The 72,089-nt window shown below is 46.7% G+C and overlaps 1 protein-coding gene across 1 annotated transcript; it reads right to left on the bottom strand.

The window, feature by feature from the left end:
• Window positions 1-22,786: 22,786 nt before the first annotated feature.
• LOC136571800 (protein kinase C delta type-like) lies at window positions 22,787-60,688 on the bottom strand. Its single transcript, XM_066572427.1, has 8 exons — window positions 60,500-60,688; window positions 31,777-31,865; window positions 26,400-26,607; window positions 24,588-24,841; window positions 24,336-24,398; window positions 23,666-24,184; window positions 23,466-23,509; window positions 22,787-23,310 (listed from the first exon to the last, which is right to left on the bottom strand). The coding sequence occupies exons 1-7, from the start codon at window positions 60,686-60,688 to the stop codon at window positions 23,485-23,487; spliced, it is 1,347 nt and encodes a 448-aa protein (XP_066428524.1). The 3' UTR covers window positions 22,787-23,310; window positions 23,466-23,484.
• Window positions 60,689-72,089: the final 11,401 nt, after the last annotated feature.

Below are 72,089 nucleotides of genomic sequence, written 5' to 3'. Positions count from 1 at the left end.
CTGTTAAATCTATTGCTCCCTGTTATCGGCCATTTCATAAAGAGGAGAAAATGACTGTAGTGGACTTTTATTTTTAATTTGCTTTGTGCATCTCATGTTCTCCTGGGGTCAAACGCTTAGTTGCTTTTTACCCAGTTAAGGCAAAAGATTGCCTTTTGATGCAAAATTGCACGAAGGTGCTGCTGGTGGTGCTGGGTGATATTTTCACAATGTGCCAAATGTCTAGTTTCAGAAAATAAATAAGAATCGTGGTGTAATGCGTGTTTTTTATTTTGTTTGTTTTACTTTTTAATTCTTTAATTCAGGTTTTATTTGTCAAATGTATAGACATTGTTCAGGCAGTAAAAGAGTTAAGTAGCAGTGAAATGGGAGGCTTCAGTTGGACAAACCCTACTTCACAATGCTGCTGCCACTGAAAATGCCATTGTTGGAAGTTAACAGTCAGGAGAAGGGGACCAAAATATTCCCAAGACATTCCATATACCATGGAACACAGTGGAGACATCGTCAGGAAGTGGATTACATTTGGCAACAGTGACATTACCAAGAACTGGATGCCCCTCAAAAATTGATAAAAAGACCAGAAGAAAATTGGTCCGGAAAGCTGCTAAGAGGCCTACAGCAACATTAAAGGAGCTGCAGGAATTTCTGGCAAGTACTGGTTGTGTAGTGCATGTGACAACAGTCTCCCGTATTCCTCATATGTCTGGGCTGTGGAGAAGGGGGGAAAGTCTTTTCCGACAAAGAAAACATCCAAGCCCGGCTATGTTTTGCCAAAACCTGCATCAAGTCTGCCAACAGTATACGGATGTACATGTTCTGGTCTGACGAGACCAAGAGGGGACTTTTTGGCCATCATTCCAAAAAGTATGTGTGGCACAAAGCCAACACTGTGCATCACCAGAAGACCACCATACCCGTAGTGCAGATGCTGTAGGCAGCTTTATGTGGAGGGGGGCTGTTATTGTGCTGCTGGAACTGGGGCTTTAGCCATGGTGGAGGGAATGGGGAATAATTCCAAATATCAGTCCAATTTGGCATAAAACCTTCAGGCTTCTGCTAAAAAGGTGAAGATGAAGAGGAATGTCACCTTTAGGCCTCCTTCCCACGGGCGACAAAGTCACGCAATTTTGTTGGGTTGCTACAATGCTACAAATCGCATGTGTGAGAAGCCCATGCTTTCCTATGGGTTCCTTCACACATGCAATGTTTTGTAGCATGCAACAACCCGACACAAAAACCTCACGAGTTCGGTGATATGCGAGGTTTTTGTAGCCCATGCGGCCGCAGCTTCTTCCTGGGTACTTGCACTGTTTCTCTTCTTCATCTTCTGGCTGGGGATTGAAAAAACTTTCTACAATCCCTATAAGAGCGTGGACCTTTAGGCCTCCTTCACACGAGCGACAAAGTCACGCGATTTTGTAGCATTGCTACGATGCTACAAATCGCATATATGAGAAGCCCATGGTTTCCTATGGGTTCCTTCACACATGAGATGTTTTGTAGCATGCTACAAAACGACACACAAACCTCGCAGGTTCGGCGATATGCCCGCGACGCGCTAGGTTTTGTAGCCCATGTTTCTCTATGGAGCCTTCCTCTCTGTTGCATCGCATCGCACGAAAACGCGGTTTGCATGCGATGCGGTGCAACTTTGAGAGTAGCAGATGATACAAAGTCGAGTGATTTTGCAGCGTCACTTGCATCTTTGTAGCGCTACAAAATCGCAGTATTGCTGTGAGAAAATCGCTGAGATATCATACAGTGCAGCGATGCGATATCGCTGCGATTTTCTCGCAGCCATGCGGTGGCGCCCGTGTGAAGGAGGCCATAATGTGTATATATAAGGTTATATGAAGCACCTATAATGCAGCTCGTAAAGAATTACAGTCTCACTTCTTGCTGCATCTCCTACAGTGTGTAATGGAGGTAGGACAGGGTAATCTGGGGTTGTGGCTGTAATGGCATAGAGCAGCAGCTGGAAAGGCTTCACAGAGGGAGAAAGCTCCCTCTGTGTCGCTTTGTTGTCATGGCAACAGGACACAAGCGGGGGGTGTTGGTTGTGGGAGTGTATCTTGTCGCCATACTCTAGTTCCAGTGGCATCAAGATACAATAATACCGCTGAAATGTTTAATGTGCTTCATGAAAATGAGGAAAAGAAGAGCAAAAGAGGGTTTTTTTTGGTACACTATAGATTTAGTCACTGGCAAAGCAGGACGCCTATATCTGGCATCCTGTTGCCATGACGATGGAGCAACAGAGAGGGAGCTCCCTCCCTCTGTGAAGCCTTTCCACCACTCCACGGAGCTGCTGCTCTCTGCAGCTCCCTTAAAAGGGTTGTCCCGCGCCGAAACAGGTTTTTTTTTTTTTTCAACCCCCCCCCCCCCCCCGTTCGGCGCGAGACAACCCCGATGCAGGGACCTAAAGAAAAATCCGCACAGCGCTTACCTGAATCCCCGTGCTCCGGTGACTTCTTACTTACCGGCTGAAGATGGCCGCCGGGATCTTCTCCCTCGGTGGACCGCAGGGCTTCTGTGCGGTCCATTGCCGATTCCAGCCTCCTGATTGGCTGGAATCGGCACGTGACGGGGCGGAGCTACACGGAGGCGGCATCCTGCACGAGCGGCCCCATTGAGAAAAGAAGAAGACCCGGACTGCGCAAGCGCGTCTAATTTGGCCATTAGACGCCGAAAATTAGGCGGGCTCCATGGAAACGAGGACGCTAGCAACGGAGCAGGTGAAAAAGTGAAAAACTTCTTATAACTTCTGTATGGCTCATAATTAATGCACAATGTACATTACAAAGTGCATTAATATGGCCATACAGAAGTGTATAGACCCATTTGCTGCCGCGGGACAACCCCTTTAAGGTGGCTCAGGGTGTGAATAAAAGCAGCCAATCAGCAGCTAGCACATAGCTCTGGGCACAGCAGTGAGGGTGTGTATGTGGCTGCCAATAAGAAGCTCTGGGCGTTCCCTTCACCTCAGCCCGTCTCCACCCACCAGCTTGGTGGTGACAAGATACAAGAATCTGATTCCCCAGCGTTGCCCGTGTATTTTATTTTTAGACACAAAAAGTGTTTAAATATGTGTGTGTATATATATGTGTGCACTGATTTAATATATTACTATATGAGGAAGAAGAGGTCATCTGTGTAATATATTAGTATATGAGCAGGAGGTCATCTGTGTAATATCTTACTGCATGAGGAGGAGGAAGTTGTCTGTGTAAGATATTATCTGAGGAGCAGGAGGTCTGTGTAATACTGGTGTAATTAAAAATCTAAAACTCACCGACTTCCCCTGTAATTGTTGTTGCCAATAGTAACCAATCACAGCTCAGTTTTCACTTGTTATACTGCTGATGTTAAATTAAAGCTGTGCTGTGATTGGTTTCTTTGGGCCCTGCCCTCACTGCAGGGTTACTATAGTGTTTTTAGGGCATATTTACACAAATGTATTTGCGTTGCGTATTGCTTACGGAAACTTTTCACAGCAGGGAATAGAATCCATTGATTTCAATCCATTGCGCGTATTTTGCGTGCAAATTTTCTTTTCGAAACAAAATCCGCAGCATGTTCTACTTCCCCGTGCAGGAGGACAGCACATATTTACCTAATTAAACTAACTGCTAATTGCAATACATGGGAGCAATGTTGCTTTTTTTTTTGCGCACATGATTTTCACGCACAAAAAGTACAGTGGAACCCGCATAGGACTCTCTAAAGCTGCCCTCGCACGCCACTCACTCAGGTTGTAAACGGAGTATAAGGGGACTTTCACACGTAGCAGATGTTTTACGAATTTGTATGAACAGCCGCAGTATTTGGTGCATTTTTGACACCGATCCGCGTCTGGTACAACCCTTTAGTGCTTCTTCAGACGATTATGATTTCAAAACGTGTTGTGGATGTGAAAATCATAACTGCAAAACGTGACAAAATGAAGCCATTGAGAATAAGACTTTTCACAGGTTCGTACGCAAATATGCTCTGTAGCTGCGAGTAAATTTGCGCATGAGCTCATCTGAAGAAGCCCTTGGGCTGTTCTCACACTCACAGCTTTTTACCGCTGATAGTGCTGCGCCCTGAATGCAGCGCTAATTGCGGTACTACACTCCTATTGATTGTAATGGTGCTTTGCAGGCCTGCACTTGAATGCGGCGTTAGAAACGAGTGCTGTCTGTTCTACTTCTATGTGTCTACGCACTTTTTAACGCACCTCATCACTCATTGATAGGGTGCATTAAAAAGCGCAGTCAAGCACTGTACAATGTGTTCAAAATCACAGTAAAAATGCTGTGATTTTGAGCGCCGTTTTCTGAACGCACGTATGAGAGCAGAATTAAATTGAAGGGGGGAAATCTGCTGCGGATGCTCATTGAAAATCTGCACTAGAGATGTGGATTGTGACTCAGCTTCAGCGGCTTAAAAAATGGGCAGCTAAAGTAATAAATGGAATGGGCGGACTACAATACCCAGGGAGGCTATCAATATGGAGGTTGAGTTCAGACAAAAAAAACGAGACCGCTCAGTGTAAAAACAATCCCTCCCCTAGAAGAAGTTGGCGGAATCAGATGAAACTTTCTCTGTGTGATTGTAACGTTATGTGTAACTTATGTTATAAGTAAGTAATTACATATCAGAGCAAAAGGAGAATTTATTGTGGAGAACTGACCCCTTGAAGGGAGGCTCTAGTCCCCTGTTGTACCACCTCTAGCTTGGATACAAAATGTGATACAGGCAGGCATGGAGGCTCTAGTACCCTGTTGTACCACCTCTAGCTTGGATACAAGATGTGATACGGGTGGGCATGCAGGCTCTAGTACCCTGTTGTACCGCCTTTAGCTTGGATATAAAATGTGATATGGGTGGGCATGGAGGCTCTAGCACCCTGCTGTGCCACGTCTAGCTTGTATACAAGATGTGATACCGGCAGACATGATGTCTCTAGTACCCTGTTATACCACCTATAGCTTGGATACAAGATGTGATCTTGGCAGGCATGGAGGCTCTAGTACCCTGTTGTACCACCTCTAGCTTGGATACAAGATGTGTTACAGGCAGGCATGGAGGTTCTAGTACCCTGTTGTACCACCTCTAGCTTGGATACAAGATGTGATACAGGTAGGCATGGAGGCTCTAGTACCCTGTTGTACCGCCTTTAGCTTGGATACAAGATGTGATACAGGCAGGCATGGAGGTTCTAGTACCCTGTTGTACCACCTCTAGCTTGGATACAAGATGTGTTACTGGCAGGCATGGAGGCTCTAGTACCCTGTTGTACCACTTCTAGCTTGGATACAAGATGTGATACGGGCAGGTATTAGGGCCCTAGCACCCTGTTGTACCATGTCTAGCTTGTATACAAGATGTGATACCGGCAGACATGATTGCTCTAGTACCCTATTGTACCGCCTCTAGCTTGGATACAAGATGTGGTATCGGCAGACATGATGGCTCTAGTACCGTTGTACCGCCTTTAGCTTGGATACAAGATGTGATACAGGCAGGCATGGAAGCTCTAGTACCCTGTTGTACCACTTCTAGCTTGGATACAAGATGTGATACGGGCAGGCATTAGGGCCCTAGCACCCTGTTGTACCACGTCTAGCTTGTATACAAGATGTGATACCGGCAGACATGATGGCTCTAGTACCCTGTTGTACTGCCTCTAGCTTGGATACAAGATGTGATACCGGCAGACATGATGGCTCTAGTACCGTTGTACCGCCTTTAGCTTGGATACAAGATGTGATCTTGGCAGGCATGGAGGCTCTAGTGCCCTGTTGTACCACCTCTAGTGGAAGTGTGTGCACCTGGACTCCTCCTCTCCTTCTGTGGAACTATGGAGGAGAGGTCAGGGGGGAGGATCCCGGGTGCACACACTGACGTCTGTTTGTGCACCCGTAGCAGCACCTCTCTTGGTACCATTTAGGCTGTGTTCACACAGGGCGGATTTGCCATGGAAACTCCGTGCGGAGTTTCGCTGTGGCACATCCGCCTGCAGCCGCTAATCCCGGGATTAGCCAGCCATGTGAATGAGATTTGTCAAAAATCTTGTCCACACGGGATGGCTAATCCGTTGCGGAGGAGCCAGCCGCAACAGAAAAGCATGGGGCCCAGCCACTCCAAAACCCACGGCTAGGTAGAAGCCCAGCCTTAGGAGTACATATGACTTTTTGATTGCTTTTTTATTACATTTTTTCTTTGCAATCGAAAAAGCACAATTCTGACATTGTATATTGTTCTGCTGACGACGTTCACTTTGCGGCGTAAATAATGCGTTACTTTGATAGATCGGACTTTTATGGACGCAGCGGTACAAACATGGCATCTAACAAGGTGAGAAAGATGCTGTCCCACCGAGCACATGAGCCAGGGGATGTAGCGTATCGCTATTGTGGCCCACAGAACAAATGCCACACGTCATTTTTGTAATGGAAAAAAATCCCTTCCCAAAAAAATGGTCCAATTGTGTTTTTTCCCCATTTCATCCCAATTTCTAGAAGTCCTCCAATACATTATACGGTCCGCTCAAGGGATTGTCAGCACAAGCATGCCTATTAAACAGCCCCACAGCGCTGATGGCCTGGCACCCAGCAGCCGCACGTACTGTATGCTCGTCAGACCCAGCGAGGATTCTAGATTTTGCAAAAACTTACTTTTAACGACTTCCACAAAGTATGCAAGTAGGCCGGCCTGGAGTCACGGAGCCTGGCCGCTTATGTCCACATTACTCCGTCCGGCCTCTCAGTACACCCCCAGTGCTCCGTCGCCCCCCACTTGCCACCTACATCAGCGTTAGTGTAATACTACACTTGAGCTGTGATGCTCTCTGGGGCCCCCGGAATCAGACATGTGCTCTCTTGTCGACTGCTCCGGTAATTCTTGTTTATTATACTGCTGAGGTAAAATAAAATGCTTAGCTGTGATTGGTTTCTTGTTCTTATACTGCTGAGGTAAAATGAAAGCTGCACTGTGATTGGTTGCTATTTCTTATTCCGCTGAGGTGAAATATAAGCTGTGCTGTGATTGGTTGCTATTTCTTACAAAGCTGAGGTAAAATAAAAAGCTGTGCTGTGATTGGTTGCTATTTCCTATATTGTTGAGGTAAAATATAAGCTGCCCTGTGATTGGCTGCTTTTTCTTATACTGTCAAGGTAAAATGAAAGCTGTGCTGTGATTGGTTGCTATTTCTTATGCTGCTGAGGTAAAATAAAAGCTGCACTGTGATTGGTTGCAAGAGCTCAGCTTTCATTTCTTGTATTGCTGAGGTAAATAAAAACTGCGTTTTGATTGGTTTCTTATACTGCTGAGGTAATATGAAAGCTGCGCTGTGACTGGTTGTTATGGGCAACACAGATCTTCTTTTGGACAGCTTTCACAACAGTGCGGTCCGGGGCTCATTGTTGTGGCCACTCTGTGAATTCCAGGACTGCTAATCATAAAATTCCAGAGCACTGCAGCATATATCACCTAGTACAGTGGTGGCGAGCCTGCGGCACACAGAGCCCTCCCTGCTGGCACGCATTGTCGCCACCGCTCACCACATCAGTGAATACCAGCTGGGGCCGCGGCTCCCCTGCTGGTATTCACTCACTGCGCTGCTAGCGGTGCTGATCCCGGCCACACTGTGAAGTCAGTGGGCAGCCGGGATCCTCCTCCCCCCCTCCCCCGATGTCTCCTCTTAGGTTCCAGGAGAGCAGGTGTGTGCCGGGATGCATATTAACTTTTTCCACACCACTTCTGCCCTATTCAGCAATTCCAGCGACCTGATTGGTTGTATGGGTTGGCTGATTCCCCGAACAACCAATCAGGTTGCTGGAATTGCTGAATAGGGCAGAAGGGGTGTGGAAAAAGTTAATATGCTGGTGGATCAGCGCAGAGCAGCAACACTGAGTAAAGGAGGGCTGGAGCTTCCACAAGTAGGAGAAGGTAATTATGTTGGTCTCAGGGGGGGCGTCACTATCATAGTGGGGGCCACTGGGGGCTGTCACTATCATGCTAGCGGCCGCTGTGGAGTGTCACTTTCATGCTGGGGGCCGCTGTGCTGTGGGGTGGGGGGGTCACTATTTACGCAGGGGCCGCTGTGTGTGTGTGAGGGCAGGGGGGGGGGGGGGCACTATTACTGCTGAAGCAGCTAGAGGTGGGGTCAGTATTATTGCTGGGGCCGCTGGGGGGTGTCAATATTACCACCTGGGGGGCTGTGTGCGTCACTATTACCACTGGGGGTCACTAGTATCGCTGTGACCACTGGAGGGGGACTATTACCACTGTGGGATGTGACTATTACTGCTGGGGCCGCTATGGGATATCACTATTACTGCTGGGGCTGCTATGGGATATCACTATTAATGCTGGGGCCGCTATGGGATATCACTATTAATGCTGGGGCCACTATGGGATATCACTATTACCGCTCAGGCCACTGTGGGAGGTCCCTATTACCACTGGGGCCGCTGTGGGGGGACACTATAACCGCTGGGGGTTCTGTGGGATGTGACTATCACCCCTGGGGCCGCTGTGGGACGTCACTATTACTGCTGAGGCAGCTAGAGGTGGGGTCTGTATTATTGCTGGGGCTTCTGGGGGGGGGGGGGGGGAGGGTGTCAATATTACCGCCTGGGGGGCTGTGTGCGTCACCATTACCACTGGGGGGTCACTAGTATCGCTGTGACCACTGGAGGGGCACTATTACCACTGTGGGATGTGACTATTACTGCTGGGGCCGCTATGGGATATCACTATTACTGCTCGGGCCGCTGTGGGATGTCACTATTACCACTGGGGCCGCTTTGGGGGGTCACTATAACCGCTGGGGGTTCTGTGGGATGTCACTATCACCGGGTGCGTATTTGGACTGCTTTTTGGATGTGGAAATGCCGCATGGAGGACATGGCATGGAGGCTCTAGTATCTTGTTGTACCACCTCTAGCTTGGATACAAGATGTGATATAGGTGGGTAGGGAGGCTTTAGTACCCTGTTGTACCACTTTTAGCTTGGATACAAGATGTGATACAGGTGGGCAGGGAGGCTCTAGTACCCTGTTGTACTGCCTCTAGCTTGGATACAAGATGTGATACTGGCAGGCAAGGAGGCTCTAGTACCCTGTTGTACCACCTCTAGCTTCTATACATGATGTGATATGGGCATGCAGGCTCTAGTAGCTTATTGTACCACCTCTAGCATGGATATCTCCTGTATAGAATTACATATGTACAGCTGGTGTAAGTTATACATCCTGTATATAGTGATATGGACCATGCTGGTATAACCTGGGTATCTCCTGTAGGCCGAATGCCCACAGCCATATTTGCACCGTGGGCTCTGGAGCAAGTGTTTGCCTCCGTATCCTGCAGCAAATACTCCACAAATGACATGCAAGGAAAATGCTTGCTTTGCCCACGAGCGGAAATCAACTGCGATTTTTTTTTTTTTTTTTTTTTTTTTTTTTTTTTTCCCGCTCGCAGGGGAAAATCGCAGCATGTCCTATGCTACTGCGAGGCTCTCACGGATAGCTTCCATTGGAGTCAATGGAAGCCATCCATCCCACTGCGAGTCGCGGCAGATCCGCGTCATCGCTGGCGTGACTCTCAGCACAGTGCACGAGCGGTGGCGCGTCAGCTGGCACATCTGCTGCCCATAGAGAATACGCCAGACAGCTAAGCTGGAGGTCACCGCCAGGGCACAGGGTCTGATTCTACTGCGAGATTTCGCAGCCTGAATCCAACCCAGCTGCGGGCATTTGACTGTACAGCATTGCAGACTTTACACAGTTAAAAAATGGGTACAGGTGGGGGAGGGGGGCCTGGGCTGAACTTTTGCACCTGGGCCCTTGAGCCTTTCCCTGGTGGTAACAGTTAGATAGTGTCCTAGTACCAAGCAAATAGTGGACTGGTATCAAGCAAGTAGCAGAATGGTACCAGTAAACTATTACCCTGCCATCAATCAAGTAGTAGAATGATACCAGGTAGAAAATGGATTGGTACCAAACAGGTAGTGAAATGACATCAGATGGGTAGTGCACAGATACCAAGCCAGAAGTACAGTAGAGCTGGGCCAGACAGATGATGGATTGGCTCCAAGCAAATGGAATGGTACTGGGGAAATAATGGACTGGTTGTAAGAAAGTAGTAAAATGGTGCCAGGGAAATAGTAATAGTAAAAGTCATAACAAGCAAACAGTGGATTGCTACCAAGCAAGAAGAATGGTTTCTGGCATACACTGGACCGGTATCAAGCAAGTAGTAGAATAATGTCATGGAAATTGTTGACTGGTATCAAGCAAGTAGTAGAATAGTACCAGGCAGACAGGGGACTGCTATTACGTAAGTAGTAAAGTGGTATCAGAAGCATAATGAACCAAGCAAGAAGTAGAATTGTATCAGACAGATATTTTAGATTGGTTCTAAGCAAGTAGAATTGTACAAGATTATAGTGGGCAGGCATCGGGCAAGCAGTAGAATGGCGCCAGGGAAATAGTGGACAGGTATCAAGCAAGTAGTTGAATGGTGCTAAATAGATTGTAGACTGGTACTAGGCAACTGGAACCAAAGTAAAATAGTATCTTTCCTCTTCCTAGGGCCTAATTCTTATGCCACCTCGGGAAGTTTAATGCCTCCTGTTACCTGAAGACCCGTTACTGATTTAAGCTGTGATACACGATGTGTAAATTCGCAGAGTCGTCCGTCTAAGAGAACCCGTATCTGTTGGTGTTCACAGAGGATCTCCATCTGGAATGAGAACAAGTCTGTTATGCATCCAGTAACAGAGCTGAGTTGACGGTATTTAACTTAATTTCTGAAAGAACTTTTTAAGGTTTTGTCTAATCTCTTTAATAATCTGCGCTGTTGCTGGTTCTGGATTTTGTGATGCTTGAAGTAATATCTAATACTACTATTTGTACTTTTACCATAAAGCTGTCTCCAGGAGTGAAAGGGAAATATGGATTTTTTTTTTCTCTTCTGCACTGCAAATTCCTTGAAACTTGGCATTTCAAAGTATAGATCTGTCTTGGAAGTTGATTGTCAGTAGAAGTACAGTGTACAAGGAGCGGGCCCTCAGCCTAGGAAACAGCGGGGTACAGTTTGGGCCTTGTCACAGGGCTCTACCATCTCCCAATCTGAGGGTAGCATGGGACCCGTCCAAGTAACCGAGGGAAGGCCTTTCAAAGGGGTAACCCAATTTGTGGTTTACTTTAGCAGTTTGTTGTCACCGGTGACGCCAATGTTCCTTCCTCTGTGGTGAATCTAGATGTTGAAATAAATGGTCCACACTCACAAGGAACGTTTAAATAGCAAAACTGGGAACAGTCGGCAGTGCTCCTTTACTTGCAAAAACTTATTTACAGTTCAATAACGATATAAACTCAGGCCAGCAGGAACATTTGTGCAAAAATCAGAAAGTGGTGCGACTGGGAGGAAATCACAGGTGCACAGAGGAATCTACAGTCCTAGTTATCTGCAGGGCTCTGTACCCAGTACAAAACTCCTTCCTCTCTCTCTTCAACTCTCTACCAGTCAGCACTCCTAGTGTGCAGACACTCCACACTGCAATTGTGGTTACTTATGCTCTCCATCAAACAGTGGTTTAGAACGCCACTGGCATCTCCTAAGTACAGCTATCCCAGGGAAGACTGAGGTTATCTTTCCACCTCTTCCATTTATAGCCACACAGGACCGATGGTGTCTGTGTGGCTCACTCGCAGCTCAGGCTAGAAGGGCCTGACTAACCGCTAGACTGGAAAGGACTCAAGACCCATACAAACACCTTGCACTCACATATATAAAACATGATCACGTGACCAACAACAAGATACATTTCTTTGACATCCTCGCATACCAGACAGTTAACCCATTCAGTGCTGCAGAAGTGCAATACACATCATATTAATGCAACATGAAAGTCACTGACAATACATAGGCACGAGACAAATGCATTCATACATTATGGAGAGGTCCCGTTAACTCTGGGCCACTACAGAAGAGAAACATCTTCCCCTGCATCTTTAGGGCTGCACAGCCAACTGACTGTAAAGCTTTATATAGAACAGCATTAAGCAGCGCTGGACATGCGATACTTTTCTCTTCCACGACATATAAAAGCAGTGCAAAATTTTGGTTGTTTCTGACTTTGTTTCTGGGTGCAGGTCAGAGCGCACAGTCCATTTTTACATAACTATATCTGCACCGGCTATAAATAAGATGAAAGGCAACAGAGGGAACATCGTTAAAGCGGTTCTGTCAGTAAAATTAAAAAAATGCATACTCGCCCACATCCTGCCCTGCATCCCTGTATAGTTAAAACCTGTAAAAATAAGAGCAAAAAAAAAAAACTCACCTAATCCCTTGTTTTTCTCTCTCCGCTGTTTGCCTGCCGCGTGCAGGGTCAGCTCCAGCGGCTCCTGCACGCTTCTCGCGTCCTGGCCGCGTCCAACCTCTGCGGTCCACAGAGAGTTGACGGTGAGTGCGCATGCGCGCCGGGTTCACTCAAGCTGAAGGAAGTCCATTTTAGTTTCTTTTAGAAACGATTATTCCTTCTAGTATGTTCCCAAGAGACACAGGGGTATTCTTCCTGACATTTCCAAAGGAGCTACCACAATCTGAAGGGTCTCTCACTGGGATAAATCATAACTCCTTGTTATTCCATGGTTGGTTCATCTTCAGGAACATGCTCAGAAGATTCTGCAAGCCAAGGTCTGATGAACTTGTCCCTTTCCTTTCATTTATCTGGAACGGACACCGTAGCCCTCAGGGTCAGAGGGAATCTTGCACTAATCCAGCTTCTTCTTGGAGGGAATGAAGACTGTACAGGTCTTGGACAACTGTCTGTTCTGTCGGTGAAGCTAGCTTCACTGCATTTCTGTGCATGGTGGACTGACTGACGCTCCCTTAACCATCTAACAAAACTTACCCAAAGACTTCTTGTTGTGTCAATGTGGGGTAGGCCACAGCTTTATTAAAAGATTTAACCTCTACTACCTACTATTTCTAACTCGCTAACCCTTCCCATGCTACAACCCGCTTAACTTAAACTGATTTTAACTTTAACAGTTCCACTGGACGTTTGTAAGCCCGCTTTCCTTAGGCTTGTAAACCTTCCTCCTAGCCAGCATGGAAAGTTCAGGCCATGCGGCATGCGCCGTATTGCCTATGGCGCATTCCGCCCCACCCCACGGACCCGAGCTAAAGCAGCTTCGACGCCATCCTGCAGTCCTGACAAAAAAGTGTCCAATCCGACGTCATTCAGGTGTACCCCGTCATCCCTCAGTGCACCTCTCTCTCTGTCCTCCAACTCCCAATGGCGTATAGCAATCCCTCCCAGGGAATGCACGAACTTTGAAATCCTCTGGTTGACCACCTTTCGCACATTCTCAATCGCTTCGGGGTTTTTTGCTCCCCTCCAACGTCTCCTGGCGATATTATCCGACCACACCAGCACGGATTCTCGAAAACACTCCCTAAAACGGAGCATGTCCTGTTTTATTAGGACGAGTAAATCGCCCATCTTCACTTTTCCTAGGTCGTTCCCCCCCGGCGTGCACGACCAAAATGACTCTCCGGGGGGTCCACCTGCTGATTTCCGTAACGATTTGCAGCAACCTAGGCCACTGCAGGCCTCGAATTCCATGCCAGTTTACCACCGTGTCCGTCATTCCTAAGCTCCTTCCTAATGGCCGAGTTGCTGCCCTCTTTTCCGCCCAGTACACGAATGAATGACCGACAATCCAGACTTTCCACGGTTCCGCAGCTGAAACATAGAAACAAAGAAAACAGAACCCATACCAGCCAACCGAAAAACGCCATTAACCAAAGCAGACTAATCACACCTTCGAGTTCTTATAATACTAAGTCCGGTCTAATGTATGATTTATAGGCCTGCGACTTCCATCTACCCATCCGTTTTAAATCCTCTTCCTGCATACCATGTGCGTCTGCCATGGTTGCCGCCCCTATTCTGAACGAATGTGTACCGAACTCGGATGCATTCAGACCTGCCGCGCGTAGGGCTGCGTGAAAGACCGCCGAAAACTGGAACTGAGTGAGGGGGCCGCCCGCCGCATGAACAAAGAATTGGTCACAGATATTACACGAGCTCATATACTCCCAGACTGTGCTTACCGGGCACCACTTGGAGCCAAGGCTGTTAATTGCTATCCACTCGCCTCTACCATAAATGTCCATTTGGGCTTTCTGATACATACTCGTAACGACTCTCCCGAGCAAATTACGTCGTTGTGTAGCAGGCCGACAGGCTTATTTTTACTTGCTGGAACCAGCTCACCAATCCGCAATGCCGCGAAAAACGCCACCGAAAAAGCCGCACTGAATAGCAACGCTTCCGAACTATTAACGCAAACGCTTTCCAACAGCTCTAATAGCCTTATTAACAGGGAAAACGTAATCGGCCGTCGTCTATCAATGCGCGTCTTCTCTTTTTTCCAACCGCGTATTATCTGGCGAAAAATAAACTCCTTCGTGACGTCCGCCTTGCCGTGTAGTTTTAACAAAAAAGCTACTCCCGCTAAATGTTTTTTAGCTGCTCCGACCGACCGACGCTTGTCCCGCAACGCTAACAACATATATAGCGTGGCCGCCGCGCCTTTTCGCCGTCGACCACGCAACCGCCTGCCAATGATAGCCAATGTAACCAAATGGAATTGTAACTCTTCCACGTCGCGCACGTGACCGATGCCTCCACCAGCTTCAGCAATTCTGCTCTGCCAGATTCCATAAGTGAGGAGGGCATCGTGCCCCCTTGGCCTCCGCCTGAGGGTGCCGCTCCCTGAACGCCTCCATCTGTAAACGAGAGAGTGCGTCAGCCGCTCCATTGTCACAACCCGGAACATGCCTGGCTCGCAAGTAAATATTGTTTTGCAGGCATTTCAAAACCACATGTCTCAACAACGCCAACACGGGTGGAGAAGCTGAGGTCTGCTTATTGATCACATGAACCACCGCCGCATTATCTGACCAGAAACAAACCTTGCGGTCCTGAAGCTCTGAGATCCATAATTCCAACGCTACCACCAAAGGAAAGAATTCCAACAGTGTAACATTTTTGGTCCATTTTCTATCCAACCAACTCTGAGGCCAGGGCTCCCGGCACCAATGGTTATTAAAGATGACACCAAACCCTCCCGATCCCGCCGCGTCCGCGAACAGGCATATGTCGCTACCCGTCACCTCCTCCTTTGGGCACATCACTTGCCCGTTGAAGGATTGCAAAAACACCTTCCAGATATGTAAGTCTGCTCTCATCCCTTGTGTCACCCGCACGAAATGGGGTTCCCGTACCCCCGTTATGGCTAAAGTCAGTCTTCTCGAGAAGACCCGCCCCATGGGGATAACTTTACACGCAAAATTAAGCAGGCCTGCCAGCCTCTGAATCTGACGCAGGATGACCTTCCTGCAGCTGGCCACCTCATTGACCACCTGGTGTAGCCTCGCCACTTTTTCCATCGGTAGCCTAAACATCATATCCTCAGAGTCGATCTCGATCCCGAGGAAGGTGATCCGGGTTAAGGGGCCCACAGTTTTTTCTTCTGATAACGGGACCCCCACCCGTCGCATGAGGGACTGGAAAGTTTTAAGCAAAAATACGCAATCGCCCGAGTTCACCGAGCCCACGAACAAAAAATCATCTAAATAATGTATCACCGATGAGATGCCCGTCTCATACTTGAGTAACCACTCCAGAAAAGAACTAAACAATTCAAAATAATAGCATGAAATTGAGCATCCCATCGGCAGACACATGTCTATGAAAAATTGATTGTCAACCCGGCACCCCAGGAGGTGGAAACAATCGGGGTGCACTGGTAACAAGCGAAAGGCGGACTCAATGTCCGTCTTTGCCAGCTGAGCTCTCTTACCCACCGCCCTGACCAAACGAACCGCGCAATCAAACGACGTATACGAGACCGCTGCCTGTTCTTTTGATATTCCGTCATTAACTGAATCTCCGGCTGGGAAAGAAAGGTGGTGAATTAAACGGAATTTCCCGGTTTCCTTCTTGGGTACTAAACCCAAGGGGGACACTCGCAAATTCGTAAAAGGCGGTACTTCGAAAGGGCCGGCCATGCGGCCCAGCTCCACCTCCTTAATCAATTTTTCTTTAACTAACTGAATGTTATCTAACGCCAATTTTAGGTTAGGGGCAAACATAGACGCGGGGGAAAAAGCGAACGGAATCACGAAACCTTCTGAAAAACCATCCTTTAGAATTTTTGCCGCCTGCTTCATGTGGTATCTGTCTAACCACCGATCCAGGACCCGGCTTTTCACTGGGGTTCGGTGCTCCACCGGCACCACCCACTGTGGCAGACGCTCTTTGTTTCTTAAAGCAGCGAACTGCTGCATGCTGGCCCCCGCAAACCGAGCATTCATGTCGGAATTTGCAGGTGGCATAAAACCTGCAATGGCCCTCGTTGTAGAGCCAACATGAGCCATTGGGTCTCTGAGCTGCCGCGGGGGGCTGTTGCCCGCCTCCCGCGGCTCCTGTAGGAAGGGACGCTCTGGCGGGCCGTTGTGCCAGGATCAGCTGGATCCACACATCAGTTGCTTTTGTGGCCCAGCTTATGTGGCTCATTCCCGATACCCGCCGTCAGAAGTCTTCATCATAGCGCCACCAAGCTGACCCACCGTGCAGCTTGTAGGCGCTGTAGATGGTATTTAAATAAACCATCAACTCCGGTCCTTTACTCGGCTGATGCTGACACACCACAGGAGCCAAAACCAAATAAGCTTGAAGCCAATTGCCGAACGTCTTAGCGATCTTTGGCTTCTTCTCCGCTCCACGTTCGGACAAACGTTCCTTGTCTACCATAATGTGGTCCACCGACAGTAAGGACCAAATATCCACATATAAACCTTTTTTGATCATTTCCGTAACATCATCAGCCAAACCTACCCCCAGAGGGGCAACACCGCAAAACATCGAATCAGCATATCTTAAACCTTCCGTTGGGTCACCATCTGTACACAAAGCTGAGCTTCCAGACACATTACTCACAGGCGGGCCTCTGCCCCTGGTGAACCACAAGACACTAAAAGCCCTTCTTGCGGATCCACCTTGCTCAACAATGACTTTAACACCGTGACCAAATCCTATGTATCCGAGCCCCTCGCGGGATCCATCACATTACACCAAGCATTATGCAATGATAACTCACCAGCTCGACCGACCTCCGGCAATGCCAAGGGTGATGTCCCAGCTGTCTCCCTCCTCCAGATCCTGTGCTCGGGCGTGGGCTGCCGACTGACCCTTCGCATAGCCTCCTGCGCCTTTTGCTGTTGAGCCAAACCAGGCTGGTGTCTGCTTGACCGTCCCTGCGAATGGCCTTGACTCCTGTTGCTTCTGCGGTCTTTTCCACGTTGCGTAGCTTGTGAGTTGAGCGGTTGACGCTGGTCTTCTGAGCACCGTATCTCTTCCTCTGAGCTGCTCCTATCTGCCCTGCTGGCTCCTCGCGCCCTGCAGCTGCTGCTACTCGAAGCTCTGCTTGCCTGCTCTAACTGCCTCTGCCTGGAATGCCTGGCCTCCTGTCTTAGCGCTCTGGTTCTATCTCTCTGCCTACGCCTGGCGCCCTGCCCTTGGCGGCTACTGCTAGCGCGATTGTCAGACGTTTGGGACGAATAACCCAGCGTTTCTTGCAGCCGTGGGTCAAGGTATCGTTGGTTAATGAAACAGCGGCGCTGCATGACCGTAGTGGGTGGCGGCAATTGTAAAGCGTGTCCGCTTGGCATTTGGGTGGGGTATACCGCCTCCTGCTGCCCCCGGTACAGGGAAGCCTCAGCTCTATTCCTGTAATGGTAAGCTGCTCTGCTGTGCCTATGGCCCGTGTGGCTAGATGCGTGGGGCTCAGGGGTCGGGCTACGTGACCCCGAAAATGAACTACCCCCCCTTCGTTGTCCCCTCCATGGGGGTAAAATGGCGGGGCCTGGGCTGCTTGCTGCGCTGCTGGTGGGGGTGCTAAGGGGGGCCGCTGCCTGTGATATGTTCCCCCCTTTACTTGTCCCCCCCCTTCTGTCGCCTACTCTGTGCTGCGCTGCGTTCTGGTTGCGGTGCTCTGCCATCTTGGTGGGGTACGCGCCCTCCCCGCGTGTCCCCTCTCTCCTCTGCCTCTCTCCTCGGCTCACCTCTCCCTCTCTGCGATGTCCTGCGCCCAGACGCGCGCTGCTCTGTCGCTGCGGAGCTCACTGCAGCTGCTGCTGACTGCCGTATGTCTTCTCTTCTGCTCCCGCTCGCCGGCGGTGAGCGCTGCCTCATGGCGGGCCGCTTTCCCGCCACCCGATTTGAATTTGGCGCCATCTTGCTTCCGGTGCTAGCGGCTCCCGCCGCTCTTTCTTCTCCCCGGCTACTTCGCCGTCCGCGGCGCTTGTTCGCTGGGCTCGGGCTGAGCCTCGCTGGCGGCTGCTTCCTTCGTTGCGGTCTTCCCCGTAACTGCTCTTCTGCTTCCGGCGGTGCTTCGCTGGCTCCGCTCTGCTGCGTCCCAGGTCCCTCCGGCTCCGCCGCTCCGGCGGCCGTCCTGCAACTCGACAGCAGCTCTTCCAGCCAGCCGGTGCCATCCTGCATGACCGCTGCCTGGATCCGCGCCCTCAGGTCCTCCATCTTGCCTTTCTTCTTCGCTTGCCTGCCGTCTCCCTTCTTCTTATCTTCTCCCGACGTCTCCTGACCTCCACTGTTCAGTCGCCTGCTTCTCTCTTCTCCTCCGCTACGCTTTCTCTGCTTTCAGTTTTAGTCTTTCTGTCTCTTCTTGTGTCTTGCCCGGCTCCGTCCTCTCTCTTCCACGCTTCTTCTCTTTCTGCTCCTCTTCCTGTCTTCTTCTTTCACCTTCCGTTCTTAACTCCTCCCCCCCATCTAGCTCGCTATTACCATTTTAAGCTCCGCCCCCAGTCCCATGCCACTGCGTTACGCACTGTGCTGCATAAGAGGAGGAGCATACACCGCCTCTCCTTTGAAATAGCCAATGTGTAGCTAAATGTAGCGGGCTGGGTTGCTTTATTCAATTTAGGCCCCATTGGCCTTAAAGGAATTGATGGGCAGTTGTCCAGAGTCGGTTGGTAAGGTGTACTATAATCCACAGCTGATGAAGATCTAGGTGCACTAACACTTGTACATTCTTGAGATGTCACCTTAGGGGTTTGTCCCATGATGCAGCAAATGCTTGAGTTTTTCTTTTATATTGGTATAATTCTCCACTAGCACGATGGGTGCTCACAGATTGGGGTGATTTCTCCTGGGGTTGGAATCCAAAGCGAAGTTATGGAATTTGCAGCAAGTATTAGCCTCGCAATTTTTGCGCATATAATACGCAGTGAATAGAACCCATTGATTTTAATAGGTTTGTTCACATGAGCGTATTTTTTCACATCATGATCAATTGCATGAAAAAAACTTACGGCACGCTCTATTTATATGCGTAGTACGCACCGCAATAGGCCATTGAAGTAGATAGGCAAGCATGAATATGCACAGCAAATAAATAGGGCCCTTCTACGTATTTTTTTTGCGTATGCAAATTCGCACACACAAAAACCACATTCAGAAGCGAATAAAATATGTAGGCGTAAAATTTTCACGTAAATACATAGCGTATCTATGCGACCGAAATATAATTGTACCCATGTGAATGAGCCCTTAGTGTTGTGATGATGTGTTTTTTTGTTTTTTCTCTCCTCCATTTTTAATTTGTGTAGTAAAGCCCACGCCTTTAATCAAAAGCAATCAACATTTTCCTTGAGGGAAACTCATATTCCACGTTGTCACTCTGGCTTTCTCAATAGATGGCAGAATGCAGTTTACTGCAATTTGTATCCTGGAAATGTGGCATACAGCTTGATCAGCAGTAATCCACGGGCGCACTAACATATTTCACGTTGACCATATAGCAAGTGAGCTTCTGTGCTTTCAAATGCCAGGGTTGAATTTTAGTTGCAGTCTGGCCCTGGTGGTATAGTTAAGGTCATTACAAATGCGGTCATACCTCTTAGGCCTCCCTCACACAGACGTTTTTGTACAGCGTTTAGCGCTGCCTTTTCAGCGCTGTGCTAACTGCTGTACAAGGCTCCCATTCATTTCAGTGGGGCTGTTCACAGAAGCATCTTCAACGCTGTGCTTTGACAGCGATGCATGTTTTATCTCTAGCCATTTTCAGGCCTGCATTGCACATTAAAATGAATGTGTAGCGTTAGCAGCGCTGCTGAAAGCACGGCACTGAGTTGCCTTGGGCAGCGCTAAATGCAACGCTAGCTGCACTGCCAAAAAAAAAAAGTTATAAACACTGTAGCTGCCGCCATCGGATAACATAGCCAAAATGCTGGCATAATGCATGCTAGCACTGCTGGAATCACAGTAAACGCAGCGTTTTTCAACGCTGCGTTTACTGCAAACGCCTGTGTGAGGGAGGCCTTAGAGATGAGCAAATCTTTGAAAAAGTTTGGTGCGGTCACTTTTCCGAACTTCATTAAAATATTTGGTTCAGTCCGAATCCATTCAAATTGAACCTGCAGTTCATAAAAACCCTTGAAACTAGTTTTGGACACTAGTAAGATGTAGTAGTGGTGTCGTCCTGAAGCATGGTGGCTCAGTGTTTAATACTGTTGCCTTGCAGTGCTGGAGTACTGGGTTCAAATCTGACCAAGGATAACATCTGCATGGGATTTTACAAACTCTATGCAGAAGTCCTCCTTGGTCAGATTTGAACCTAGAACCCCAGAACTGCAAGGCAACGGCACTTGAGAGCGCTTTAGCAGACCACCACCACCGCCGCAGTCACCACCCTTAAACACCAATTTTGAGGATTTTTTATGAACTTCTTGTCTGGCTAAAATGAATCCCCTAAGATTCGGGTTTGTGCAGGACCAAACTTTTAGTAAAGTTTGAGCAGAATTCTGGTTCTATGGTTTCGGTTCACTCATTTGTGCCTGTTATGTGTGTACATACTGAAGGATATTTATATGTAGACGGTCTTCTGGGTATACAAACGTTCTTCTTTGTACCTGTATGAGGTTATTGAAACTGCCTTCTTTACTAGTATTCCCTCTTTTTCCTCCTTCCATAAGCATCGTATATTCTATTGTTATTGGCCTTATTTTTATATTCCTATATATTTACCTCACATGGAGTCTGTTTGTAAGCAGAATATTATACTCAAACCAAATGGAGTTTATTTCAAGATTTTACACACGAAAATAGCACATACTGAACTAATTAACTTAAAGGGGTTTACAAGTGAAAAATACTACTGATGACTTATCTGAATAGGTCATCAGTAGTTGATCGGCTGGGATCCGTCGTTCGGGACCCCGACCGATCAGCTGTGTGGACGCATTCTGAGTTGTAGTGTCAGAACATCTGGATACTGCAGGTTGGGCTCTGCTACTCCATTGTGTGGAGCGAACTAATCCCTACAGACAAATATCTGACCTACAGACGTCTCCAGGTACGACTAGAATGAATCCATCTTATATAACACCACAGTGTGATTGCTATATAAGAGCACATTCACATATTTGCCAATTTGGTCAAAATTTCACCAAACACATAGAAAATCCTGGGAAAAGTATGATGTATGAATATACCATAAAAGAGTAATCAAGTTCAACTTCTAAAGAGTCGGTGCCCGGGCAACACCCGCTGTAATACAGCCTGGACATAACACATTAGAAGGACTGGGCTGTTTTACCTGGTGATCGTAGTAGAAAACACCAGGGAGCATGACCCATTCATGGGGAAACTACATAGACATCCAGTTGAAATAAAGACACGGACACAAAGATATAAGAGAAAGAAGCTTTTATTTGTGGTTATAGGCAACTGTACATTTAGTGTTGGGAAATTTTAAGGCCAAGTTGATCGAGAAAAAGGCAAAAAACCCCTTGAGGTACGAGCCAATTGTCCTCAAAGGTACGTTCACATGTAGCAGAAATACGGCAGATTCATGGAAAATGTGCAGCATTTCCGCATCAGAAAACCACATCAGAATTTGCACCATTGGTTCAGTCTGCAACACCGACCCTTTCACTTCTGATTACTGAGCCCTCAGCGCAGCGCACATTCCTCACCTGGAAACCGCTACTGAGCGCCGCTGTCACTGGCCAGGTGAGGTGGAAGTAGACGCATCACCTGACCAGCGGCAGCGGTGGCCACGGGCTCTGTAGCGGTGGCTGGATGAAGGATGTGCTCTGCAGTGATGGCTCAGTATCCGAGGTGAGAGGGTCGGTGTTGCAGACTGAAATCAGCTGCTGATCTGGAGCTTAAGCACTCAAATTCTCACCAACAATGTGGATTTTGATGTGAAATGCTACAGATTTTTCCACTGTGTAAAAACCATAGCATTTCTGCTACGTGCCAACGTACCCAAGGGGGAAAAATCTTTCCTGATGCCAAATATGGCAATCAGAGCAAGTCCCAGGATCAAAGCCGATATTTAACCTGACTTTATAAAGTATTTTGTTTTCTTTTCCTAAATCTGAATATATAATCTGTTATTACTATTTACCATGTGTGTGAAATATAAAGTGTATCAAGCTACACCTATTTATAGACTGTTTTGATCCAGAGGAAGGCGAAAACCCCCTTGAGGAAAGAGCCAATTATCCTGTTTTAAGGGGGAAAAATTCCTTCCTGACCCCAAATATGGCGACCAGAATAAATCTCAGGATCAAGCGGCAGCCGCTCACCTCCCTGGTATATGTGATGTCAGCTAGAAAGTCTACAAAGCTAAAGATATTTTTGTATAGATTAAGATTATTTAATTTTTTGGGCTATTTCCCTATAAATAAAACCTAACCCTATTTAAGGCTGTGAGATGATCCAAAGGAAGGCAAAAACCTCCTTGAGGTATGAGCCAATTGTCCTCAAGTTGGAAAAATTCCTTCCTGACCCCAAATATGGCGATCAGAACAAGTCCCAGGATCAAAGCTGAAATCTACACCTATCAGTGTGTGTATGCGTGTGTCTATGTATGTGCCTATACTTGTGTCTAATCTTCATGTATGTGGTGTACTACTTACCCGGCCGGTGCTGAGGTCTTACTAGTAACCAGGAGTTCAGGGATAATAGTCACTCGGGCTATTTTTCCTGAACTCGCCAGTTACCAATCAAGCACAGGCCGCTCCTGGGGGTGAAGACGGTCTTCAGGAGAGGATGATGTCCGATGCCAGCCGATTATAGATGATGCCAAGGTTGAGGGAGCGTGGTGGAAATACGCAGCACAGTTGATGTAGAGAGGATGTTTCAGGCAAGCCAAGGTCTTCTACAGCAGCAGAGTCGCGGGTTCAGGAGACAGTTGGCACGGGCTGAGCCTACAAGACATAAGAGAGGAAATGTTTTTACATTTTACATTGCTAAAGTATGTGGTTTTGTTACAATGTATGGATATAATGGTAGGTGTCCTGTGTGTATAAGTATGTATAGGTGTACCAATATGTATGTGTACGTGTGTATAGAGGGTACTTACCAGATGGTTGTGGCTTCCTTCACAATTGGATTCTTCTTGTCATCCTAAGAAGATGCAGAGACATAGTAAGTAAGAGGGAGAAGACTGCAGACCTGACATGGTGACATGAAGCAGGATTATTATATGACACCAGAGGAACAATGATGATGAACACAGAGGTCAGACAGAAGATCATCATCCCTGAAGAAGGAAGATCTTACTGGGTCCAGCTTGGTGAAGTGAACGAGAATCCGGTCACGGGGGGAAGGGGTGTGCCATCCTCCGGCCACTGCAGGTTTTCATTCTCCAGAACTCTGCTGAATGGCTTGAATGGAGGCTGTTCTCTCTTCAGCTCCAAGTTCTTCCAATTCATGGTGTTAAAGAACGGGTGATCTCTAATGTCCTCATACACGCCCAGCCTCTTCTCAGGATTGTTGCACAGAAGTCTCTCCAGAAGATCTTTTAAGCCTGCATCGAGCCAAGATGGAAATCTGGGATCCTTTCCATAGTAGAAAGGGGACTGTCCTGCCGCCATCCAGGATACGACAATCCCCAGGCTCCACCAGTCGACTGCTGCGTCGTATGTCTTCCCAAGAAGCACCTCTGGGGCCATATACTGAAGTGTGCCCGTCCTTCCTGTTATCTTATTGGACGGGGTGACGCCGTCTCGGGCCAGCGCCAGGTCGATCAGGCGGATGTGCCCAGCGCTGTCCAGCATGATGTTTTCTGGCTTTATATCTCTGCAATGAAAAAAGAAAAGAGAAATGCAAATCGGTGGAGATACAGGAGACTTCGGGATGTAGCGCAGCAAAACCGAGCCTAATGCAGGACTCTGGGAAAGCTGGGGCACTATTATAAGGGAGCAGAGAAATGTGGAACAGTTCTGCTTACCGGTGGACGATGGTGCGTCGGTGCAAGAACTGGAGACCGCATACAATCTCCGCTGTGTAGAATCTGACGGAGAGAAGAGTGTAGTATCAATGACATGAAATCAGTTCCCTAACATCATGTCACCAACGTGTCTGTCACCCCTAGAAGAGAAGAGCTGATGTTTATGGCAGGCTGTATGCTCTCCATTCTTCTATATCTCCCCTGTCATGTCACCCTCAGTATTTCCCGTCTCCTGATCAGTCATTTACTTACCTCACACTGCTGATGTCCAAGCGGCCGCACATCCTGATCAGGGTTGCCAGGCTCCCTCCGGACAGATACTCCATGACGAAGTAGGCTTGGTCTGCAGACTGCTGGGCGGCATACAGATGGCATATGAAGGGGCAGTCTTGGGCCTTCAGGAGAATCCGTCGCTCTCTCATTAGTGCAATTGGGTTGCTCCTTCTTCTGTCGACAACCTTGATGGCCATGAAGGTGTTTCTTCCGGGGAATGATGCCAGGACCACCTCAGGAAAAGAAGAAGGAAATGATGACTGAGAGCGGCCAGAGGGGAAGATCCTATACATTTATCAGTAGGGGTTTAGGCTATTCTGCTGCCTACGGCTCGGTCCACACATAGCAGATCTGCACCAACATCTGCAGGTAACACACAGATTTCATCCTGCTGCAGATTTACAATCCGCACCGCAGGTCATTGTGCACAGGGGATTCTTTCTGCAGTGTGTGGAGGAGATTTCTTCTAGTCCTGGAAAACGTTGCTACGGATTTTCCACAGCAGAATTGGTTGCAGAAAATCCACATTTCTTCTTCCCGTGAGGCCTCCTTCACACGACTGTACGCATTTTTATGTACGCCCGTAGGCAGCGTGTATTCGCATGAGTCTTTGAGACTATGAAGTCCTGATCTTGATTAGCGTATTCGCACGGCGATCGCGTTAAAGTCTATGGATAGTAAAAAAAAAAATTAGTTTCAGCTCCTCTTACGGATTGGATCCATAGGGGGAGCTGAGAATACTCACCCCCCGTTCTCCGCGATGTCCGGCGTCTTCCTAGTCCTCCCTGGACCTGTCGCCGGCGTCTGCGCATGTGCACCAGATGCATTACGTCACGCGTATGTGCAGAGGGCCAGAAGGCCTGGGAAATTTAAAAACTCCCCGTTCCAGGCTACTATAATTAGCCGAGAGCAGGGAGCTGTCACCCAGAGACGCTGTATGTGGTTCTCAGTCACATGATCGCTGCTATCCAATAGATAACAGCGATCATGTAAAAGTTTAAAAAAGGTGAAAAACTGTGGGGTCAAAATACTCCTGACCCCCCTCAGTGAATACATTAAGGGGTGTAGTTTTTAAGATGGGGTCATTTATGGGGGTGTTTATCATTCTGACACCTATGAGCAATCTTGGCTTGGTGCAGGAAAATAAAGTGTTCCTCAAAATGTTAATAATTAATGTTACATTTGTATGTCTCCTAAATGGTTAAAAAAAAAAAACGAAAGTTTTTCCAATGTGTGCCCAAAATAAAGTAAACAGATGGAAATATATATCTTATCAAAAATTTCTATATTATGTTAGCACATATTTGAGTTTTAAATGTGAAAAAATGAAGATTTTTTTCAATATTTTCCCAATTTTGGCGTTTTAATAAATATACACAAATTCTATCGGTTTATTTTTTCCGCCTACATGAAGTACAACATGTGGCGAAAAAACAATGTCAGAATCACTTGAATATGCAAAACCTTTACGGTGTTAATCCATGTTAAAGTGACACATGTCAGATTCCCAAAATTTGGCCTGGTCATGAAGGCGCAAACAGGCTTGGTCCCTAAAGGGTTAAGGGTATGTTCACATGTAGCGGAATTGGTGAGGATTTCGATTTAATTTTTTGGGTGTGGATCTGCACTGAAATTTGCAACATGTGAATGAATGTATCCTAAGCCTCTTATGGGGATTAAATGGCTGATAACAGAAGACAATAGTTTGTATTCAGTTACACAGCAAATGGAAATACAATATAATTAGGGTCCCCCTGCCATTACCAGAGAATCAGAAGTTATTGAACTTACCTTGCTGAAGCTTCCTCTACCCAATATCTGAAGGCTGGTGAAGCGACTGATGTAACATCCAGAGTCTGATGGTCCGGGGTCCTGGCTGGTGCCCGGTGTTGGCTCCTCATCCTTTATTATTACGGCATTCTCTCCGCTCCTCCTCTTCTTTCTCTCCGGGAGTCTGCTCACGCTCTCCTCCTCTCTCTTCCTCTTCTCTCTATCTCCTCTATGTCCAGTGGACACCATTATTCACAATCCAGTAGCCGTCGATCCAATCGCTGCCGCTGACAGTTGAAAGTAAATGGCAGTTGGCCGAGTGGAGGTCAAAGGTCATAGAAGCTGCTGCTGGCAGTGCCCTGCTCTGCCATATACACAGTGATGTGGGCACTATGAGTGATGACCCAGTGCCCAGACATGGAGAAATTCATGGCTGGTTCTTCCAGTGCCACATTATTAGTAGATGGGGCAGGGTTGGCACTTCATGTCTAGGTTGGCAGTGGTGCCCATGGTTCATCAGAAACTGCAGGAGTTTTACACAGACCATATTTTTGTACAAGTTTTGTGCATTGCGATACGCATAGAAATACAATCCATTTTTTACAATGGGTGTATTTACATGTGCGATTCTTTTTTTTCTTTTTAAGCATCGTTATTGGCCAAATTACACAGCACAAGAAAACACAGATAACAAGCAGATTCAAGGAACAGCAATCAGAAAACAAGAAAAGAGTATTTCCACAACATCAGAAAATCAAAAAAGACATATACATATTCCTCAATCAGGGTGACTACCCACTAGCGTTTTTTCTGGTTCCTTTTTTTTCCAGATGTCTATGGGACTTTCTAATGTTAAATTGGAACACACCAAAAATGCAAGTTGCCGTTGTTGCGGTTTTGGTGCGTTGCGATTTTAACATTAGAAGGTCCCATAGACATCTGGACCTGTGAATTCGCAGCGAAAAAAAAAACGCTAGTGGGTAGTCGCCCTAATACAGAAGCAGCAAAAACGAGACCAGCGGTTCCCAACTGGGGAACCATAAAAAAAGCTGCACTTGACTGCAAACCAAAGCAAGTAATGGACATCCAATGTGAAAGGACCCGGCAGCATTTTACTGCTTTGTAAACATTGGCTCTGCCGGCAGAGACCGCGTATGGCTGCCTGTGCACTGAGCATGCCCACGTATCACACGGACACGGACATGCGCAGTGTGACTTTTATTTTTCATTCCCCGCTGTGTTTGAGAGGGGGGATGTGTATAAAAGGCTGTCCATGCACAATGTGTTGCATATGGACAGCATTGCATACAATGTATAGGGCTCACGCTGTGTGGTACTATTTCCACTTGCAAGGCATGGTCATTTGCGCTTGGCAAACAAAGATGCGCCGATTGAAATGGCTAATTAGTCTGAGTTCCAGATGTGGTGTTGTTCCAGCGTATTACGCGTCTCCTAGCGTATTGCATATACATTTGCGCACCCGCTGTTGACTTCTATGGGGACGTTTGGTAGAGAATGCCGCATTACTTTTTTTTGCGTGACCGAAATGAGCACACAAAATACGGACGTAAGCGCAGCCATTGAAATCAATAGTTTTTATTCGATACCGAATGCGCACGCAAACACGCCTGTGTGAAGCCGGCCTTTGTTGTCCATAGCAATCATTCACAGCTCAGCTTTCACTTCACGAGAGGAGATTCAGAATTGAAAGCTGAACTTTGACTGGTTACCCCGGGCAACAAAGACAGTCTTAGGGTATGTCCACGCGGGCCGGAATGTCTGCAGCAGATCCAAAGCGCATAATCCGTATCCAAAACCGTACCATTTGGTGTGGAATTCACCCCCTGATGTAAAGAGGTGGAATCCGCACCAAAAATGTGGTGCTAAAATGGACATGATATTTATGAATTTAAGTTCCATTTCTGCAGCTAATTATTTCCACGGTGCGCGGACGAGATTTTGAAAACTTCGACCACTTTGCTGCTCCTGAAAATGCTGCGGAATTTCCACAACGACTCAACAAGCTAAAATTCCACAGTATTCACTGCCTGTGTGAACCCGGCCTCAGGGTGCTGACATGCGGGATGGAATATTCCGCCACGTGGGTAGTGTTGCACCAAAATCCACGTCTAACGTGTGGCTGTTGATGCAAAACTGAAAATGACAGAATTCTGCAGGCGGTTCTGCATCCTATTCTGTATCTAGACCTGCAAATCTTGAAAGTGGCGTATTCTGGCCCATGTGTCCCCTCCCCCCTCCTCCCATTTAAATAGTGCAGAGATTTAATGTACATGAAATAAACCATTTTCTGCATTGCTTCTAAACAGAAAACACAAGGATTCAGACATGAGTATAATATACCATTACTGATCATGTACACTGGTGCTGCACAGAGAATGGGATTCAGGGGCACAACTGATTGACCTAAAGCTAAATGCAGGCCCTTGGCGCACCTAAACAATGTACTGCTTTGGGTCATAAATGTCTCCCATATGCTTTTTGCACCAAGAGCTGCATGTTAAACACCAGCCTTAATATCATTTACCTGCACACAATGCAGCTAATGCATGAAGCAAGTTTGGGCTGGGGAGGCCACACCACCTCTAAAACATTGTTGGACAGAGGCGCAGACATCAAAAAGTTACAAATTTGTGTGAAAAAAATAGTTTTTTTATTCCCAACTTTTTTCTGAATGTCCCCCTTATTGTATCCGAACAGTCCTGGACCCACTGTAATAGGGAACCAGGGGAGGTAACATTTATTGGGATTACCACAGTGGAAATGATTTTAATTCATATATTGTATACCTATAAAGGAGCAGCAGGTGAGGGAAGCGGGGGAGATTGTGGTTTATATGGGAGTTCTTATAATCTGGGATGGGATCCCCTGGTGATAGCAGAAGTGGCAGTTTTTATGTAACAATGTGTTTTACGCCCCAATATGGTCTGCCTGTTTATCTTCTGTGCTGACTATAACCCAAGTGTCGATCACAATCCAATATGGCTTCTCAGGGTGTTTTCTCTCTTCACACTGGGGCCACTACTGGGGCCACTACTATAATGTTATCGTGTAATCAGGACCCAGGCCGGCTTTATATAGGTGTAAGCTTATTCACGATATAGGGCAGTGTGTTTTTGCACACAAGTGGGCATATTTTACTGTATTGGCATGTGCAAAAAACATACAAGCATGCGCTTATTAATTTCCATGGGCAATTAAGTTTAGTTTAATATGTGCTATATTGGTGCACAATACGCATGAAAATAGAACATGCTGCATATTGTTTTGCGCAAATGAAATGCACGTGCAAAATACACTAGTGTGAACGAACCTACTGCAAGCAATGTGTGTATTATGTGCGCAAATACGTTTGTGTGAATAAGCCCCCAGGTGGAGGTTGGATTAGACTCCACAGACCATGCTTTCATATGTAATTGACTGGCAGTTGGTGCAAACTAGCGTCCAAATGGTGGAGATTTTCCAAGTGCGGCAAATACTGGAATCTAGAGATGAGCGAGCATACTTGCTAAGGGCAATTGCTCGATCGAGCATTGCCCTTAGCAAGTACCTGCCCGCTCGGGAGCAAAGATTCGGCTGCCGGCGGCGAGCAGGGAGCTGCGGGGGAGAGCGGGGAGGAACGGAGGGGAGATCTCTCTCCCTCTCTCCCGAAGGCTTCCCCCTGCTGACTGCCACAACTCACCTGTCACCTGCGCCGGCACCGGAACCTTTTCTCCCGAGCTGGGAGATACTCGCTAAGGACAATGCTCGATCGAGCAATTATCCTTAGCGAGTATGCTTGCTCATCTCTACTGGGATCACACTGCAAGGCACAAGAATTTGGAGTATGTGGTCCTGCTACTCTTGAAGCACAGGCAGTGCTGCTAAGTGTGGAGCCGGACTTTAGGATATAATTATTTAGAGTGAGCAAAAGCTCCAGAACTAATTGTATGACCGGTTGGGCAAAAGAGCCCAATATCAAGCGTCAGCTTATCTGCAGATCTTACATCCATATTGATTGCTTTATGTATGCCCGGCCCACAAGGACCTATAGATAAATCATAGAGCCCGATAGCAAAAATTACAACTGTCCCCCCAAAGAAAAAAAAATATTAGAGGCAGCATATCAATAACACAGCAGGGATACCTCTAAGGCTGCCTGTCCACGGGCATTTTTGCATTGCATTTACCGCGGCGATAATCCGGCCAAGGGGAACACAGTGAATGCTTTCCATAGCGTTGCTATGGAAAGCGCAGCCCCCCTGTCCACAAGCGGAGAATCATAGCGATTCTCTGCTCGCAGCCGGCAAATCACAGCATGCTGCGAATTGCCGCAATTCTCCGCGATGAGCCTAATTTTCAGATAGGCTCACCGCTGAGATCCGTCTGCCGGCTCCTGCTCCCGGACAGCGGCTCCCGCAGCAGAGATGGCAACGCCCATGGACAGGCAGCCAAAATAATGTAGTTGCCATTATATAACAGTTCTACACAGCACAGAAATAGTGCTTACAGTGCAGTTACCTCTACAACTCCTGTACACTACATTTTCACTTATGTTTTAATATTACAATCACACATAGAAAGTTTCATCTGATCCCGACAACTCCTTATAGGGATGTGATTGCTTTTTACAATGGGTGTATCTCCCCTTGGTGCACAGCAGCCTGTGAACACAAAGTGTGAACACAATAAAAAAAATCATGCATTGTTAAGCATGGGACTTCGAAATGCATAAATATTATATTATTAAAGGGGTTGTCCCGAGGCAGCAAGTGGGTCTATACACTTCTGTATGGCCATAATAATGCACTTTGTAATGTACATTGTGCATTAATTATGAGCCATACAGAAGTTATCAAAAGTTTTTTACTTACCTGCTCCGTTGCTAGCGTCCTCGTTCCCATGGAGCCGACTAATTTTTGGCCTCCGATGGCCAAATTAGCCGCGCTTGCGCAGTCCGGGTCTTCAGCAGTCTTCTATGGAGCCGCTCGTGCCAGAGAGCGGCTCCGTGTAGCTCCGCCCCGTCACGTGCCGATTCCAGCCAATCAGGAGGCTGGAATCGGCAGTGGACCGCACAGAAGAGCTGCGGTCCACGAAGACGGAGGATCCCGGCGGCCATCTTCAGCGGTAAGTATTGAAGTCACCGGACCGCCGGGATTCAGGTAAGCGCTGTGCGGGTGGTTTTTTTAACCCCTGCATCGGGGTTGTCTCGCGCCGAACGGGGGGGGGGTTTAAAAAAAAAAAAACCCGTTTCGGCGCGGGACATCTCCTTTAAAGGTTTTATTTACTGTATAACCCAATAAAGCTACAAGGTTTTATTTGATCCTGGTGAAGTTCTGGACTTTGTGTATAACTACTAGATGGATAGATGTTAATATAAAATGTTCTGCTTTTATCTTACCTCTTTGGTCTGACATCTATAGTTTCCATGATGGTGATCTTCATGGCTGGCTTCATCCCTCCTTTGATGGCCCCAAGATATTTTTCTCCCTTAAGATTTAATACAGTGAATTAGCTTAGTCAGTAGGCAATGGTTGTCCTCAGAGCCACCTAAGGAAATTAGAGTAATCGGAGAGGCCACCTGCTAGATAGGGAGAGCACATGCATATCCCTTGTGTGTGTGTGTGTGTGTGTATGTATGTATGTGTATGTGCGTGTGTGTGTGTGTATATATATATATATATATATATATATATATATATATATATATATATATATATATATATATACATATATATATATATATATATATATATATATACATATATATATATATATATATATATATATATATATATATATACACAACATGTATTCAAATCATGTCCCGGGACCTGTTGCTTGGCACTTACTATAGTAAAGGGTTCTTCACATTGGAGAACTGATATGGCAAGAGGCATGTAGTTATCAATCAACGTCTCTCCCTAACAAGAATAATAGTGCCTCTGCAGTAACGGGACCGTAGATACAGTCTCTTTTGGGTGCTGGCTAGGCCTACTCCAGAATGAAAATGGAAAACAGAATGCAATCAGCTGAACTATACTTTGGCAGGAACTCTCCTTCTGGAGGCACAAAGTACTACAACAGTTCGAAACCCAAACAAGTTGATAAACAGACATTTTCAGAAAATATTTCTCTGGATAGAGAACTCTGTTGGAACGTAATACAGAAGTAATTGCATTCTGGCTTTTGATTTGCGTCACTCTATTCCCACAACTCTCCTCCCTCTCTGAGCCTTTACTAGCAACTCTGCAAGGTACTTCTCGCCCTATTTCTGACCACATGATGACAATCTCAAGGGCTCTCCAGTCATACTAGTCATTCCTTATTCGATTGGCCACAATATGACTCTCCATGCGTTTCACTTCACATGCAGAAGCTGGCTTACTACATACATAACAGAAACAGCACCCAGTGGGAGTGGCACAGCACAGGTGGCCCAAAAGCAAACACCAAAATAGGCCCTCATTAGGGTGCTAGATTTTGTCACTGATGATAGAAGGGTCTGGTGTTTGGTTTTCTCTCCCTTAGGGCTCCCACCCACTTGCCTTTTTTTCACGCGTTATAGCTTGCTTTTTTTTCATGCCATATGGGCTCCTGCACACTTGAGTTTTTTTCATGCGTTATAGCTTGCCTTTTTTTCATGCTATATTGCTGCTTTTTTTTCACGCGATTGTCAATGGGACTTTCTAATGTTAAAAACGCACCAACTTGCAAAGCATTTTTAACATTAGAAAGTCCCATTGACAATCGCTTGAAAAAAAGGCAAGCTAGAACGTGTGAAAAAAAAGCAAGCTATAACGCGTGAAAAAAAGGCAAGTGGGTGGGAGCCCTTACCATGACCCTTAAAACAATTGCCAACCTCCTAATTTTCAAGCAATTCAGTTCCTTTGAATAGGGGAGTCCTGCACTGGTTCCAGACGCCTAGTAGAGAAGGGGTGGAACCAAACATCGCTGTACCCCTTCACTCCATAAATTCCACAGCAGCCGCATGGTCTTCCCTTGCCTGGCACATTGTCCCGATGTAGCTGTCCAGGTTTATCTGCTCCCATTATATGCCAACCGAGCTGGATATCTCCTTGTTGGCGAACTAGAGTGGTGGAACACTACACTTGACAGTGAGAACCCTTACTACATGACCTATACTTATTAGTATTACGCTATAGTTGAGCCCTCACTAATATGACAATACCTATCTAAATCTTTTTCCGGCAGTGAAAAGGGTTAAAGGAAGTCTGTCACCACAATACAGCCCACAGACTACTGCCAACAGTACACTGGCGCTATGCCGATATGTAAGATCATACATAACCTCCTGTTTTTCTGAAAGTGCAACCATCAGGAAGATTGGAATTTTTAGAGACCTTTCACATGGGATAGAATTGCGCCGCAAGACGCAGCCAAATCCGCAACTGCGAAATTGCACACCAAAATCCGCAGGTCTGTGAGTTTTGATGCGGAATTGCAGGCAGGTTTTAAGCCATTTTTAATTCCACATCTAAATCCGCAGGTCGCCTGCGGATTTTGATGTGGAATTTGCTGCAGTTTGCGGTGCCTCGTGTGGCCTATTCCGTCCCGTGTGCAAGGTCTGTATATGTTCTGTGCATACTCTATGTAAATGAGCTGCAATCCGTCTGATGGGCGGTCTTGCAGCTCATTCTTCTTTGGGTTGACTACAGATTGGTCCTCTTAAGCCCCTTGCCTTGTCTAATTGATGTCTACAACTCCAATCACAAGACAATGGGGGAGGCAGAGGACCAATGAGCCGTAGACACAGTGTGAAACATGTAAAAGCCTATATGTCCATGATGGCTGTACTTTCAGAAAATGGGAGATCCTGCATATCTGCACAAACCAGTCTACTGCCGGTAGTGATCTATGGGCTGTATTCTAGTGTTTTCATGTTAATTAACTCTTCAACCTCACAACTGTTCACGTTGGGGGCCTCCCAAACCTTTACAGCTTCATTAATCTTAGGCAGGGCTCACACAGGCGAATTTGAATTGCGGATTATGCTATCGCCGATCGTGCGTAGGATCTTCGGTATTACATGGCCGATCAAATGCATTGACGTTTGGCGTTTCGCTCACACTTGCGGGAAGGAATTGCGGATTTTGCAAGTGGAAGAAAAATATTCAGTGTTGACATTTTTTTTCACTTCCATATCACGACAAGCAGAGGGCAAATAAACAAGTGCATCCTGTAAACTGCGCAATTCTGTATATAGGAGCCCACATGTCAGCTTCTTGGGTCTCCAACAATAGGACTTGGGGTAAGGATGAAATATTAGCATTAGCATGTGACAAATGTTAATTTTAGCGATTCTTACAAAACAAAGGAAAAAAAATCACCTAAGAGTACAATTACAAGCAAACATACGATCGTGATAAACATGACCGCAGGTAAAGAGAAAATTCACATTGCCATACCTCAGTGATTTAAGACTTACATGTAAGGCTAATTTCACACATGGGCGAGCACAATATTGGGCAGTGAAACTCGGCCCAATATCACGCTTGCCAATATGCGAAATCCCCACGAATGTGAGGCTTTTTTTTTGTTAAAGACGCTTTTTATCACTTCAGGGAAGTAGCGATTCTCCCCTGTGGCTAAAAGGGGAAACCTCACATCGCACCTTGCAATGCTTTTGCTGGACCCATTGAAAACAATGGGCGAGGCAATGCAAAAGAATGCCCAAAGTTGGGTCATATGTATGATCCTATTCAAAAGAATGGAGTTGATAGTTTTGCAACACACAAATCTCACACGAGATTCTTGGCCGTGTGAAACCGGCCTAAGTGTAAGGCTGGCTGCACATGGCCTTACACTTTGGCTCTGCCATGTGCATGTGGAACTGACCTGATTCCAAATGCGGGTTGCCGCAGTGGATTCCTGCCCTGACTCTGGCTGGCAACCCCGCGTACCTGCTTTTGCTGTGCTGCAGATGACTGCAGTCACTGGCAGTATAGATTTTTTTTTCTTAATATTTGCTTTTCCCGCACCATCGGTAGGCTAAGGCGCGGGTAACCCGCAGCCAATCCACAATGTGGATTGCGGAGGGGCTAGGGATTGGACGGCTTCCATTGACTTCAATGGAAACCGTCTGCATACTAGAGCATGCTGCGATTTTTTATTTTTTTTTCCCCCGCTCTTGTAAATCACAATTTGTTTCTACGAGTGTAAAGAAAAAAGCAAGTTTACATAGCATGCTTTGAAAGGTATTTGCTATGGATCCTCTGTGCGGAAGCCAATTGCGGAATTGACAGCAAAAATCCAGTGAAGCTGGCCTCATAAAAACAGATAGAGGTCAACAGATTCCAACCTGGGTGCTGGTCACAGATAAGGATTACTACTATTCAGATCTCCCTCCTGCAGTGTCCATAGTATTGTGTGTTTATTAATCCTCAAAGACATTATAAGAATTGTTAGCAATGTTTGCAGCCCTATTCAGTGTTATAGATATTAAAATAAGGTGACCAGACATCCTGGTTTAGGCATGACAGTCCTGCTTTGGTACCCTGTGTTCTACTGTCCCCAAGGTCCCTAAGCAGAACAGGCTTTTGTCCCACTTTCAGGACGTCTTGTCACCATGAAAGTAATTACCAGCCGGGGTGCCACGCCTCCCTGGCTGGTAATCACTCAGTGACATTGCTACCTGTGCACAAACTGACAGCAGTGTGTGCACTCCTTTGCTCAGCGCAACAGCACCAAGCAGAGGAGCAGCGGCTCTTTCAAGACAAGGAGGAGGTAAGTATATCGGTCTCAGAATGGGAGAAATTGAGCTAAGCAGAAGCAAATATCTGAAGGGCTGTCACAGTGCAGGGGGATCAGCCCTATTCTCATTTGCACAAGGAAAGACTAGAAGCAATGGGATGAAACTGAAAGGAAGGAGACACAGATTACATATTAGAAAAACTTTCTGACAGGTTGATCAATGAGTGGAACAGATGGCCATGGACGGTGGTTAGTTCTTCAATGGAAGTCTTCAAACAGAGGCTGGACAGACATCTGTCTGGGATGATTTAGTGAATCCTGCACTGAGAAGGGGGTTGGACCCGATGATCCTGGAGGTCCCTTCCAACTCTACCATTCTATGATTCTGGAATATGTCCTTACTCTCAGGGTAACTGCGTATGGTGGAATTCTACCTCCAATCCCCATCAAAATCTGCGTCTTTTTGCACAGATCAGCATGCAAAATTTGCCCCTTCAATGGGGCAAAATCTGCAGGTGGAATTTCAACGTGGAAAATCTTGTTTTCGTGTGTTTCTGCATCAAGAAGTGACATGTTACTGTAAATCATATTTATTTCTCCTAAATGCAAGAATTTGTGTCATCTGGGCCAGGTAACTTATGTACCTTGACGGTACTTAGGCATAATTGCACTTTATTACAACTTAGAATATAAAGCAGTGTGTGGGTTTAGTAATATAACAGCAAAAACATAGTTTAACACATCAGCCACTCCTTAGCTTTTGCAAGCAATCTTCTAGGTTTTATATAATTTAAGTTCACTTACTGTATTTTCATGTTCTTGAACAGCTTCCTAGGATTATATTTATTCTTCAGTTCAATGATTTTTCTAAACATTGAAACATGGAAAGTAAATCGTAGCAAGTTGAGTAAGCGTCTAGCACCATTTCATTTGCCAGGAGACCTTCAATGTCAAATAGAGATACTTTGGACCCATTAGAGAAAATTATTCCGAGGACTCACCATCAATTTACACATAATACTATATCTTTAGCTATGCCATTATCGTTGCGCAAACAGGTCATATTCTGTTTCTTTTGTTCATTCACTTTGTAAGAATTTGATAGGTCATCGATAGTTGATCAGCAGAGGTCTGCCGCCAAGCATCCTTGCCTATCAGCTGTTTGCTCGGCCATTGTCACTAAGTACGAAGCTGGAAGCACACAGTTCAATACACTTTACAGCAGCCTGAGATGGTATTGTAAAACCTGTTCTACATCTGCAAATTTCACACCAGCAAAGCCTTTATTTAAACAAATGTTCTAAAATGCCAGTTTAAAGGATTTTCCAGCTAAATTCCCAGGATAGGGTCATCAATAGTTGATCAGCTTGGGTCCCCTGCTCGGCATCCAGGCCGATCAGCTGAGCAGGTGGACCCTTGCTGATCAACTATTGATAACCTATTCTGAGAATAGGTCATCAATAGTATTTTGCTTGGAAAATCCCTTAAAGTAAATTGCCCTCATAATGTATTTTGGACAATAGAATACCTATCATGGAACATAAACCCTTGACCTACCTTGTACATTCCCAGAAATTCAGTAATTGAGTTACGTTAACGTTAAACCACAGGTTGGATAGTTTGATATTGTTGGCTGATTTAGGGGATATTATGATATACCATTCAGATATTTGTGTGTGGCACAATGTCCGTTTATGCAGCTGGTAACCTGTTTAGATGTTTGCCAGGCTGTGGGTGACTTTTACGTCTATATATGTTGATGCCAAGATTTCCTGTGTCTTCTAAACATCATTTTTTCCATGGAAGATCTCTGAGGCTGAAAGTTACACCATGGTCACAAATCATGCTCTGGTTAATAAATTGGATTCTGCAGAAATAAAGAATCTTCGCACAACGTGGTTACTCCCCTTTTACAGCTTTAGCAGATATGCCTTTGAAAAGACATAGCACTTCATATAGTATCTTGTTTTATGAGAAAACTCTGTAATATCAAAAACATAAAAGATTGAATTCTAAGTTTTGTTTTATATTTTTACAGGACTTAAAATCTGAGTTCATGAGTATTGGAGGCCTAAAGTGTATTTGTCGGCGAGTCACCGTGAACGTTATCTGGGAGGCAGGTGCCTCCCGTTCGCCACTCAGAGCTCCTCACAATCTCTCTCCTCAGAAAAGTCGCTGGCTGGGGATGGGACATCTTCCATCTGAAGGAGCCCTAACTGGTGGTGAGGATGGGGTGGCTTGACTGATGGGGGAATGGAAGTGAGAGCATGACTAAATTTGTTGTTTGTAACTGTTTCCTGCCCATTCCTCATTTTATGTTGAACTTGGCAAATGGAAATGTCTTCATTAGTTTTGGTAAACTTCCCCTTATATAGATTTTAAAATACAGATGAACTTCCGACTATGTATTAGTCAAGATCTCATATAAAAAACTCTGAACAGGAATATTTATTACATTTAAGAACCATTTATTAATTCTTATTTTAGGCAGGTTCAATTTAAAGGAACTCTTTGAGTGTCCCTTCCCCTTCCCTTTAACCTTCTATATGTTGCTGTCACTACTTGCGACGGCATCTAAGGGTATAAACATATAACTAGGAGGTGTAACTAAGAAAGTCTAGGACCAAACTTTTGAATGGGTCCTTCCTTTTGCATTAATGGGTGGAAATACATGCTATTCAATGCACAAGGCCATTCAAGGAGAACTCACCACCTCCCATGGCAATCTGTTGCACTCATTGATCACCCTCATTGTCAAAAATTTTTTTTCTAATATCTAATCTGTCTCCTCCCTTTCAATTTCATCTCATTGCTTCTAATCTTTCCTTATGCAAATGAGAATAGAGATGATCCCTCTGCACTGCGACAGCCCTTCAGATACTTGTAGACCGCTATTAAGTCTCCTCTCAGCCTTCTTTTTTGCAAACTAAACTTTCCCAAATCCTTTAACCGTTCCTCCAGTTTGTTGATGTCTTTTTTAAATTGAACTGGGCACAGTTTTTCAGATGCGGTTCAACCAAGGAAAAGCAGAGGGGAATAAATATCTCACGTGATCTAGCCTCTATGCTTCTCTTTATACATGCCTATTTTGCTACTGCAGCACACTGTTGACATGTTCAGGCTGTGATCTATTAGTATACCCAGGTCTTTTTCACATGAGCTTCTGATTAGCTCAATTACTGTAGTAGTACTTTGCATTTCTCCTTGTTTGATATCATTCTGTTAGTCGCCGACCAATGTTCAAGTTTGTCCAGATCTTTTTGAATCCTCTCTCTCTTCTCCAGTGTTAGCCATCCCTCCGAGGTTTGTGTCATCAGCAAACTTGATCAGTTTCCTCTCAATTCCCTCCTCTACATCATTTATAAAAATGCTGAACAACACTGGACCTAGGACAGAGACTTGTGGTACCCCACTTGAGACATTCTTCCACTTGGATGTGCATTTATGACCACTCTTTGAGTACGATCACTCACCCAGTTGTGAATCCACCTAACAGTTACCTTGTCAATCTCATATTTGGTCATTTTTTAAATAAGGTTCCTATAAGATACTTTGTCAAATGTTTTACTAAAGTCAAGATATGCTATATCTACTGCAGTTCCCTGATCAACCAAGTCAAAATTATTTAATTCTCATCCAAGTACTTGCATATATGCTGTTTAATAATTTGTTCCCAGTATGGAAGTCTGTCTCATAGGCCTGTAGTTTCCTGGATCTACCTTTTCCCCCTTTTTGAAGATAGGGACAACATTTGCCCTTCTCCAATCTTCCGGGACTTCTCCTGTTCTCCAGGAATTTTCAAAGATTAGGCGGGTGGTTTAGCAATTACCTCTGCTGCTTCCCTCAGTATCCTAAGATGTAATTCATCTGGACCTAGAGACTTGAATTCATTTAAGTTCGCTAAGTGTTCCCTCACCATCTCTATGTTTATAGGTAGCCTGCATTCCTTTATTGCCCTAATAGCACAAGGAAGATCAGATGTTACATTTACTTTCTGAGAGAAAACGGATACAAAATCGTAATTTAAAAGTTCGACCTTCTCAACATCATTCTTAACCAACTCACCATTCCCATCCTGTAAACATCCTATAGCATCTTTGACTTTTCTTTTGCTTCTGACATCCCCCCCCCCCCAAAAAAAATCCTTTTTTTTATTGCTTTTCTCCTCTGTTGCAAGCTTTAGTTTTTCAGACACTTGCCCTACAGTTTCTGCAGGCCACATTATATTCTTCTTTAGATATTCACTAGAGATAAGCGAGCGTACTCGTCCGAGCTTGATGCTCGTTCGAGTATTAGGGTGTTCAAGATGCTCGTTACTCGAGACAAGCACCACGCGGTGCTCGACTCCATTACATTTCCTTCCCTGAGAAATTTGCATGCTTTTCTGGCCAATAGAAACACAGGGAAGGCATTACAACTTCCTCCTGTGACATTCCAGCCCTATCCCACCCCCCTGCAGTGAGTGGCTGGGGAGATCAGATAACACCCCAGTATTTAAATCTGCCCCGCCCGCGGCTCGCCACAGACACAAGCTAAGAGAGATCAGGGAAAGTGCTGTCTTGCTGTAGCTGCTATAGGGAGAGTGTTAGGTGTTATTTTAGTCTTAAAGAACCCCAACGGTCCTTCTTAGGGCCACATCTGACAGTGTGCAGTACTGTTGAGGCTGCTTTTAGCAGTTTTGCACAATTTTTTTTTTTTTGGTATATCGGGCGTGCAGACCATAGCGTCCTCAGTCTGCAGTCATTTTACAGAGTATAGGGGCAGTACTGCTGAGGCAGGGACAGTGGTACAGGGAAAGAGATATACTGGCTATATAGGCAGTGGGCTTTTTCAAAAAAATACTATATTTGGGCTGCCTGTGACCGTCTTTCGTTTACTGCGTGTCTGCTGGGGGTACTAGTAGTCGCTCATTAATACCCAGCCTTGCGCATAATTTTTTCTGGCTGCACTGTGCTTTCAATAACCACAGTCATCCTCCAACAGGGAAATCCATATGCAGGCTATATTACAGGCAGTGGGCTTTTTCCCAAAAAGTGGAAAAAAATACTATATTTGGCCTGCTTGTGACCGTCTTCACCTTACGGCGTGTGTGCTGGGGGTAGTAGTCGCTGATTAATACCCAGCCTTGCGCATAATTTTTCTGGCTGCACTGTGCTTTCAATAACCACAGTCATCCCCCAACAGGGAAATCCATATACAGGCTATATCACAGGAAGTGGGCTTTTTCCCAAAAAGTGGAAAAAAATACTATATTTGGCCTGCCTGTGACAGTCTTCAGTTTATGGCGTGTGTGCTGGGGGTAGTAGTTGCTCATTAATACCCAGCCTTGCCCATAATTGTTTCCTGGCTCTGCTGTGTCCGTTACATGATCGCCGTCATCCCGCCAGAGAGAACGAGTATACATATATACGCTGCATACGGTGTCTGTCTGGTTTTTCACCTCACCGTTTGAAAAAATTGAAGCAAAATACTTAAGGCCTACCACTGGCCTTTGGCCACTTGACTGGTTCTGCCCTGAGAATTCCAGTAGCTCAGTCATACGCACCTAGGTCTCACTACAGGCTTGCGCATAATTGTTTCCTGGCTCTGCTGTGCGTTCCGTAAGCGAAGTCAGCCTCCAACCACAGGCCAATAAGCGGCACATTTAATTACAGCGTTCTGTTTCTGCTCTACTCGTAATACACCATGCTGAGGGGTAGGGGTAGGCCTAGAGGACGTGGACGGGGGCGAGGACGCGGATGCCCAAGTCAGGGTGTGGGCACAGGCCGAGCTCCTGGTCCAGGTGTATCGCAGCCGACTGCTTCGGGATTAGGAGAGAGGCAAGTTTCTGGGGTCCCCAGATTCATCTCACAATTAATGGGTCCACGCGGTGGACCTTTATTAGAAACTGAGCAGTGTGAGCAGGTCCTGTCGTGGATGGCAGAAAGTGCATCCAGCAATCTATCGACCACCCAGAATTCTGCGCCGTCCACAGCTGCAACTCTGAATCCTCTGGCTGTTGCTCATCCTTCCTCCCAGCCTCCTCATTCCATGAAAATGACACATTCTGAGGAGCAGGCAGACTCCCAGGAACTGTTTTCAGGCCCCTGCCCAGATTGGGCAGCAATGGTTCCTCCCACCGGAGGAGTTTGTCGTGACCGATGCCCAACCTTTGGAAAGTTCCCGCGGTCTGGGGGATGAGACTGGGGACATCCGGCAACTGTCTCAAGAGCTTTCAGTGGGTGAGGAGGACGATGACGATGAGACACAGTTGTCTATCAGTGAGGTAGTAGTAAGGGCAGTAAGTCCGAGGGAGGAGCGCACAGAGGATTCGGAGGAAGAGCAGCTGGACGATGAGGTGACTGACCCTACCTGGTTTGCTAAGCCTACTGAGGACAGGTCTTCAGGTTGGAAGAGGCAGTGCGGTGGCCAGGGGTAGAGGCAGGGCCAGACCGAATAATCCACCAACTGTTTCCCAAAGCGCCCCCTCGCGCCATGCCACCCTGCAGAGGCCAAGGTGCTCAAAGGTGTGGCAGTTTTTCACTGAGAGTGTAGACGACCGACGAACTGTGGTGTGCAAGGTTTGTCGCGCCAAGATCAGCCGTGGAGCCACCACCACCAGCCTCACCACCAACAGCATGCGCAGGCATATGATGGCCAAGCACCCCACAAGGTGGGACGAAGGCCGTTCACCGCCTCTGGTTTGCACCGCTGCCTCTCCCCCTGTGCCCCAACCTGCCACTGAGATCCAACCCCCCTCTCAGGACACAGGCACGACCGTCTCCTGGCCTGCACCCACATGCTCACCTCCGCTGTCCTCGGCCCCATCCAGCAATGTCTCTCAGCGCAGCGTCCAGCCGTCGCTAGCGCAACTGTTAGAGCGCAAGTGCAAGTACGCCGCCACGCACCCACACGCTCAAGCGTTAAACGTGCACATAGCCAAATTGATCAGCCTGGAGATGCTGCTGTATAGGCTTGTGGAAACGGAGGCTTTCAAAAGCATGATGGCGGCGGCGGCCCCGCGCTACTCGGTTTCCAGTCGCCACTACTTTTCCCGATGTACCGTCCCAGCCCTGCACGACCACATCTCCCGCAACATTGTACGCGCCCTCACCAACGTGGTTACTGCCAAGGTCCACTTAACAACGGACACGTGGACAAGCACAGGCGGGCAGGGCCACTATATCTCCCTGACGGCACATTGGGTGAATTTAGTGGAGGCTGGGACCGAGTCAGAGCCTGGGACCGCTCACGTCCTACCCACCCCCAGAATTGTGGGCCCCAGCTCGGTGGTGGTATCTGCGGCGGTGTATGCTTCCTCCACTAAACCACCCTCCTCCTCCTCCTCCTCTAAACCACTCTCCTCCTCTTCCTATGCAACCTCTGTCTCGCAATCAAGATGTGTCAGCAGCAGCACGTCGCCAGCAGTCGGTGTCGCACGGCGTGGCAGCACAGCGGTGGGCAAGTGTCAGCAGGCCGTGCTGAAACTACTCAGCTTAGGAGAGAAGAGGCACACGGCCCACAAACTGCTGCAGGGTCTGACAAAGCAGACCGACCGCTGGCTTTAGCTGCTGAGCCTCCAACCGGGCATGGTCGTGTGTGACAACGGCCCTAACCTGGTGGCGGCTCTGTAGCTCGGCAGCCTCATGCACGTGCCATGCCTGGCCCACATCTTTAATTTGGTGGTTCAGCGGTTTCTGAAAAGCTACCCACGCTTGTCAGACCTGCTCGGAAAGGTCCGCCGACTCAGCGCACATTTCCGTAAGTCCAACAAGGACGCTGCCACCCTGTGGACCCTGCAACATCGGTTTAATCTGCAAGTGCACCGACTGCTGTGCGACATGCCCATACGGTGGAACTCTACGCTCCACATGTTTGCCAGGCTCTATGAGCAGCGTAGAGCTATAGTGGAATACCAACTCCAACATGGGCGGCGTAGTGGGAGTCAGCCTCCTCAATTCTTTACAGAAGAGTGGGCCTGGTTGGCAGACATCTGCCAGGTCCTTGGAAACTTTGAGGAGTCTATCCAGATGGTGAGCGGTGATGCTGCAATCATTAGCGTCACCATTCCTTTGCTATGCCTCTTGAGAAGTTCCCTGCAAAGCATAAAGGCAGACGCTTTGCGCTCGGAAACGGAGGCGGGGGAAGACAGTATGTCGCTGGATAGTCAGAGCACCCTCATGTCTATATCTCAGCGCATTTTGGAGGAGGAGGAGGTGGGGGAGGAGCATGAGGAGGAGGGGGAAGAGACAGCTTGGCCCACTGCTGAGGGTACCTATGCTGCTTGCCTGTCATCCTTTCAGCGTGTATGGCCTGAGGAGGAGGATCCTGAAAGTGATCTTCCTAGTGAGGACATCCATGTGTTGCGTACAGGTACCCTGGCACACATGGCAGACTTCATGTTAGGATGCCTTTCTCGTGACCCTCGCGTTATACGCATTCTTGCCACTACGGATTACTGGGTGTACACACTGCTCGACCCACAGTATAAGGAGAACCTTTCCACTCTCATACCCGAAGAGGAAAGGGGTTCGAGAGTGATGCTATACCACAGGACCCTGGCGGACAAACTGATGGTAAAATTCCCATCCGACAGCGCTAGTGGCACAAGGCGCAGTTCCGAGGGCTAGGTAGCAGGGGAGGTGCGGAGATCAGGCAGCATGTACAGCGCAGGCAGGGGAACACTCTCCAAGGCCTTTGCCAGCTTTATGGCTCCCCAGCAAGACTGTGTCACCGCTCCCCAGTCAAGGCTGAGTCGGCGGGAGCACTGTAAAAGGATGGTGAGGGGGTACGTAGCCGATCGCACGACCGTCCTCCGTGACGCCTCTGCTCCCTACAACTACTGGGTTTCGAAGTTGGACACGTGGCCTGAACTCGCGCTGTATGCCCTGGAGGTGCTTGCTTGTCCTGCGGCTAGCGTCTTGTCAGAGAGGGTGTTTAGTGCGGCTGGGGGAATCATCACGGATAAGCGTAGCCGCCTGTCAACTGACAGTGCCGACAGGCTTACACTCATAAAGATGAACAAAGCCTGGATTTCCCCAGACTTCTCTTCTCCACCAGCGGACAGCAGCGGTACCTAAACAATACGTAGGCTGCACCCGCGGATGGAAGCATCGTTCTCTATCACCATAAAAAACGGGAACCTTTTAGCTTCATCAATCTGTGTATTATATTCATCCTCCTCCTCCTGCTCCTCCTCCTGAAACCTCACGTAATCACGCCGAACGGGCAATTTTTCTTAGGCCCACAAGGCTCAGTCATATGACTTTTGTAAACAATGTTTTTAAGTTTCAATTTTCATTAAAGCGTTGAAACTTGCACCTGAACCAATTTTTATTTTAACTGGGCTGCCTAAAGGCCTAGTTACATATTAAGCCACAGTAACCAAAGCGATTAATGGGTTTCACCTGCCCTCTTGGTTGGGCATGGGCAATTTTTCTGAGGTACATTAGTACTGTTGGTACACCAATTTTTTTGGGCCCTCGCCTACAGTGTAATCCTAGTAATTTTTATGGGCTTCGCCTGCACTCATGGTACAGCAAGGTGTGTGGGGTTGGCCTACACTTTTGCTACATAAATGTAACTGGGGCCTTGTCTATACTGCAACTACTGAAATGTGAAAGAGACTGTTATCTCCCTAAACTGCTGCAACGGGAATGTTACTGTGGCCTGTCTTGACTGCTACTACTACTGAAATGGAACTAATACTGTGCTCCCCCTATATTGCTGCTTCGGAATTGTTACTGGGGCCTGTCTTGACTGCTACTACTACTGAAATGGAACTAATACTGTGCTCCCCCTATACTGCTGCTAGTGATATGTTACTGGGGCCTGTCCAGACTGCTACTACTACTGAAATGGAACTAATACTGTGCTCCCCCTATACTGCTGCTAGTGATATGTTACTGGGGCCTGTCCAGACTGCTACTACTACTGAAATGGAACTAATACTGTGCTCCCCCCTATACTGCTGCTAGTGATATGTTACTGGGGCCTGTCTTGACTGCTACTATTACTGAAATGGAACTAATACTGTGCTCCCCCTATACTGCTGCTAGTGATATGTTACTGGGGCCTGTCTTGACTGCTACTATTACTGAAATGGAACTAATACTGTGCTCCCCCTATACTGCTGCTAGTGATGTTACTGGGGCCTGTCCCTAATGCTACCGCTGAAATGTTACTAATTCTCTGCTCTGCCTATACCGCTGCTAATGCTATGTCACTGGGATGTGGAAACGAAGGTTTCCCAAAGACATGATGTTGGCGAGGCCATTTCCCACCAACGCGGTTACTGTTAAGGTGCATATAACCACGGACACGTGGAGAGGACACGTAGTGCCTCAAAAACATCCCCCTCCTCCTCCAACAATGAAAACATTCTTGGCAAATACCTTTGCATTGGTCCGTCTGGTGGCAGTCCAAGAATTTCACCTTTAACGACACAACAAGAGAGCCCCCCCACCATCTCCCCGCCACGGCCCACTTAATCCGGGCCACATTCCGAAAACCAGCTAAATAAAACCGCGCTACTAGGTCCACAGTTACTGTTAAGGTACATATTACCAGTCTGACTCGGGCATGCACTGTGGGCCGAAGCCCACCTGTATTGTATCTGACGTTAGCTCTGCTGAGCAGGGCACTGCAATGGGATTTATTTATGTACCGCCGATGGGTTCCAGGGAGCCACCCATGCTGTGGGTCCACAGGGACTTCACATTACGGATTTGTACCTGCTAGTGTCTATGTATTAAAAACCCCGGTCAGACTGGGGCATGCAGTGTGGGCCGAAGCCCACCTGCATTTAATCTGACGTTACCTCAGCTGTGCTGGGCACTGCAATGGGATTTGTTTATGTACCGTTGGTGGGTTCCAGGGAGCCACCCATGCTTTGGGTCCACATGGACTTCACATTAGGGAGTTGTACCTGCCTGTGTCTTCTTATAAAAAAACCCCAGTCTGACTGGGGCATGCAGTGTGGGCCGAAGCCCACCTGCGTTTAATCTGACATTACCTCAGCCGTGCTGGGCAATGCAATGGGGTTTATTTATGTAACGCCGGTGGCTTCCTGGGACCCACCCATGCTGTCGGTCCACACGGAGTTGTACCTGCCTGTGTCTACTTATAAAGAACCCCAGTCTGACTGGGGCATGCAGTGTGGGCCGAAGCCCACCTGTACTTAATCTGACGTTAGCTCTGCTGTCCAGGGCACTGCAATGGGATTTGTTTATGTACTGCCGGTGGGTTCCAGGGAGCCACCCATGCTTTGGGTCCACACGGACTTCACATTAGGGATTTGTACTTGCCTGTGTCTATGTATTAAAAACCCCGGTCAGACTGGGGCATGCAGTGTGGGCCGAAGCCCACTTGCATTTAATCTGACGTTACCTCAGCTGTGCTGGGCAATGCAATGGGATTTATTTATGTAACGCCGGTGGCTTCCTGGGACCCACCCATGCTGTCGTTCCACACGGAGTTGTACCTGCCTGTGTCTACTTATAAAGAACCCCAGTCTGACTGGGGCATGCAGTGTGGGCCGAGGCCCACCTGTATTTAATCTGACGTTAGCTCTACTATCCGGGGCACTGCATTGGGACAAACTACAGGAGCAATACAGCGCTAATCAGACGTGCACAGCTACGCTAGCATTGGAGTCCGCTGTAGGCACGCGATTGCTGAGGGTTTGTGCAGAGGCCTATGTCCTGGGTGCAGTGAAAGTCCGCTTCCAGCCTAGGATTGCTGAATCTGTGGGCCGAGGCCTATGCCGTGGGCGCGGTGCAAGTCTGCCATGTTTGGCCGCTCAGATCAATTTTTTGTTCATGTCTTGGGTTTCCTAGGACCCACCTATGCTGTTGGTGCAAACTTAGTTCCCATTGCGGTGTTTGACCTGTCTGGCACAAAGGCACTTACTGACTTGGGTAGGGGGCAGAGCGCTGACGGCTTTCCTCTTGCAGTGTGGATTGAGCTATGCGACACCTTGACAGAATGAATACTGTGTGGCACATGGATTCCCCATTGCTATGCCCACGTTTGCAGCTCCTGACGGAGGTGGCACAGGATTGGAGTTCTCATTGCTTCTGTACAGCATTGTGGGCTATCGCCCTGCCCCTTTTAAAGAGGGTCGCTGCCTGGCCCTGCCAACCCTCTGCAGTGTGTGCCTCCGGTTCATCCTCATGGCAGACGCACTTATAAATAGACATGAGGGTGGTGTGGCTATGAGGCCAGCGTGTGGCATGAGGGCAGCTGAAGGCTGCGCAGGGACACTTTGGTGTGCGCTGTGGACACTGGGTCATGCGGGGGGGTTGGGCAGCATGTAACCCAGGAGAAGTGGCAGCGGAGTGTCATGCAGGTAGTGATTGTGCTTTGTTGTAGGTAGTGTGGTGCTTAGCTAAGGTATGTATGCCTTGCTAATGAGGGTTTTTCAGAAGTAAAAATTGTTGGGAGGGGGGGGGGGCCCACTCTTGCCGCTATTGTGGCTTAATAGTGGGACCTGGGAACTTGAGATGCAGCCCAACATGTAGCCCCTCGCCTTCCCTATTCGTTTCTGTGTCGTTCCCATCACTTTCTTGAATTTCCCAGATTTTCACAAATGAAAACCTTAGCGAGCATCGGCGATATACAAAAATGCTCGAGTCGCCCATTGACTTCAATGGGGTTCGTTACTCGAAACGAACCCTCGAGCATCGCGGGAAGTTCGACTCGAGTAACGAGCACCCGAGCATTTTGGTGCTCGCTCATCTCTAATATTCACCCCTCTTTCCGTTTGATAAACATATTTTTCTTCCTTTTTAGCATGTGTGCAAGTTCTGTGTTTATCCATCCTGGTCTCTTTAAATGCTTCCCATTCTTCCTTCTTTTAGGGATTATTAACGATTGTGCTTTGAGAATCTCATTTCTCAATATTTCCCAACCTTCTTGGACATTTCTATCCTTAAGAACATCCAGCCATTGGATCCCTCCTTGCCTCTTTCTGAGTTCATTAAAATCTGTCTTTCTGAAATCCACCCTTGGCATTTGAGCCTTCTCCCCCCCCCCCCCCCCCCCCCCCCCCCCCCCCCCCCCCCCCCCCCCCCCCCCCCCCCCCCCCCCCATGGTTATCCAAAATTCAATGATATTATGATCACTGCTTCCTATAGATATGGTCAAGTCAAGATGTAGTTGTGATATGACCATGAGCCACATCATGTCCATTTTTAATTGTTTTCTATGGGAATTTTTATGTGCACCTGTTATATTGATTAAGCAGATTAAGCATTTAGCAGCAGGTATCTCTCCCCCTGTCTTCATGTGCTGTTTTGTTTTATGTAGGAAGCACATGTCTAAAATTCCGCATATGCAATCCAAATGTAACTGATTGTCAGGCTTATTACTACATTATACTAGACACCATATAAATGTGTTGTTTAAGGCGGGTTTCACATGGCCGCATGTGTGAAAATACATGCGTTAGCACAACTTATTTGCGCTGTGAATGATGCGCTTTTGCACATTTTACTGTACTTTTTGCACTGAAAGGGACATTACATATGTGTGCGGGTCACATTCGTGTCCTGGATTAAAATGCTATGTAAACTAATTAGTTCCAGATAGGCTCATTTTTCTGCGAAATTGTGCAGTGTAATGTGCAATTATGTGGGTTTTGGGTGAGCGCATAATACATGCCACAATAGAACATGCGGGGTTTTGTTTCCCATAATATGCATGTCAAAAAAACACTGGTGTGAGTGGCCCAATACAAATCAATATGACATCGTATCATACGCCTGAAAATTGCGGGCGTGATGCGCATTAACAACACGCCCGTGTGAGAGCGGTCTGAGGGGGGACAGTTATGTGGGAAGGGTTAGGGTACCCTTACACAGTACAACTGTCGCTCCTGTGCACAGGAGCAATAGTCCTTTAAATGAATGGAGGCAGGGCGAGCTGGGGATTCTTCTGGACCACCCACCTAAATTCACAGTAAATTAGGATTTATACAAGTAAAATTTGTGTGCACATTACGTAGTGAAAAGAACCCATTAATTTCAATGGGTTTGTTCGCAGTTGCATATTTTGCCTGCGCAATTCCCTTGCGCAAAGGATGAGCAGCATGTTCTATTTTCCTGCACATCTGAGCAGGGAAATAAAACATATGGAACTAATTACACTAATTAATCATTGCAATGGCTGGGACCAAGGTTTCTGGTTTTGTTGCATGTGCAAATGCACATAATTTGCGCATGCAAAAAGTACAGCATATTGCAATGCGCAGAAATGCATTGCCAAATACACATTTAGGCTTGTGTGAATCCAGCCTAAACAGGAGCCGATCATAGATTGAGCGACTCCTGTTTACACTGAGCGAGAATCCGCTCAGCAGTTGTTCCGTTTCAATGAGCTGAAATGTACTGACTAGCGACAACGCAGCTACTTCTCACTTGTTGTCCAGAGGCGCCGGAATAGTAGCCCCCGGGGGACATATATGGAGGCAGCCCATGATAGGGTTAACGGGGAGGCCAGGGTTAATAGAAGTGAGAAGAGGGGGGGGTGTAGTATAGGGAGGAGTAGAAGGGGAGGTAGAGAGAAAGTGCAGGAATAGCGGAGGGTGGAGCATCCTTAGGCTGCAACGGAGGAAGAAGAAGCAGAAGAGGAAAAGACGGAGGCCACGAGGAAGAAGAGGGAAGACCCAAGACCCGAAGACCGAAGACCCGAAGACCGAAGACCCGAAGACCGAAGACCCGAAGACCGAAGACCCGAAGACCCTTTGGGTCCCTCACGGGCCTTTCCGGGCCGCCTCCCTGCACCATCCATGCCATTGGGGGAGCGCAGGCCCGGGAGGAATCTCGCCGGGCGGCACGGCGCAGCGTCCGCTCTAGGTCCCGTGCTGCCAGGGGGGCAGGGCCTAGCACCGGACCGTCGGCTGGGAATACAGCTACAGCGTGGGGCCGCTCAACAGGAGAGGCGGTGGTGGCAGAGCAGCCCCACAGTAACCAGTTTGGACAGGCTGAAGTGCGGCCCGTGAGAGCCAGGCCGAGCAGCAGGCGGGCGGCTGCGAATCCGGAGGCGCGACTGCAGCCAGGGGAGGACCCCGGTCGCCAGCTTGGGCCACATTCCGATGAGGACTCGGATCCGCTGGAGGGAGGATCGGCGGCTGGTGGGACTACAGCCCCTACGCAGCCAGGTGAGCAAACACACGGGGACAGTACACACCATGCAGTTAGCTGCGTTGCGCCCGCGGGAGTTAGCTATGGGGGGTGGACAGGGGATGGGGGGGCGATGGCAGGCACACGTGGCACAGCGACCGATTTTGGGTTATTTCTGGGTGGCTTATGGGAGTTGTGGCGCAAGCAAGATGCAGGGCCAGGGCCGTCGCCATTAGCTGCTTGGAAGCTACCGTCCAACGCGTCGATCGCCGATGATAGCGCTAGGGGAGGTAGCACGTCGGGGGCGTTGTTAGAGCAGCAGGTAGCACCCGTTACGGTAGGAGTCCAGACGGAAAAAGACGGCGAAGGGTTCGCCTGGATGACAGAGCGAGGGGGGAAGTTTATGTGTGTTTCGAGGGCCCCCTAGGTGCACACTTAAAGAAGGAAGTTAGAGAAAAGATTTGGCGCGACGAGTACGTCGAGATCTTTTCCCTTCTCCCTTTGGAGAAATTTAATTTAGACAAAGGGAAAAGGACTGAATATAAGAAGGAAGAGGAAGAGAAACGTCGGTGGAGACTGATTCCACAGACATTCTCTAACTGGATGCAAGCCTTTGCTATTCTGGCCAGCGTTATAGGTGAAAAGGCGCCGGAGAATTGCTCCGGCCTTTTTTGCTACCTCGATGCGATAGGTGAGGCGTACAGGGTATACGGGGGCCAAACGTGGCTTAGGTACGATCAACAGTTTCGTCAACGGAAAGCGATCCGACCGACGATTCGGTGGGATCAGAAAGATATAGGCCTATGGTTACGGGTAATGGCCCCAGTTAGGTTTGGCCAGCCCTTTCAGGGGGGGGGGCCGGGACTAGCAGCTCGGCCAGTGGTTCCCAGGGAGGGGGTCAGGGAGGACAGTCGGGGAGTCATAGGCTCGGATTGTGTTGGCAGTTTAACGACGGCCAATGCAAATTCGGGAACACTTGCAGGTTCAAGCACTTCTGCTCCGTGTGTAACGGCACGTCACACGGAGCAGCAAAGTGCTTTAAAAAAGGGAAAGGAAAGGGTTTCGGTGCAGCTGGAAAAAGGGATGACACCAGTGAAACTGGCAAAGATGGTGCCGTTTCTAAATAGGTACCCCGACCGAGATAAGGCGAGTTTATTGTTAGAGGGTTTTAGGGATGGTTTTAGAATTTCCGCCCCAGTTCATAGGGTTCCGGTCACAACCAAGAATTTGCCGTCAGCGCTTCGGCACTCGGGGGTGGTGACTGAAAAACTGTTTAAGGAGGTTCAGTTAGGCCGCATGGCGGGACCGTTTCGTTCCCCGCCCGTGGCGGACCTGGTGGTCTCACCGCTGGGGGTTGTTCCTAAGAAGGAACCTAACAAGTTTCGTCTCATACAGCATCTGTCATACCCAAAGGGGGCGTCAGTAAATGACGGTATAGACCCGGAAATTTGTTCCGTGGTGTATACTTCATTTGACGCCGCAATAAAATGGGTTCGCAGGTATGGGCAGGGAGCGAAGCTGGCAAAGGTGGACATTGAGTCTGCATTTAGGTTGCTCCCAGTAGCACCAGAGAGCATCCGTTTGTTAGGGTGTTTTTGGGAGGGAAGTTATTTTGCGGATAGGTGCCTACCCATGGGCTGTTCCATTTATTGCGCTTATTTTGAAGCGTTCAGTTCCTTTTTAGAATGGGTAGTTAGGGATTGCACGGGGATTAGGTCAGTGATCCATTATTTGGATGACTTCCTATGCATAGGGCCAGCGAGTTCGCCTATTTGTGCAACTTTGTTGGGGTCACTTCAATGGGTTTCCGGTCAATTCGGGGTGCCTTTGGCACCTGGGAAGACAGAGGGGCCCACTACGTGTTTAAAGTTTCTGGGCATTACCATTGACACGGTTGCAATGGAATGCAGACTGCCCGAGGAGAAGTTGACAGAGTTAAAGGCGGAGGTAAAAAGAGCAAGGGTTGCCACCAAGGTCACTTTGAGGGAGCTCCAATCGTTATTGGGCAAGCTTAATTTTGCTTGCCGAATTATGCCGATGGGGCGAATTTTCAGCAGGAGTTTAGCGTCAGCAACGGCGGGGGTTCGGTTACCCCACCATTTTATCCGACTAGGCAAGGGCCACACTAAGGACTTGGCAGTATGGGCGGCGTTTCTAGAGAACTACAACGGTCGATCAGTAATGATGGAGGAAATGGTTGACAATTTCGATTGGGAATTGTTTACCGACACCGCGGGGAGTTCGGGTTTTGGGATCTACTTCCAGGGCCAGTGGTGCGCGGCAGGATGGCCGAGCGAATGGTTCTCGTCAGGTTTAGTAAGGAATTTGGTGCTACTCGAGCTCTTCCCCATCATAGTGGCAGTGGAGGTATGGGGCGATCAGTTTAGGAACAAGAGAGTACGCTTTCACTGCGACAACCTGCGGGTCGTGCAGGCAATAAATAAATTGTCTGCATCGTCCCCTCCAGTGGTGGCCTTACTGCGCCACCTGGTGCTGAAAGCGTTATCACTGAACGCTTGGATAGGTGCGGTACATGTGCCAGGGGTGAGCAACTCATTAGCGGATGCTCTTTCTCGTTGCCATTGGGAGCGATTCCGACGGTTGGCCCCTGGAGCGGAGAAGGAAGGGGTGTCTTGCCCGAGACACATCTGGAGCGTGGTCGGCGAGCAGTGAGGCACTTGATAGGTACCTCCCTGGCTCGGAGTACGTGGACGTCTTATAGGGCAGCCTGGTTGGAGTGGGAGGAGTGGCTGCGGCAGTGGGGAATTGTGCGTTCTGACGAGGACAGGGTAGGGGCATTGTTGGGATGGTTGGGGAAAAGTTCAGAGACAGGTTTGTCAGTCGCGAGAGTTAATAAGTTTATGGGAGGAGTGGCCTTTGGCGCTAAGTTGACGGGTGTGACGGACGTTACAAAATATTTTGTAGTGAGACAGGCACTAAAGGGGTTTAGAAGGGGGCGGGGCGGCAGATATGCGTCAGCCGATCTCGTTCGACTTATTAAAAAGATTGGGTGGCGCATTGAGGGAGGTATGCGGGGACGGGTTTGAATACTCGCTTTTTAAGTTGGCCTTTTCATTAGCTTTCTTTGGGGCTCTACGGGTGGGGGAACTGGTTTCCCCCAGCAAAAAGAAAGGGGGGGTTTACAAGGCGAGGATTCTAAGGTTATAGAGGGGCGGTTAGAATTAGTCATCCGTCATTCCAAGACAGATCAGGAGGGAAGAGGTCGGAGAGTGTCGCTGGGACGAGTGCGGGGAGAGTCCATGTGCCCAGTTAAATGTTGGGAGGACTACAGTTTGTTAGCAGGAGTCAGGATAGGGCCTCTTCTGCAGCACCAAGATGGTTGTTTTTTGTCAAGGTTCCAGTTCGAGGCGGTGTTAAGAAGAGCGATAGATACGCTGGGTTTAGACAGCTCTAATTTCGGAACACATTCGTTTCGAATAGGCACGGCGACGGAGGCAGCAGAGAGGGGATTGGATAGTCAAGCGGTGATGGGCATTGGTCGGTGGAAGTCGGGAAGGTTTAAACGTTATATCAGGCCGCATTTGCTTTAAGGCGGGGGGGGGACGGGTACGCGGCGGGGGTTAATTACGACTAGTTGTTTTTCTTTTGTTACAGATCATCGAGCTGGTGTGGATAATGGGCCACTCATTTGTGTGTTGGGGGGGGGGGGGAGAGGGCTAAGATTAGGCCTAACGGTAGACAGTTAAGGTTGAGTAAGGAGACGGCGGTAATTCGATGGATCGGAGTGCGAGGCATGGCCTGGTTCCGGGTGTTACAGGACGTTCAGCGCCTAGTCTCCCTAGACAGGCCGCCTAACATCCTCGTACTGCACGTCGGGGGTAACGATTTGGGGCGTAGACCCTTTAGGGACCTAGGCAGAGACATCAGGTACGATATGCTACGTATGTTGCAGATGTACCGGGGCTTGATCTTGGTCTGGTCTGAGATGGTCCCTCGCAAGGTGTGGTGCGACGTGCGCTCAGTGCGAGGGATAGACAAGGCCAGGATCAAGGTTAACCGGGAGGTGTCCCACTTTGTGGCGCGTAATGGAGGAGTGGCCGTTCGGCACATTGATCTTGAAAAAGGAGTAGGAAACTACTGGAGGAGCGATGGCGTGCATCTCAACGAGATTGGGACGGATCTGTGGTTAGAGGGGGTACAGGAGGGAATAGAACGCACGTTAGTTCTGTGGGGTGCTGCGCAGGCAGGGGGGGGGGGAGTTCTTGGAACCAGCTGATATGTGGGGCGCAGGGGGGGGGGGGAAACGGGGGGCTGATGGCTACCTCCCCCCCCCCTTTTGGTATAGTGTGTGTGGTCGGCCTGTCGCCTCCCGGCTCTGTCAGGCCGTAGTCCCTGCAGAGAAACGTGGCCTAGCCTAGGAACGGCTAGCGGCTCTCTGAGTCGGGAGGAGGAGGGTGACTAGGGGCAACCGGGTATGTGTTGCCCCCGAGTCGGCGGTCTCGCGACGGGAGGGTTTTAGCGGGAAGGATTTCGGTCTCCCGAGTCGGATAGAGGTAGAGCGGCGGGAGGCAGGACGGAAATCCTTTTCCCTGTTGGGGAGGCGACAGAGGGGGTTGGAGGCTCCAGGGAATTCCCCCCTTTTCAGTGGGTTGTTTTATATGTTTTTACCCCAATTGTTAATTGAATTTAATAAACGGCCGCTGTGGCCAAAATTTATCCAAGCTAGAAGTTGCAGCGTTTTAATTGGTACAGGGGGAGGTTGGGTTAGGTCACATCCGGTATACCCGCGTCATGTCATTTGAGCAATTATTTGGAAACTATCTGCCCTTGAAAAGGTACCATCATGTTTTTGCCTATTTACATTTGTAGATTCCATTGACTTGACTGTAAAGCATCTGTCTCCTGCTATGAAGAAAAGTAGGGGAAGGGTATATTTTTATTATTTTAATGCAGACAGCCCTATTGAAGTGGGGGTGTCCGATAACTGGACAAGCCCTTTAGGTCTTGCGAGCGTATACTAAACAAGCATATTTTAACGACACGAGACTGCTGGAATAGATTAGTTGTGCTTGCTTTTTCATTGCAGTTGTGAGTTGGGCTTTTTATTGCAGGTGACAGTTCAGGAAGGAAACATTTAAATTTCACTTAAGAGTACAATAAATACTAAGCTGATTTTTAACCGTGATATTGTTTATACATGTAGCATATGATGTTCTGTGCCTTTTGATTTTCTTGTCCCACTTTAATCTAATTAACTACCATGGAGAATATTTAGTAAGTCATTCAAAAATTTCATAAGAGGACTGCATTTACTGGAAACCTAATTTTCATTTGTTAACATGAATTTAGGTTATTTTACGAGAATGCTTTGGATATTAGATTTTAAAGGGGTTCTCCGCTGAGAAAACATACAATTTCTGAAAAGAAAGCACTTATTAATAGATTCCAAAGGCATTTTTTGCTTGCTAGAAAGCACATACTAATATCTTCATGAGTCAATTTGACCAATTGTGCCACTACAGCCCTCAATCATGTGACACAGGAAGTTGGGTTGTTTATTTCTGTATGATGACGACACAACTGGTTGACGTCCCTCCCTTCCCTGTTAGTGTCAGGTTGTCATCATTCATGTCACTTCAAGGGGCATGTTGAGTATAATTGACGACCCCAACTTTGGTCATGTGAAAACTGACTTGCCTGACAAATGGTAGGGAAAAGCAGTCCTGAAACACTAAAGAGGCATGTATGAGGGCACAGACAGCATGGATGTAGTGGGAAAAGGAGAATTCTGAGACTTATAGTCTTTCAGTGTTCAGTAAAAGACTGTGTCCCGCTTTCAACTAGTTGTAAGTTATGAAATATACACAGCTTTCACTTGTAATAGCTATGGAGTGCTAAGTAGTGATGAGTGATTAGTGGTCAGAATCGGACAACTTGTACCAAAATCATAATTCAGAACAGCCCGATTCTGACTCCCATTAAAGTCAATGGCAGTAAAAACTGGATTCACTAATTTGCTGTACAGAAGGCCCCTAATACAGGCAAAGCCTTCCAAATTGCATGAGCATACAGCCACACATCTGGGGAGCACTGTGCTCTTCGCAAAAGTTTGTAAAAATATTGTAGAGTATTGTAGTGGTCACTCATTGCACAGGGGTGTCACTGAAAGCAAAAGAAGGCCCACGTAGTGTCTCCTAGATCAAAAATTACTTAAAAGGAGACAGCAGGTGTTCGGCTTGTTTTAAAAGCAATGTCATAAATTTTGCAAAGGACACATTCTACCATAGGAACAGAACAATCAAGCATGGGCTTTCTCATGAAACAGCTGCAGGGCTATCAAAAATGATGCCAAGTAAAACTGCAGGTGTGCTGCTTTTTTAAAAGCAATGTCACAAATTTTGTGATGGCCAAATTCTACCAGGTGAACAGAACACTGAGGGAAAATCTGTAGAGCTACAGTTGTTTTTTGTGCTTTGGAAAATGTTAGTTTTGGGATTGAGGAGGAGGGATATGAGGAAGGGGCAGACACAGATGAATATCCTGCAAGTGTTGGGAGATGCTATGAAATGTGGGCCACCCATTACAGCTTAAAGGGGTTGTCCCACGATGACAAGTTAAAGGGGTTGTCCCGCGCCGAAACGGGTTTTTTTTTTTTTTTAAACCCCCCCCCCGTTCGGCGCGAGACAACCCCGATGCAGGGGTTAAAAAAACCACCCGCACAGCGCTTACCTGAATCCCGGCGGTCCGGCGTCTTCATACTCACCTGCTGAAGATGGCCGCCGGGATCCTCTGTCTTCATGGACCGCAGGGCTTCTGTGCGGTCCATTGCCGATTCCAGCCTCCTGATTGGCTGGAATCGGCACGTGACGGGGCGGAGCTACACGGAGCTACACGGAGCCCCATAGAGAAGAGGAGAAGACCCGGACTGCGCAAGCGCGGCTAATTTGGCCATCGGAGGGCGAAAATTAGTCGGCACCATGGAGACGAGGACGCCAGCAACGGAGCAGGTAAGTATAAAACTTTTTATAACTTCTGCATGGCTCATAATTAATGCACAATGTACATTACAAAGTGCATTATTATGGCCATGCAGAAGTGTATAGACCCACTTGCTGCCTCGGGACAACCCCTTTAAGTTAAACACTTCTGTTTGGCCATATACATGCACTTTGTAATATACATCGTGCATGAAATATGTGCCATACAGAAGTTATATACTCACCTTCCCTACGCTGTCGTCCCCGTCTCCATGGTGCCGTCTAATTTCAGCGTCTAATCGCCCGATTAGACGCGCTTGCACAGAAGGGTCTTCTCCCTTCTGGTTGGTCCGGGTACGAGCGGCGTTCTGGCTCCGCCCCCTTCTACGCATCATCGCGTAGCTCCGCCCCATCACGTGTGCCGATTCCAGCCAATCAGGAGGCTGGAATCGGCAATGGACCGCACATAGCCCACGGTGCACCATGGGAGAAGACCCGTGGTGCATCGTGGGTGAAGCTCCCGGCGGCCATCTTGGAGGAAAAGAAGGAAGAAGTTGCAGAGAGGGGATTCGGGTAAGTAAAATTTTTTTTTAGAATTTCAACACATCCCTTGGGTTTGTCCTGCGCTGTTTGTCCTGCCTATGCAAAAAAAAAAAAAAAATGTTTCGGTGCGGGACAACCCCTTTAATGCCCTACTTCCAGGACATTGACCCAGTGGGCTATTAATAATAATAATAATCTTTATTTATATAGCGCCAACATATTCTGCAGCGCTCACAATACAGGGGAAATGACACAAGACAACGGTTACATGAAGTAATCAATTGATAGAAACAGAAGGGGTGAGGGTCCTGCTCCAACGAGCTTACACACTACAAATAATGGGTGATACAGAAGATAAAGGGGCTGGAGATGTGCACGATATGGCGAGGTGAAGAGTGAGGGATGCTATACACAGACAATGATCAGGCCGTATAGTGGCGGAATCGGGATGACTGCAGTGGCGGTTGATTACGGCTAGCGGGAACTGCAGTCTGTGGGACAGGGAGCAAGTTATCAGGCGGAGTACTGAGGGGTTTGGTTTAGGGGATATGGTATGCTTCCCTGAAGAGGTGTGTTTTTAGAGCACGCCTGAAGTTTGTCAGTGATTGCCCGGATATTTTTTGGTAGCACGTTCCAGAGAATGAGAGGTTCGAATTACAGGGGCACTAATATAATGCCCCTGGTGTTTGTGGTCAGGTGCATCCTGCCACTGCCAGTATTCTGCAATGCCAGGAACATGTTATCACTCACATGGTAGTGCAGGACAGGGACATCTTTTTGGAAAAAGATATGGTGGCTGGGCATCTAGTAGTGTGGATTAGCATGGAACATCACATCTGTATCCACAAGCCTGAAGGGCAGTGCCATAGTAATTTGTTTGCTAATTATATAAATATTTGTATTCTGTAACTGAATGTCATTCTGATCACCACTTGTATTCTGTAGCTATGCTTCATTCTATATTAAGAAAAAATGTTGTAAGAACTGTTTCTTTAAGACTGTGTATTGTATGCGTCTTAAGTTTTAGAAATGTTTTGACCATGAAAATTGGAATTGCAGCAGTGACTGAAAACCAATTGAATGTTGCTTTTCAGACAATTAGCTGACTCACATATTCTTTATATTTTGTCGTTTTAATTAAAATATAATGTTGGCAAAAATCCTGGGCTTGGGCAATATTAAATATCAGGGCACCTGCTCTTGTTTTCAAAAAAACGTGTCAAAAGAATTTGATATATGTTTGAGAATACAGATGATAGTGTAGTTTTCAGAAATTCCTGTGTATTCTTTTTAATTTATAAGACCGGTATCTCTGTAATTATTCATTCTTCTATATTTTTTTATATAATGATGATGCATACATTGTTTTTTTTTTACTAATTAACCCTGGTGGCATTAAGCCCAGAAAGGACATATCCGACATATCTGCTGTTTTGATAGTTATGTAAGTGCTGAATTAGGAAATCTTGTGATTTTTTTTTCTCGTGTTTTTCAAAACTCTAATTAATTACTTATTTTTTATTCCTGACCTTTTGACCACAATTCAAATAAAAAACTTGCAGATGTGATTTATGGGAATTCCAATGTTATGTAAAAACTCACATTCTGAGAGCTAACTCAAGATAAGAAGAACTATATATATAATATATGCCATTATTTAGTGATATATAAAATGGCATATATATATATATGCCATTTTTATCACAATAAAGCAGAGTACATTCAGTGCCACCAACGTGTATGTGTCTCTCCATACAGCCTTCAGCCTGCAACTAGTAGTAGCTGATGGTGATGATACGGACCCTATATTTTTTTGTGACACCCTAACCCCTGTCTTAGCAGGTTGCTGCTCTGCAACATCTGCCTCTTCCCCTTGTGAGCTGCTATCCTGACTCTCCCTGTTTGTCCATATTGGGTTAAGCACCTCATCATCTTCCACCTCCTCTTCCTCTTCTTTGTCCTTCTCCTCCTGAGTGGACTCTATGTCACAGTGAACACTGAATGTTTCTACCTCCATTTCCACATATTCCTTAGTACACAATGCCTGTGGAGGGCTGACCATGCACACTGACTCACCCTCATCTTCCTCTTCGGAGAAACAAATGGTTGGATACCAGTGCATTCAATGTTTTGGTCTTCTCTCCCTGATTGTTTGGACTTCCTCATTGACATCCATGACTCTGAATGATCAAACAGCTCCTCAGACTGATACCTGTGGACTGTTTCAGAGTGTGTGGAAGATTTGGCATGGGGTGAAGTAGAAGGGGGATTCTCATGGCCGACTGTTGCAGACTGACTGCTCTGTGCCTGCGACTGGGAGGAAGAGGGGGCGATAGTAGTTGAGCCATATTGTGTCATCCACTCTACAACTTGTTCTGAGTGCTGCAGATGTAATGTATGGGCCTCATTTCCTGCAGAATATGGAGGAACCACTTGAAATGCCAATTTGGCCCATCCGGTACCACCTCTATCACCACTACCAACGCATTCCCTATGCCTTGTTTTGTTCTTTTGCTGTTTCCTTGTTTGGTTTTCATATTGTTTTAGATTCACAAAAACCACTACCAACCAACTAGACTGCAATCACTGGGTGGCACGATATGTGAGAACAGAAGGACACACAGTACAGCTTGTACATTGTGCACTGCCTATGTCTTTTCACATGGTAATTTTATTCCCCTCCTCCCAGGTGTGTACAGTCTGCAAATATTTTGTATTGGCTGAACTCTGGATTTTGAACAGTTTTTGAGGCCGCAAATACGCACTATGACTTTCACTGTTTCCCTGTTTGGGGTTATTTCTGCTTTATAGTCACAAAAAGTCACTGCCACCTGCTATGCCACGATGCCAAGGTGGTACTACATCCGAGAACAGAAGGCCAGAGAGTATTTATTGTAGATTCTAAATTGTCCCTATTTTGCGCAGTGCAATTTAATTCCCCTCATCAAACAGTTTGCTGCATGAAGGCCCTTTGACACCTAATGATTATCACTCAAAATTTGTTCAAACGGACGAAAATGAATGAAAATCATTACATGTAAATGCAAGTAATCATGCACTGTTTGTTCAATTATCGTTAGCCAAGGTCTTTAGACTGGAATAAAGTCCATTATTTGGTCGCTGGAAATTCTTTCAGTTTGAATGCAGTTCTTTCAGTGTTTCCAGGGGCTTAAGGGATGGCTTTACAAATCCATCTAGTTGTAAAATCTGCTTAAATTTATGCCATACCCTAATCATTAAAGTAATAGTTAGATATAGTCCTTTTTTCCCTCCTTTCATCAATCTGTCACATGCTGTTATTGGGGAACTATAACCTGTCATTTTAGAAACTAATCTGCCATTCAAACCCACCCCATTTCTTTCTCCCCAAACCTTTAACAGTTGCAGTTGCGACAACTGAAAATATATCCAAACATTTGGAATTACCAGCCGTCCAGACCATTTATCCCTTTCAAGGGTCTCCAATTTAATTCTAGCTGATTTCTTAATCCACAATAAGCTCTGAAACATCCTATGGAATCTAAAAAAAAATAGTGATTAAATCAAAACTGGGCAGTTTTGAAGTATATAAAGGAGTTGTTGCATCATAACCATTTTAAAAAGATTTCTTCTGCCAATGATCGACAGGAAGATGACTCCAGACCTTGACCTTATTCTAAAACTTTTGTACCAATGGAGGCAAATTAGCAGAAATATAGTCATGAGCTCTAGGAGAAACCACAATACCCAAATATTTGAATTTGTTCACTACTTACAATTGCATATACTCCAACAGCAACTCCATTGGCAAAGTATCTAAAGGAAGAATAACAGATTTGCCCCAACTAATAGTAAGACCCGACATTCTACCAAATATCAAAGATGGACATAATAGGACCTATAGATTTATTCACATCTCCCATATACAACAAAAAGTCATCTACATACAATGAAACACATTCCTCAATTTCTCCAAGATGCACTCTGACTATATCAGGTGATTATCTTATCAAACCAGCCAGGGACTCCATTGTCAATTCAAAGAGAAGACAGGACAGTGAACACCCCTTGTTCCCCCCTCTAAAGGCCCATTAGACAAAACGATTATCGCTAAAAATTTGCTCATCATCCACCTTTTGAGCGATAATCGTTGTGTGCATTTACACAGCGAGATGATCGCTCAAAATTCGCTCAAATGGCAGTTTGTGTGACTGTTTTGAGCATTCACTTTGCATAAGCTGTTAAGTAGCTAATTAGCTACGTAACAGCTTATTAGTATGTAAATAAAGCTCACCCTGTATACAAAAAAAAGCGGGACCACTATCTTCTCTATACAGCTGTTCCCTTCTGGGAGCGCTCAGCTGTTATATACAGCTGAGTGCTCTGAGTGGGGTATACAGAAGACAAGCGGGGTCACAAGTGGTATACAGTGGGAGTGCTCAGACACAGTTCGCGGTAGATGCGCTATTCTATAAACATAAGGAAGTATAGATGGAGTACCTATCAGGAGATCTATTCTAGAAAGTCTATTGTTTGAAGTAGAATAGGAGGAATATTGTCGAGCTTCTGGCTTTCTCAACCTTCACATATCGCATATACCTAGTTTTACTAAGAGTTGTGCAAAAGCAATTGGTGAAGGAGAAGCCACTTATAGGGCTTTTATTAAATATATCCAAACAGGGATCCAGAAATCTATAAAAATCACCCAAGATTAATGTAGGAACAGCAAGAGATATAGCCATAACTATCATCACCTTCATAATACATTCACTAGAATACAGTGGGGGGATATATTAAGGTTACTAGACATTCCGATTTAGGAGGGACAGTCCCTCTTTAGGACCCTGTGTCTCGTTTTCCGCCATGACCCCAGCGGGACAGCCACTTGTCCCGCTTTTGTCCCCCTTTTCGGGAGGTCAGGTCACCATTATAGTGACTACCAAGCGGGATGCCGAAGCTGTCTGGCCGATAATCACTCTGCAGAGCGGTGGGCCGGATGCACAACACTGCCAGCAGTATGTGCATCCGGGATCTTCGTCCCCTCCTCCCCTCACCTCTCCTCTTTGGTTCAGCAAGGGGTGAGGAGAAGGGAGGAGGCAATGCTGCCGGCGCACACACTTCGGCCAGCCGGCAGCAGCTCTAAGAGGAGTGTCGGTGCTGTAAGTATGTGGGTCTTAGGGGGAGCGCTAATACTATGGGACTTCTGTCGGGGGTTTATACTATTGCTGGGGCTACTGTGGGGTGTCACTACTATTGCTGGGGCTACTGTGGGGTGTCACTACTATTGCTGGGGCTTCTGTGGGGTGTCACTACTATTGCTGAGGCTACTGTCGGGTGTCACTACTATTGCTGGGGTTTCTTTGGTGTGTCACTACTATTGCTGGGGCTACTGTCAGGTGTCACTACTATTGCTCGGGCTACTGTGGGGTGGGATTACTATTGCTGGGGCTACTGTGGGATGTCTCTAATATTGCTGGGGCTTCTGTGGGGTGTCACTTTATTGCTGGGGCTACAGTGGGTTGTCACTATTATTGCTGGGGCTACTGTGGGGGTCACTATTATTGCTGGGGCTACTATGGGGTGGTCACTATTACTGCTGGGGCTGGTGTAGGGGGTGCTAATTCTACTGGGGCTACTGTGGAAGTTACTATTATTGCTGAGGCTGGTATAGGGGAGCGCCAGTACTACTGGGGTACTGTGGGACTCACTATTATTGCTGGGATGATATAGGGGACAATATTACTACTGAGACCACTTTTCACATGGCAGCATACCTCAAGCTGACTTAGGGTATGTTTACACATGGCAGAAATGCTGCGGAATGTCCGCAGTGTAAATTTCCGCAGCAAATTCCGCATCTAAAAAAACAGTCAAAATCTGTACCATTAGTGCAGATTTTGACTAGAAATCAGCTGCAGATATGCAGCAGCACTCCCCTCACCTCCTCCAAGGGCTTCCCGCTGTCAGCGCTCCCCAGCTTCTGATTCCCTGTGGCCTGGTCAGGTGCGGCACCACTGCACAGGTGATGCTGGTCAGGTGAGGCCACTGGGAACCGGAAGCTGCGGAGCGCTGACAGTGGGAAGTCTATGGAAGAGTTGAGGGGGAGCACCACATGGTATGAAATCAGTTGCGAATGTGCAGCTGATTTCCAGTCAAAATCCGCATTAATGGCACATATTTTGACTGTTTTTTGAATGCAGATATGCTGCGGAATTTGTTCCGCTTTGACCCTGGGAATATCTGGTCACCTTGGATATATATTAGCAGTAATGTTAGCACAGGTGGCAAATCAGGAGAACTCATACCTACCATGCAGGTTTGATCCCCTCCTCAAAGCAGTGTTTCTGTCTCTGCTGTGCCGCTGTTTTGCTGCTCCTTGGGCCACTGGTTGTGCTGGGATGAGTTTTTTTCTTGCGGGAGAGAGGAGGAGTGATAACATATAAGGCTGTATTTTTGCAAGAACTGACTGTTGTTTAATCTGAATTGAGATGACTAGGAGGAGAGAAGCTGCGAATGCAAGTGCACTCCAAGATGGTACACAGGTGCCCAGGTACAGGCATCTGCGAATGTTGCTGCAAATACTGGGGGCAATATCGTCTATTGAGCGGGATGATCGTTTTAATGGCTTTACAGAGAAATATCGCATGCAGTGAACAGATTAGCAGAGTTTTCTTGCTCAACCCCTCCTCTAACCTCAGTAAGAAATGCTCATTGGACAATTACAGGTGTATTTGCCCCATCTGATGGGACTTTCAATACATTATTTCACTCCTTACTAAGAAGGATAAGCATGGCCCTGTTTTATATGCTTCACCTGCTTCATTTACTTATCATGCAGGCTACTTTTGCATAATCAGTTGGTGTGGATACACAAAATGAACCTCTTTCTTATGCTGCAAAAATGTCTGCTGGTTACACTGTGCCCATGTTGTATATAGTTAGGTCATGTAATGCAGGCTTCCAAAGAGACTGCTGCTCATATGCAAGAGTGAAGACACATTTGGTGACATCAAGCAGTCTGGTTACAGCAGCACACTATATAGATCACATGCAGTGATTAATATTGCTTGCCCCGTAGTGGACTGGATCCAAATCCACGAATAGCATATGTAGAAATCAGACCTCAGGACAGCAAGGTTTTACTGGTCCAAATATTTAAAACATCCCAAGGGATGTATATTTATTCCTCACGATTGGATAATACAGCATGCTGTCTGATTTCACTGAGGTCTGATTTCTACATGGTGACATAATCAAGGTGCCCTGGCTGCTGATTGGCTGCACGCTAACCTCTGCAGCAGGCATTAGGAAAAATTCAATTTTCCGCCAATTTTCGCCAAAAATCAGTTCAGAACACCCAATTCGATTTTGCTAAAATCTAGGTGACATTATCTCGCAGCTGATCATGATGAGCCAAAATTCTAAAATTTACATGAGCATTGGAACTCTTCATTTGTTAGCTCCACAAATAACCCCTGTAAGATTTATTTGGTAAGTACAATGCTATGGGTCCTGTCAAAAATAGCAACAAACAAACAAAAAAAATGTGTTTTTAGTAACAAAAGGAGAACCAATTTTGGGAGCGGAGGTGTTATATTCCCACATGTCACCACTACTCAGACATGCTGCAGAATGAATTTGGAGTCAATTCAGATGCCTTCTACATTCTTTGTTAAAAAATTTCAAGCACCTAGGAGTTGGCGTTTTGCTGCAAAGCTCTGCATGCAGTTACATCTCAGGCAGATATGCAAATAATTGGTGTCATTAGATGAACAGCCTTGCCACCATAAGCCCTAAAAGTGGTTCCCCCCTTGACCTATAAAAAAGCTCCCAGAGGTCACTTGGGTGTAGTGACCTCTTCTTCCCCTTGTGTTGAGCTTGTTGACCACCTGCTATGGAGACAAAGACATAAAAAAAATAGGTCATGCTACATTTTCAAAAAATGATCGTAAAAATACAGACATGTGAATAAATACATAGATTTATCTTGACTATGTGTTGCGGTTCTGAAGACACGGACCAAATATGTACCTAACATACACATCTGAAAACGGCCTCAGGGTGACTACCCACTAGCATTTGCGAATTTGCTGCGTTTTTTTTCCAGGTGTCTATGGGGCTTTCTAATTTTGCGCTATGCGATTTTAACATTAACAAGTCCCATAGATCCCTGGAGAGAAAAAAACGCTGCGAATTTCGCAGTGAAAAAAGAACTGTACTGGGTAGTCACCCTTAGAGAGGATCTTGGGGGAATTTGTTGTATGTGAACCCCAGACATTTAGATTGTTTTTCTTTTTTGTTGTTGAAATATTTGGTATTACCTTGCCTTGATGAAAAAACTTCTCTTAGGCAGAAGAAAGGTTGCAGATGCCTATAAATCTGGAAAGGGTTTTATAATGATTAAAGATTATTACACACAATCACTGCCAACCTTTCCAGGTCAGGTCGTCCCGGTAAGTTCAGTAAGGTGCTTAAAAATGTCTCTAATAGAGAGGAGCGAGCATTGCCTTTTTCGAGTACCTGCCCGCTTGTGAGAAAAGATTTGGTTGCCGGCAGGGGTGAGCTGTGTGTTGCGGGAGTGAGCAGGAGGGAGCAGGGAGAGACAGAGAGAGATCCCCCCGTTCTCTCCCGCCGGCACCCGAATCGCAGGTACTCGAAAAGGACAATACTCGCTCGAGTATTTGTCCTTAGCGAGTATGCTCGCTCATCTCTAGTCTCTAAGAACCCCAGAATTTAGTCACTGGTTACTCTCATCGTCATCAATGTCAAAGGTATGCATGAGTCTGGCATTAAACAGAAGCTGTACAAATTCGATCTGTACAATTACATGGGATTTCATATTTATATTTATGCTACAACAAAAAAGGGGTATATTGTTACTGAACCTTCCAGCCATCTAACCACAACCAAGCTGTTTTAAATAAAAAGCATATTTAAAATGGCAAAAACAACCAGTGGCTTCAGAATAAATACACAGAAATACCTCTCAGATATTCAGCAAAGAACACAGTGTCATAACACTAATTTCTGGTGGTGTTTTGCAAGGATGAAGTCTTCTCCGATTTCATCGTTCACTTCCATGATTTGTGCTATGCGAACAGATCATACAACTGAATGTATAAATAGTGTCGTCTGAATAATACATATTTATTACAACTATAATTTGTCTGAATATTTATGAACATGTCTTAGGAAAATTCATACACTTATTGCAGTTAGAAATGGAGTATGTTCCTGACAGTAGGTATACCCTGCAATACCCGTACAGTTATTCTGAAGGCATAAAACTCGTGCCCAGGAGGAAATATATTCAGTATGTTGTCATATACAGATGGTCCCCTACTTGCAAATAGATTCCGTTCCAGGAACCTGTTTGCAAGTACATTTGTTTGTATGTCCAAACAAATGTTTGTATGGAGCGGGATCGCGGGTGGATCCCGCTCCATACAGCGCCGGGTGCCGGCAGTTCTTACAGCGGACACCCGGTGGCAGCAGTTCTGGCTGACAGCGGTATTTAAAGTGTTAACAGTTCCGACGAGCGGTGCGGGGCTCGTCGAAACTGCTGCCGCTGCGTGCCGGCACCTGACGTTCAGGGGGCCCGTACAGTGTCCCGCGATAAGACCGCGGGACGCTGTGCGGTTGCTAGACAGCCGGTGGCCTAAAGTGCCTATCAGGCGCATGACTTGATAGGCACTCTGCATAGGCAGCCCTAGGGCCTCTCGGAAGGCCCCCGGCTGCCTAGCAACCGCACAGAGTCCCGTGAGCTGACCAGACAGGCTTCTATCAGGCTTCTATCATAGCATTACATCATACTGTGGGGGACAGATTGTTCGTAACTTGCGGATAGGTTAAAAAAAAATGATCGCTGGGGTCCCGACCCCTGGGACACCAAGCAATTATAAGAATAGGTGTCCTGAGTGCTAAAACCCTTATCAGGTAGAAGCCAATTTACCTCATTTTAGGGGAAAATTCCTTCCCGACTCCAAATCTAGCAATCAGAATAATCCCTGGATTACCAACCCTTCTGAAGTAATCAGTGATATAACATGTAATATTGTAATGTTCAAGAAAGGCGTCCAGGCCCCTCTTGTACTCTTTTAGTGAGTTCACCATCACCACATTCTCAGCAGAGAGTTCCATAGTCTTACTGCTCTTACAGTAAAGAACATCCTTCTATGTTGGTGTAGAAACCTTCTTTCCTCTAGACCACAGGTGTCAAACACAAGGCCCGCTGCCTCATATTCTGTGGCCCGCCGGCTGTGCAGTAAGTACCCTCACCTCCATGCTGCTGTCAGTAGGCAATCTTCTATCGGCTTGTTCTGTCTAGTGCAGACAGTAATAGAGGAGTGCTGATAGCAGACTGACAATGACCGCGGAGGAGCGAAGAAGACTGCAGAGAACATGAGAGCGACGCTGAGGAGGAGCAGCTGCAGGGTGAGAGCCTGGTCAGCCCTGACCTCCCCTCACCGGCCCTTCCTCTGTTCATGGCTACAGGCCGGGGAGACATCTGGGACCCAAGAAGGACCTGAGAGCAGCCAGTATACCTGCCAGTGGGACCATATTGGATGCAGGTAAGTATGAAAATGCAGAAATGTCCGTGTGTGAGTGTATGTGTGTGTGTGTGTATATATATATATATATATATATGTATGTATGTATGTGTCTGTATCTGTGCGCATGTGTGCGTGATAGTGTGCGTCTGTGTTATATATATATATATATATATATATATATATATATATATATATATATAATTTATATAATAGTGTGCGCCACTGGCCACTATGGGGGACCTTATTACCAATCGGGACACTGTGGGGTTCAGTTTTACTATACAGTATGGTTGCCCTTTGAAGGCAACCATAAGGCTGATGTGGCCCTTGGTGAAAATGAGTTTGACACCCCTGCTCTAGATGTAGAGGGCGCCCCCTTGTTACAGTCACAGTCCTGGGTATAAATAGATGATGGGAGAGATCTCTGTATTGTCCCCTGATATATTTATACATAGTTATTTGGTCACCCCTCACCTGTCTTTTTTCAAAACTAAATTATTCCAATTTTGATAATCTTTCTGGGTATTGCAGTCTGCCCATACCATTTATTACTTAAGTTGCCTGTACACAATATTCCATGTGTGGTCTGACCAGTGACTTGTAAAGAGGAAGAACAATGTTCTCGCCGTGTGCCCCTAGATCTCTTTTGATGCACCCCATGATCCTATTTGCCTTGGCAGCAGCTGCCTGACATCAATTGCTCCAGTTACATTTACAGTTAACTAAAATCCCCAAGGACCTTTTAATGTCAGTTTTACCCAGTGATTTCCCATTTAGTGTGTAATGGTGACCTATATTTTGCCCATGTGCATAACCTTACATTTATCAGTGTTAACCTCATTGGTCACTTTACTGCGCAAGCCCCTAACTTATCCAGATCCAATTGGAACTCTATACTGTCCTTTCTTGTGTTCATTACTTTACAACGTTTTGTATAATGTGCAAATATTGATATTTTACTCTACAATCCCTCCACTAAAAAGAATAGGGTCCAATACTGCCCCGTTGTATCCCACTAGGATTGGTGCCCCATTCTGAGTATGTACCATTAACAATTATAATCTGTCTTTTATCATAGTTACTTACTTAGGCTGCATTCCCACGAACGTATATCGGCTCGGTTTTCACGCCGAGCCGATATACGTCGTCCTCATCTGCAGGGGGGGGGGGGTGATGGAAGAGCCAGGAGCAGGAACTGAGCTCCCGCCCCCTCCATACCTCCTCTCCGCCCCTTTGCACTATTTCTGTGAATTAGCCCCGCCCCATTCCACCTCTCCCCATTGCAAATAGTGCAAAGGGGCGGAGAGGAGGCAGAGAGGGGACTGGAGCTTAGTTCCTGCTCCTGGCTCTTCCATCCTCCCCTCCCCCCCTGCAGATGAGGACAACGTATATCGGCTCGGCGTGAAAACCGAGCCAATATACATTCGTGGGAATGCACCCTTACACACATTTTTGCCCAGACCAAGCATCTCATTTTACCTTTTATTTAGCATGGTATGATATGCTTTGGAAAAATCAAAATATAGGAGATCCAGTGGCTCTCCCCGATCCAATCAAGAATTTGTTTCATGAAGCTGATCAGATTAGTTTGACAGAAGTGATATGGAGTTATATGGCTATTTTCATTGAAATACTTTAGAATAACATCTCTAAGAAACCTATCACATATTTAACCCACAGCAGAAGTTAAACTTACCAGTCTATAGTTTCTGAGTTCACTGTTTAACTTTTTGAAGTGATGGATTTAGCTACATACAGTGCTTGTTTCTGTCGATCAGTCCTGCAGACAGTGAATGGTGTGATAGTGCACATGCGTGACCACCGCTTCATTCATACAGGGGACTCAAACACCCCTTTCTTGTGATTGGTGCTCAGATCTTTAGTGATTATACATTTATCCCCCAAGTATGTGGATAGAGAGTAGTTGTTGGTGATGGGATAACCCCTTTAACATACGATATATTTAATTTCATGTTCAGCTGCCTCCTTACCAACCTTCTATTGTCATGAAGACTCTATTAATATGAGGTAGGTCATGTTGAAGGTTTCCTCTATCAGTCTGGAAATGGTATCAGCATTTGATTTTGTGCTGACTTTTTAAATAAGAATTTACCAATTGATGAAAATACTGCTTTCCCTGAAATTAAGCAGTGCATTCTCACAAAATAGAGTAAGTTTATGTATAAGAGAATCTGTCAAAAGCATTACGCACTATGACTCAAACTTTTCCAATGAACTTGGTTACAACGCTTACAAACAGCAGGCTATGGAAGATGAACAGACCTTGCATTGAGACTAATGTATCATCTGCTAGTTGATGCATTAATAATTTCCTATTAGAGCCTGACTTTCAGATGCCTGTGTGTGGCTCTTTAGCTTAACATTTAGTTAATAATAGGATAACAAAAATAGAAGCAATCAACTTCCACCCCAGTGACCTGAAAGTATTGTGCAGCATGCAGGAGGAAGCTGTCCAAGGGACCAATTTATAGCAGCTCTGGATCCAGCCAAGATGAGAATAGCAAAACCCATGGAGGATTATTTAAATTCTTATAAAAGTTTCAGCGGAAACAAGCTCCACATTTAATTGGACTGAATACCAGCATCGCTCCACAGCCATAATCTGTATTAAAACCAGCAATTAACAATTTCACTGCTGTCGTTCATTTTCTACTACTGGCTAGACTAATTATATAAGGGCCTGTTTGTTCCAGAACAAAGAACATGGGCAATATTGTAGCCTGAGCTTCACATATAAGTAATTTGTTCATGATCAAGTGCTTCAAGTACTATTTCTGTTACATGCCACATGCCCTACCCTGTTTATCTGTGTTGATGTCATAGAAATGTTCCAGGTTCCTTAGTTCTCATCTTGTGGTGACACCA

Source organism: Eleutherodactylus coqui, chromosome 6 (genome assembly GCF_035609145.1).
Source record: "Eleutherodactylus coqui strain aEleCoq1 chromosome 6, aEleCoq1.hap1, whole genome shotgun sequence".
NCBI lineage: Eukaryota > Metazoa > Chordata > Amphibia > Anura > Eleutherodactylidae > Eleutherodactylus > Eleutherodactylus coqui.
This window is presented reverse-complemented; position numbering and strand designations above follow the sequence as displayed.

Bases quoted from the DNA above. Each gene is read 5' to 3' on its own strand.
- LOC136571800 (XM_066572427.1), bottom strand. From the start codon at position 60,688: ATGGAGGTAGAAACATTCAGTGTTCACTGTGACATAGAGTCCACTCAG. The intron at 31,866-60,499 runs GTTAGGGTGTCA...TTAAATCTTAAG, and splicing joins AGCAACCTGCTAAGACAGGG to GGAGAAAAATATCTTGGGGC. The intron at 24,399-24,587 runs GTAAGTAAATGA...TCTCTCCGTCAG, and splicing joins TTGGACATCAGCAGTGTGAG to ATTCTACACAGCGGAGATTG.